Raw genomic sequence first — 72,089 nt, 5'->3', positions numbered from 1 at the left:
GAGAAGGATCTACCCTGCAGCGGGAAGGCACAATGTGAGTCTTACAACGCCTGAATTGTGGGAAAATTATCAAAACAATCTTAAATCCATTACAATTTTTCCAATTCAATCATAAATTTTTTTTATTTGGCCAATTCAGTCTTAAACTTTTTGCAAATATGCCAAGTCAGTTCATCCGGTCAAATTTGGCCAATTGGCGCTATCTTGAATGCCGACCGTCCGGATGACACTGAAATAATATTTTATATTTTGGAAGTTTTTTTTATTAATTTTCCTTTTTTTCCTTTCTTCTTCTTCTTCTGGCGGCGAGCTCCCCTCGCCCGGATCTTGTGAGGGCGAGCTCGCCCTCGCTGCATCGACGAGGCCCACCCTTCCCATTTGGGCGAGGGTGAGACCTTGCCAAGCGTCGCGAGGGTGAGGGCAAGCTTGCCCATGATGGCAAGGCCTCGCCATTTGCTGGCGACGTCTCCCCTTGAATTATTGTTAAGCATAAATTGTTGAGCTATTTTTGGCCCCTATCATGTCTTATGCAATATCATCCAACGACCCATGCAGACAATTCCTTGTTTATCAATTGTGGAGGAAACAAAACGATTTTTGACGGGAATCAATATGAAGAGGACACCAGTCTAAACGGGCCATCGTCTTTCTCCTCTTCTTCTTTTTGGCCAGAACAATGGGCTTCCAGCACCACAGGGATTTATATGGGAAATGAGGATGCTGATTACGCAGTGGAATACCCCTATTTTGTGAGAGGCTCAGAATTCTACCAAACGGCTCGCCTTTCCCCTTCGTCGATCAGATACTATGGCCTTTGCATGATGAAAGGAAGTTACAAAGTGCGGCTCTATTTTGCTGAAATTCAATTTTCCGGCAACGAAACATATAACAGCCTCGGGAAACGTATATTCGATGTATCGATACAAGTAAGTGGAGTGAAATTTGACACCTGATTATTATTTTAATTTCATCTATTTTATCGAGTTATCGTCTTTTGTTGAGGTATTTGACTTGGGAAATTGTTATTCTAACTTGGTGTGTGACAGGGTTGCACACAACAATCCGACAAGAGCACGATCTTTTCTTACCGAAATTCTTGTTAATTCTGCAGGGCAATCAAGTGTTGAAGGATTTTAATATTGCAGAGGCAGCGGGAGGTGTTGGGAAGGGAATGTATAGGGACTTCAATGATATTTATGTTAGTGGCAGTACTTTGGACATTCATTTATATTGGTCAGGGAAGGGAACCACAGCCATTCCTCGTAGAGGTATCTATGGACCACTTATTTGCGCCATTGCAGTGACACCGAGTAAGTCAATGTTGACACGTATAGATCTCTTTATTCTTTCCTCATGTGGTCACTCATGTGGTCATTGAAGCATTCACGTATAAATCTATCATTTTTTTCCTACTCTTAGACCAAGATTTTGGAAGCACTGGACTATCAGTTGGAGCAATCACTGGAATTGTAGTAGCTTCGGTGGTTCTCCTTGTATCGATAATACTGGTTCTTTGGCTAAGAGGATTCTTAGATTGTAGAGACATTGAAGATCCAGGTGAGGTCATACTGACTTGTTTGCTCATGCAAGAATCTATCACTTATTGATTCATCACACAAGTGTGATGCTTAATTCAAGACTCTGTATTTATCTGCTTTCTTTGTACTTTTTGTGGAATCCTTATGAGTAAATTGGGGAGAAGTACACCCAAAGTGCCAAAACTTGATACAGAGGATACTTAAGTGCCAAAAGTTAGGAAAGTGACACTAAGTGCCAAAATTGGAACAAAATGGATTATTTAAGTGCCACTCTAGCCAAAATTTGGCCAAAATGCCAACGTGACGATTTTTCGGCAAAGTAAGTGCAAAACGGCGTCATTCTACAAGCGACATGGCTAAACAATAAATAAAAAAAAAAAAAAACAATGTCGTTTTGGTGTGATGTGGTAAAAAAATTAATATAAAAATTAATTAAATTAAATTAAAAACTACATTTATTTAAAACATTTAAAAATAAAAGAAGAATATTAAAAAACTAAATATTAAAAAAAAAAAAGAGAGAGAGGTAGGCGGCTAAGGCCGAGCCCTCGTCGTTGCCACCGGCCCTTTCGGTGGCGGTGAGGAGGCGGCGGCCAACGGCGACGGTGAGCTCGGCCCTCGGCGCCTACCTCTCTCTCTCTCTCTCTCTCTTTTTTTTTTCTTCTTTTTTAATTTTTAGTTTTTAAATATTTTTATTTTATTTTTAAATTTTTAAATAAATTTAGTTTTAAATTAAATTTAATTAATTTTTTTACCATGTTAGCATCAAAACGATGTCATTTCTATATTGTTTAATCACGTTAGCATGCAAACGACGCTGTTTTGCACTTGCTTTGCCGGAAAATTGCCACGTCTGCATTTTGGCCGGATTTTGGCTAGAGTGGCACTTAAGTGATCTATTTTGCTCCGATTTTGGCACTTGAGTGTCACTTTCCTAACTTTTGGCACTTAAATGTCTCTTCATGCTAAGTTTTGGCACTCCAGGTGTTTATACCTCGAGTAAATTGTGACCACAAAAGTCGGCCTTTTTTTTCATTTAACTAGGATTGCATGTCTATGAGGCATGACCATATAGGTAAATCCCTCCTCAGATTGAGTGTTTGTTGTAGAACTGTATTTTTCTTTCAATTATTATTATCACATTCCTATTATATACCATGATTTTTTTTTTTTTTTAAGAATTACATGGGCTAGATATCCAAACTAGCCATTTCACTTTAAGGCAAATCAAAGCTGCTACGGGCAACTTCAACTCTGTGAATAAGATAGGTGAAGGAGGGTTTGGCCCAGTTTACAAGGTGATTCACAATATTTTCATAACTTCATTCTCCATTTAATGTGAAGTGTCTATAAATAAAGTATGTCTTTGTTTTAGACTTCCCAACCCAGATCTTGTTAAGCTATTCATTTTTTGTGATGAATAAGATGTAATCAGTTATGAGTCTCAAATTCATATGATTTATCTCAGGGAACACTATTGAATGGAACTATAATTGCTGTGAAGCAGCTTTCTTCTAGATCAAAGCAAGGCAATCGTGAATTTCTCAACGAGATAGGCATGATATCTGCTCTCCAGCACCCAAATCTTGTAAAGCTTTACGGCTGCTGCATTGAAGGAAATCAATTGTTACTAGTTTACGAATATTTGGAGAACAATAGTCTTGCCCGAGCACTTTTTGGTAAAGGATGCTTTCCCTAAGCTAACTAATATGCTATTAATGGGCATTCAACTAAACCCTCTCTCTTCCCAGGACGAGATGATCAACAAATTGAGTTGGATTGGGGCACGAGAAAGAAAATATGTTTGGGAATAGCTAGGGGATTGGCTTACCTTCATGTGGAATCTAGGTTGAAAATTGTTCATAGGGACATAAAAGCGGCAAATGTGCTGCTTGACAAGGAACTAAATGCCAAGATCTCAGATTTTGGTTTGGCCAAACTCAATGAAGAAGACAATACGCATATCAGCACAAGGATAGCTGGAACAATGTAAGTCTTTTGTTATTCTGGTTAATTCTCTTCTTTTAATTAAATTTATCTAATGGGCTTTTGATTGCTACATATCCGTAATGTTTTCCCTTAATGTCCTCTTTCTATGGCTATACTCACCAATACTATTTTGTCTTGCCTCAGAGGTTATATGGCTCCTGAATATGCTCTGAGGGGCCACTTGACAGACAAAGCCGATGTCTACAGCTTTGGAGTTGTCACTTTGGAAACTATTAGCGGAAAGAGCAACACAAATTATAGGTCGAAGGAAGAGTCTGTTTATCTCCTTGACTGGGTAACGTATGGCGACTTTAAGTCTTATAGAAATTATGCAGCCAAGCTTTCGTTGGACTTGAAGCTCTCTTTCTCTACTTTCTGCTGGTTTGCTTTTGGGACTTGCAAGTAGAATGATGGCATGCGACTTCATAACTAAATGATGGAACAAGCAATTGGGAACAAATTCGATCAGAGTAAATAAATATATGAAGGAATAATTTCTTTGAAGGACTTCTCCCTAAAAAGAAAAAGAAAAGATGGGTTAGAAGCTTAGAACGTGGATACGTATGCATGAGCGGGCTCACGGTGGAGAACATAAATGCATGAACATGATGGGATTCCATCTTGACTGTTCCTAAATCTGTTTTCTGTTTCTAAAAGCATGATAACCGACTAATCTTCTATTTCTTTTTGTACATGATGAAAGGCCCACGGGTTGCAAGAGCAAGGGCACGTTCTTGAACTCATGGATCCACGTCTTGGCTCATATTACTCCGAGGAAGAGGCAATGAGAATACTAAACCTGGCACTTCTATGCACCAATCCTACACCAACTCTTAGGCCACCAATGTCATCTGTGGTGAGCATGCTCGAAGGAAAAAGTGCGTTGCCAGCACCCATAATCAGGTGCACCGCAACAAATCCAGATCCTAGGCTCAGAGCCTTCGAGAGGCTAGCTAACGATAGTCAAACAAATGTCTCGACATTCTCTGAGGACAATGACCAGGTGCCGGGAAGCATGTCCATACAAGGTCCCGGGATTGACTCTTCAGCTTATTTCACGAGTAAGGAGGAAAGCCGTTCTTCAGAGATCACGCTTCTCTCAGCTTTTTAGGACTCAGATTCGTTCAGTAATTATTATCTATTGATCATTTTATTATATCCACTAGTGTAAAGGAATTAGATGGCGGAAATATAGGGAATAAGAATATGGCTGAAGGATGTTGTACAACCACGTTATTGTCCGTCCAAGCCCTCGCATGAGAATAAATCCTGTGCTGACCTTTAGGCACAAGGTCTGGCTTCATCTGGGTAACTCTCAATTGTATGAATTTTTCCTACTTTGAATTTTTCGGTATAGCATGTGCATCATCAATTCACTATTTTTCGTCCACGAAAAATCCAACATGAGAGCGCTTTGTTCCCTTTATCGTTTTAACTCGATTTGATATGACAAAAGCACTTAAGATCTTGAACAAAGTTTCAAAAATGTCTAGTTGCTAAGCCCACAATTAGGAAACTGTAGATTTATTGATTTCAGGCATTGTCTATGGCGTGCTCCCAACAAAAGTACATTAATAGAAGTTGACCTCTTAAGAAAAAGTCATTAGCATGACTTCGTGTAAGCTTCAACTCATTTCTATCGGTGACTTATTGAAAACTCAAAATCCCTAAATTTTCACATTTTTTATGAAGCTCAGGAAATGAACAAAACATTGATGAAGCCATTTTCTTCTCATTACTATGATTCCATGGGGTTGCAGTACGGTTTAGGATGGAAAAAGTTCATGGATGTATGTAGGTGAACCCCATCAAGGTCACGGAGAAGCAGAAAAAATAATATAGTAAAGAGCCATGAGAACGTGTGCCTAGTATAAATCAGACGGCTACTGTTCACTAAATCCACATGCCTTTAGGTTGGACAGTGAGAAGGAAAAGCAGAATCATAATTGTAAGGCAACAGCTTATCGTGAACCTTTCTGGGTGAAAAGATAACACCAAGTTCATGATCTAGCCAAATTATTGTGGAACCTATCTTAGTGGTTCATGGACCAAATGAAGACAGAAACAATCTGATCTTTTCACTTTCCAAAAGAATTTCTCCAACTGCCACTGCCTAGCGAGCACCCTTAACGCTTCCAATCATTGAAGAGTGATAAGTAATTCTGCAATGGATAAATCTGAAGCTTCCCAGAATGGTTGTTTTGATGCTTCTTGCAGAAATGAGCCAAAGATTCAAACTTCAACCTCACTTGATTAAGAACTCCCTACACAAATTTGCAATGGATGGGGCTGACAGGATAATGAAGGATGGAAATCTCAGAAATTCGGCTCATCTAACGTGGTCCACTGAGATCTTTCTGGGGAAAATGTGAAGTTCAACCCCCTTAATTCTGGTGTGAATGGTCATGAGCAAGCAACAGAAAATGCAGTTTAGAGTGCAAAAGATGAAGCAGGCTTCACTACAAATGCAAATGCTGAGGCACAAGTTAAACCATATTGAAGGAGAGATTTAAATCAAATAAATGGAAGAACGAGCAAATATAAGTGGCACCCTCAAGTGTAAAATACAGAGGATGCTCGATCAGTAGGTAATGCTGAATTGCTCCATAACACTATAATTTTCTTGGCAGTTCTGATCATTAAGTTTGCCGCAATGCAAATGAGACTTATGACTAGATTCTAGGCGTTTCCAATCTGGTTTTCATACTACTCCCTTCGTGTTTTTGCGGTCTCCACTTCAAACGCTGGATCACGTCCAGGCATCCCTCAAGAAAAAATTACTGAAGATATGCAAAGTAACAATAGCAGGAGTCACGTTTCTGATATCAAAGTGGCTGAGCGACAGTAAAAGAAACACGCGTTTGGCGTTGAGGTCTTGTTGGGCCCTATGCTGCTCAATCTACGTCTTCCTCATGCTTCTCGGATTAATAATCCCAGGGCTTGTTATGGGTGGTTTTGCAATGAAACACTAGGTGACCAAACCAATTCGGACAGCAGAGACCCTGAATTTGGTTTACACTAAACCTAACCTTGTAGCCTTTGTGCCGTTTACACGGTCTTTCTGCATCGATGGCTCTTCAGGTGAACGTGCTGTTCATCATTCGGAGGCGAACATTGCAAAGAGCAATAATGGCATTCCTCATATACAGGAACTGAAGGTCACAATTTCTCTCTCTATGCCAGAGTCTGAACACAACCGAAGGCTTGGCATCTTTCTAGTATTATATCTTGTTGAGAGTAATCATGTCTATAAATGATCTTTCTTTTGCATTCTGTTATATTCCGAGGCATGATGATATGCAGGATGACTCATAGATAACTTGGGTTTTGGAGATATATCTTAAGAGTGCTAGAATTTCTATCGAACCACTTTGATGGTGAGGGTGGAATCTCTTTCTTCAAATGGTGGAGTCACAGCAAGTTCGAGCTACCTGACCATCCTGCCCTTCAAAAGCCAACGCATTCGCTTCACGGAGACCTTTCTCAATTGCGCTCCTCACACTGTCGGTCTCCAATCAGAGTCACAAGTGCTCAACATACATATGACCGAACACATCAATGCACCGGAGTTGACTTCCTGCCTGAAGGTGATCGTGGAAGCAAGAGCTGACAACCAGCTGGTGGTGGCATCCTAGAGATGTACTCCGCGTCAATTGAGCTCAATCTCAGCTCCCTTGCTTAAAGAGGATTGTTTGGAATTGGCGTAAGACGGTCTTCATTTGCGTCAGTTTGGCGTCATATTCCGTGGAGTTGGTCTTAGTTCTTCTCCTGTAGAAGAGTAATTATTCCCAAAGGGCGGGCGAAGACTATGGCAAAAAGGCACCACATGAACATCACATCCCCGCACAAGAGCAGATGAAGAAATGACCCGAAGCTGAAGCAAGCTCTCAGCCTTCAGCCTCGGGTACATCTTTCTTCTTATTTGGAGTAATCCGGGTAGGTTTTTAGCTTCCATGACTGACCGCTACGGCTGATTTAAAATAATTCAGGAAGATGCACATTTTGAGTTGCTCGAAAGCAACTTTTTCGACTGAGAGATCAGATGAGAGATCTTTTTCTCAACTGACAGGCAGTATTAGCGTTGAATTAATGCATGACTAAGACTTTATTTAGCTCAGCTACTATTCTTAAACAAACATGATCCTCTGCAAATAAGATTGATGAAGAGACAGGCCCTGCATGTGCAAAATCTTGGCACGCCATTAACTAAAACAATTGGTAGCGTATGTTCTTAGCATTAGCAAAATGATAATCTACGACTCCTTGATGATAAAGAAAGAGGTATTACGTTGCCATGGCTTGAAATATAGAACCCACTATGTCAAACTTTATGCCAGAGAAACAGAGTGACGCGTGGAGCTAAAAGGACAATCTCTAGAAATTCAGTAAAAGATTAGGATCAATTGGTCATCTACTTCTGAATTAATCAAATCACATTCTCCCAATAGTGCAAGAGATGCAAAATGCGGACAAATAAGAACTCATCCATTGCCTCAAAAGTGGAGAAATATTCACATGGTATCCTGTGCCAACATGCTTAACACTGTATACACTTCCAACTGCAAATTAAGGGTGTGAAGCAGTCAAAACTTAACACCGCTCTTTTTCTTAACGGAGAAAGGTCTATCGACGGCGGAGAGCGGCGCATCCATTCTGACAACTATACGTGAGATTCCAACATTCCCATTCTGCTTAGATCTCCCAATCTGCATAAGACCCGGGAAGAGATTGACTCAAAAGGACTCGAAAGAGGTCCAAGACGTCACCTTGCGACCTCGCCAACCTAGGATTAGGAAAAAAATAAAAAAATAAGATAAAAAGAATTAGAAAATTTTAACAAATTATTTACATCGGTACTAATTGTAGCACATAGGATGATTAATGCACCGTCACATCAATGATTTCTGATCAAATTAGCTGAAATGACTAAATTAGCAATCATCTAAAGATTTAAGATTAAATTGATAAATTGTCAAAAAATTTGTGATTAAATTGGTACAATTGAAATATTCAAGACTGAATTTGCACAAATATAATGGGTTTATGAATAAATTAAAAAATTAAAAATTAAATTGATATAAATGTAATATATTTTTAAAAAAAATTGGGTTAATCTCCTCAACACCTGTGCTCCTCTGGGGACTCAAGAGAAGCATCCCTAGAAGCTTGGCTAGAGAACTTGACTAGGCATCCTTATTTACGAGCTGGGGACGTGACTTATAGAGATAGGAATTTGTTTCTCACGCGACATCACACGAAACTTTATGCCCCTGTTAACACCATCCAAGTGCTCTGGGAGACGCAGTAAAATCGTCGCTGGTAGCTTTTGTAAGAAAACTTGTGAGAAGTTTGATCAATGGCATCCCAGCTTTTGTCTTGGACGTCCCAGTGGCTTGTATAGAAAATTTGTGAGAAACTTGGTTAGTGTCGTTCCAATTTGTGAGATCCAAAGACTTCAAGGGAACGTTACGAGGTGCTCCTTTGGACTTTCATCCCTATGCCAAAAAGGAACAATGCGAAAAAGACATCCTCGTCCTACAAGATCAAGGGACATTTAAAAAGTGTCTCTAGGGGTCCCTAGGGTGGAACGTGGCTATGACGATGTCCCTAACAATTGACAAGCAAGGACTTTTTACTCAGTCATCCCATAAAATATGTTTGGACTTGCACCGTTTAAGTAGTACTAACACTAACATGACACAGTATGACAAAGCACATCAACATATTATTTCTCAAAAAAAAAAAAAATCCAACATGGGATACGTTCTATATTAAATGTATATTTGTATATAATTATTTCAATTAAATTAATTTACATTAAAAACATTGATCCACTATTTGTCAATATCATTCATTATTTCAATTTGACAAATTCAATGCATTTCATTCCAATAATCCATAAAATTTGGAGAAAAATAAGCAATTCACATTCCACTATTAAATTTAATTTTAACAATAAGTCCAAAAAAATCCACATTTCATCATCAAATATAACAAGAAGTATTTCCCCCCCCTTATTTTTATATTTTATACATATTTACATTTAGATCCCTCATTTCTTGAAAATTTTTTAAATTGATTTAGTATGTGTTGAAATCGCGTGTAGGAATTTCGGTTTCGCATGTCGGGAGAGTTGACCATGTGTCGATTTTTCGACATTTATTAACTGTGTGTCGGAGCGTGTTGGAGTATCCAACACAACACGAAAGCTCCGGGAGTGGAGGTACTTTCTAGTTACTATCGGCATATATAGTTTTGATTTTTTTTTTTTTTTTTGGAAAAGAAAAAACTTCAATGTGAACTTTCATTTGCTTCTTTTCAAAATTTAAAGTATTTCATATTATTCGAAAAAAAAAAAGTATTTCATATTAACTAAAATGAAATTTAAAATCTAAAATTAGCTAAAAGGCCCAGCCCCTCGAACAAGATTTAAGATATCGAATCTGTTTTCAAAATTTAAAGTAGGGAAATTCCAAAAGGGACTCAAAGTGCCATTATTTTTCAAATAAGGACCCGAAGTGGACCTTGTTTCAAATAAGGACCTAAAGTAAAATTACTTTCTCAAATAAGGATTTGAAGTGGATGTTGTTTCAAATGAGGATTTGAAGTGATTATGTTCATTTCAAATAAGGACTCGACTTTCTCGACGATCAATGATATTTTCGTCATTTCTCATTTTCTTTTTTTCTTTTTTTTTGTGGTTCTTCTTCTTCCTCTTTGCTAGTGGTTAGCCAACCACCAGAGATGTCCACAGAGGGCTGGGCAAGGGCCGCCTACACTAGCCATAGGTGAAGGATAGTCTTGCTTGGGTGAGGCGACCCTCACCGGACCGACCGCTAGTAAGGGCCGGTGAGGGTCGTTGCCTACTTGCAAGGGCGGCCTTGCCTGCGGTCGGCGAGGGTTAAACAACCTTGCCAGTCACTAGCTAGAGTGGTTGAGCCTTCATCTAGGGCAGGTGAGGCCGACCCTTACCAGATCTAGCAAGGGTGGCCTCGCCTACGGTCGATAAGGTCGCCCAGTCCTTGCTGGCCACGAGTGAGCCCACCCTCGCCAAATCTAATGGGGGTCGGCCCGCCTAGGGCCAATGAGGGCTAACTTCGTGGATGGCCCTAGGCAAGGGGTTGTCTCGCTTGTGGCCAACGTGGGTGGCCCTCGTTGGTGAGGGCAACCCTTTCCCAGCTCTTTATGGGCATCGCCAATGGCTGGCCGGCCGGCCACTAGCGAAGAGGAAGAAGAAGAACAAAAAGAGAAAAAAATAAGGAAGAAAATAAGAGAAAATGGAAAATAATGAAAATACCTAGACCAATTGGAAAATTTAATCAACCAGCGAGGTTAGGTCCTTATTTAAAATAACTAAAGTCACTTCAAGTCCTTATTTGAAACAACCAAGGCCAATTCAGGTCCTTATTTAAAATAAAGTCAAATTCGGGTCTTTATTTGAGAAAATAAGAGTACTTTGGATCCTTTTTTGAAAATTTCCCTTTAAAGTATTTCATATTAACTAAAATCAAATTTAAAATCTAAAATTGGCTAAAAGGCCGAGCCCCTCGGACAAGATTTAAGATATCAGAATCTGCGCAGCATCTTTTTTTCTCTCTTATTCCCGATGGCCAATTAATTAGCTTTTATTCTCTCAGGCATTTTTTCTATCGATGTCTCTGTCTATTTTTCTGTTTATTTATTTGCTACTTCTTCCCTCATAAACTTTCAGCTCCGATCCTGAAGCATGAAAGAAGCCCATGATCTCTCAATTAGACGGGCAAGAAAAGAAGATAAAACAGTCCAATCTTAATCCCCTCGTTTTTCGAGCTTCTAATTGAAGATGAGAGATAGAGCTCAAGCCCTGATTAGTCAACTGGATGAACAAATCTGAACTGGTTAAAAGCAGAGCCTCTGTCTAGCCGCCCGCCAAAGAAAAGGCTCGTCTGCTCGCTTTTGTGAAGATGGCTTGATGTTTTGCGAACCATGCAAAATATGAGAGATAATACCATTCATAAAGTTGAAAATCAACCTTAGAGTCAAGAGTCAACACATTCATATTCTTGTAAATTAATCGAAAAAAATGATATCAAAATCCGAGCAATACACTAATCTAACGAACAACTTACTAGATTATGCTTGTTCACTGATAAAAACGACTATTACACACTAATAAAGAAACACGCGAACTTCATCTTTGTTATGTATATTGTCTGTTATGTGTAATTTACACGTGAAAGTTTATAAATTTGTTCCAATCAAACCATACTTTGAAATCGATTTTCATTAAACCCTATAGCTCTACCCTGAACTATCATTTCCATATAAATTCATAGTTGTATGACTTCAATTGAACATTGCTGTTCAAAATTGACTTAACTTCGGATTTACGACCTAACTTTGATAATTACTCCTATTAAATGAATAATGGGCTTGAATACTTGCCGAGCATTGCAATTCGGAGTTAGTACGACTAATCAGGACGTTCGAAGTGGCTACACACGAAAATTTTCTCAATCCTCTCTTTTCCCCTTTTTCCCTTCAAGGACGAGCTCCCTTTCATTTCCTTGTTGTGTCCGCTGGCTTTACGTATATCATCAGTTGAAGAAGAAACGAAATGAGTTTAGGTCGGGCTTTAGCAAACATGGGCTGGAAATGTGGTTTTGACTTTTGAGAACATGGGCTTGGGCTGGCTTGTTATTACAAAATCGAATGACCAGCATGAGCTTTAGAATGAATTCAAAGTGAGTTCAAAGTGAAAAGGGAGGACCAACAATCATAATACGACCAGCGTCATCAAAATCGTAATGATTTATTGCAATAACAGAAGTACAATACATTAGCTTCTCGGATCTGAGTTGGGCTCATGAAGCGATGATGGTGTAAATAATTAATTACGAACTCCATTATAGCTTTATTGCTGAAGAACCCTTTTAGCAATCATCAAACATTCATGAACTAAATCACCATAGGAAATTAGGTAGTAAGGCGAGACTTGCAATGAATTAGTATAATATCAACAACACTAGAGTTTCATCAACCTCGGTACATCAAAAGCACATTACCAGCTTCAAAGCCACATCCGATTTTATAATTTGAGTAACTCCCGATTTCTGTGCTGCTTCTCTGCTCCTAATGCCGCCTTTAGCAGCCTCAACCATTGCAAACGAAGAACTACATTGTTCAGACCCGTCACAGTAGTCTAGAAAGGTACAACGATGGTCCTCCAACCATTTCGACAAAAATAATTTGTTGATGTGGAGATAAGGATGTTAGTTTTGCCATTAAGTAATATTTCTAATTTGCGAAAGTGATCAAAATAGTTCGAGTTCTGATCAAAGTTCCATGTACATTTCCAGGAGCATAGTAATAAGATCTAGAATTGAAGCAGTCGACAAGAAAACGTGCATATTGTTTGTCCAAATAAGCATTTTGTATCCATGTTGCATTCGTGAAATAACTAAACGAATTTTCCCGAAGAAGGACGAGGGTTGTCTTGAATCGAATGAAAATGAATTGACAAGGACGTTTTTGAATCTCAAACGAATGTAAGAACCACAATGATGTGATTCCCTCGTTTTTGGCATGTTTAACCGAAAGACAACATTTTATTAAAGACATTGCCATCTAAATTAACCCGCGAACACGAATTCCCAATTTTAACGCGGGTATCTCAACTTCAATGATTGGCCCGGTGAACGGTTTTGGTGAAGCCTATTGATGTTGGGCAGCTAATTTATATATTGATGGACATCAATCGATGTGGGGGTGACACAGCCAACGTGCTCAAAGTATTTTAGATATAAAACAAATTATCAGTTTCTTGGTTTTTTTTTTTTTTGGGGGTCATTTTGTGACAAGAAAACACAATTACTTTCGATAATTGAGTAGTTATCGGTGAACACAATTACAGGAAATCAAGGGTGGCTGGTTCGAATCCTATCAACTATTGCCTAGCCAAAGGACTGGACTTAACCGATATATAAATCTTATGGTGAGATTCTCTCTCTCACTTTTCACTTGGATAAGAAACTCAAACAAGTTCATTCTTCTTGGAAGAAGATAGACCGAATACTTGCTGACGTCTTAGAAGGACCAGTACTTGTCAAGAATAAATATGAGAAAAAATGGAGGGAAAAACAGATCCATTGCCGCGAGTGATTTTCGGCAAGTTCTCTTCCGCGATAAAATGTGTACAAGCGTATATGAACGTTAAGACGAATGAAAAATTTATCCGGCACATATGGATGATCAATTGGGTTACTTATAACTATGAGCACAAGCATTTGAAGATCAAATTGTTTTGGAACTAATGTGTTGGATGCCGCAAGCGTAAGTTCCCGTTAAGGGAGAAGTACCAAGAAAGTTCTAAACCTATTGCATTTGTGTAAATTCAATCCTAATTCTTTTAATTGTACTAATTGATTCATCAAACTTCTCTTTTTTCTATTGTTAAGGTTGATAGAAGGCCATTGGCCGAGGCTCGACAATCCTCACTGGCTACAGGCAAGAACCCTTGTTGGTCGTGAGCAAGGGTTGCGAAGTCCTCACCAATAGAAAGTCAGGGATCACACCCCTCCCCTAGTGGCTGGCGAGGGCTCATTGTCCTCACACGCAACCCTCACTAGCTACATGCGAGGGCTACGAGCCCTCCCCAACTATGGGGAGGGAGTCACTGCCCTTGCCAAGCTCCAAGTGAGTGCTGCGAGCCCTCACCTAGTGGTTAACGAGGGCTCATGGCCCTCACTTAGAACTGGGCGAGGGTTGTGACCTTTGTCTGCTATCGACAAGGGCTCGTAAGCCATCGCCTAGTGGCTGGTGGGAGTCACTAAATTGCTAGCCATCAGCCCTTAATAATAAAAAACAAGAAAAGAAGAAACAATAAAAAAATAAACAATAAAAATATAGAACTTTTTTTTTTTTAAATTGTCCAAGTTGGCATTGGTTGCACCATATAAAATGGCCAACGTTTATGTTAGTAATTTCTAGCCAATCACGTAATTTTTATTTGGCATGTGATTTCTCATTGGTATTCTTTTTATTATTATTATTACTATTATAGATGCAATTGAAATAGATTCCATGGAGTAAAAGCAGGACTGGACACATGAAATGCCAAAATTTGGCATGAGAGGATATTTGAGTGTCAAAAGTTTGGAAATGTATACTTATGTGCCAAAATTAGAGCAAAATGGATCGGTTCAATGTTAACAGCGAGAAAATCCGGCCAAAATACTGATGTAGCATTTTTCTGACAAGGCAAATACAAAATGACATCGTTTTGCATGCTGACGTGGAAAGAAAAGCCAAAAACAATGTCATTTTGCCTTAGGTTTGAATATTAATATTAATATTAATAAATTAAATCTAAAACTAAATTTAAAAAAAAAAATTAAAGGAGAAGCAAATTGTAGCCCTCGTCGCCACCTCCCAACCATCGCCGGGAAGGGCTGGCGATGATAGGAGGAGGGTCGGCCAAGGTCGTTAGGCCCTAGCTAAGGGCTGGTGACCTTGGTCGGCTAATGGCAAGGGCCTGTAAGCCCTCACCGGATCTGGGGCAAGGGTCGTCGGCCCTTGCCTAGCAAGGCAAAGGGTCGCTACTTGCTAGTGTGAAGGCTTGTAGGCCCTCACGGCCCTTGGTCAAGGCTCAATGACCTAGGCCAATCTTCCCCATGGTCGTCGGCCCTTCTTGGTGATGGTGGGGAGGAAGCGGCGAGGGTTGAGCCCTCGGCTTTTGCAATCTTCATCTTTTGTAAATAAATAATTTAATTCAATTAATAATTATATTAAAATTCAAAAAAGAGCCAAAACAATAACAATTTTGTTCTTCTTTGCTAACTCAGCTTTCAGGCAAGCCACGTATGTAAGAATTTCTCCTATGCAGCATGATTATATGAGAAAATTTATCCTGTCATGCGGCATGATTATATGAAACAAACGAAAACACATTTGACAACTCGAAATGGGACAAACTCGAAATGGGACATCACCTCAGCAGGGCAGAGCACATAACATATATCACTCCATTACAATGCGTTAGTATATCACGTTTCGACTTTCTATCAACAATTTAAGCCAATCCAAGCCCTTGGCTTCACTTTACCTATTTATGACCACATTATGATGAGACTTAAATATACACATCTACTTTTTATATATTTGAGCCAAGTACCATGTGGCCATATTAAAGTAAAACAAACCCGTGAATCCGGTCCGAAAGGCAGGTACCAATGCATTAGTTTTGCAGTCATCCAACGACGCTTAACTCTGATTTCCACGTTAGGTGTCTTCCTCCTATCTGCATCATTTGGAGTTAATTGCACCAGAACAATATTTATCATAAACAGGAACCCTAGATGGAATTTCTTCAATTAGACCATATTAAAGAGCCAATATATATGATGCACTCATACAGAAAAACAAATGGCATATATTGACAGTGACCAAATCGATATGGCTTTTACTCGGCAAAGGAATAGTGCAAGTGTCAAAACTTGGCACGGAATGACACTTTGGTGCCAAAAGTTACTAAAAATATACTTAAGTTACCAAATGAATTTCTGTTCTTTTTCTACTCTAGGGAACAGAAAAATCTAGGAACAAAAACGTTCCCGTGCAATTCTTAAGATGGTTTGGCTTCTTTCTAGGAATCTGGCTTCTGTTATGACTTTTTTGTCTTGTATAATACCATCCATGCATGCGTTGACTCAATTTGATTCCTCCTTATCACGGTCTTCAGTTTGAAAAGAGAGAAAAAAAAGGATAAAACTATGAGTAGATCCAAACATCTCAAAGTCAATTGTAGTAATTTCTGATTCACTTTCGATCTCGTGAAATGTGCAGAGACGCAAAGTCCTCAAGAGATGCAGCTCTACGATACCTCAATAATTTCAATGAAAAACTATCAAGGTGATTCGACATGTTTATTTATATGTTATTCTGATTATTGTTTGAGAGGTTGAGCGCTTAGAGGTACGAGTGAATAAAGCTTTGTAGAGTCTTAACTTTTCTGTACGTTCATGTCATTTCCTAAACCTATGTTGCACATCCCATTTGTTTAGCTTATTCATTTCAATAATTGTGAAATGTCCATTTCAATCTATATAAAGTATTTTAATTAATTAAATTGGTTCATGTATTATTTTGATGATAAAAAATTTATTTGCATTGTTATATGGAGCTCCTTTTTAGCAATTAGATGGTTGAGATTAAGTCAAAGATTGATCAAGTGCGCCCAGATTTTGAAGAAAATGGGTAAATTTAATAAGTTATACATGTAATTAATAATGTTAACTTTTGCTCCAATACGATATTTATATATGATGAATATGTGCTTTTGCAAACAATGATTGATAGATGCAGTCCAAAGCCACTCTAGAGAGGTAAGTGAGGAACCATACTTAATAAATCGACCTCAATAACATAGTTTTGCCTCAGATAGGATTTTACTTGATTTGACAAAGATGTTTAGTACAAAACAAATTGAAGAGGGTCAGTGAGAAGCTGAAACTTGCTAAGGAGTTTTCGAATTACAAAACTTCTCTTGATCAGCTTTATCACGGTAACTTCATTTTATTAGGTCAGTAATTTTATGAGTTTTTCCCAACATGACGGTCTCGGTTAGTGTTATATCTCTGACTTGGTCATGTTACTTTTTCATAAGTGTGTTTCGTAAATTCCAAGAGAAGATGCAAATCTTCTTGGCACATGTGGTAAATTAAGAAAGAAGAAGGATTTGCTGGAACAGTTGATGATCACAATAGGGAAGTGAGTGAATGAGAACATCAAAAGGAAGAAAATGGTAATCTAATGGTTTAAGATACCGATTGTGTTTTTGGAGTCGCTAGATGCATGTTCACCACATTATTATTATTATTATTATTATTATTATTATTATTATTATTATTATTATTATTATTATTATTATTATTATTATTATTATTATTATTTGAAATGCAGGTCCATGATGATATGAGGGTTTTGGCGAAGTTTGATGCGACGGTGTCAAAGGATGAAAGGCATCAGGATCCCATAACCACAATATTAACATCATATGTCGTGCCCTTCTAAACAATTTAAAATTGATTAGTTGTTTTTAGTGAACCATTCAACTTTTTTTGGAACACATTGTTGGATATCAAAATTTTTTGATTGGGTTGCAAATGCCCTTCTCACTGAGTTTGGCTTGTTTTTGGGAACACTTAGAATATCTTGCATATGCAATGACTAACTTGGTTTGTATAAATATTTGATTCAAAGGCAAACAGTCATGGCTTATGCAAGATTATCTAACTGTTTCCATAAACAAGCTGAAATCGGTGGCAAAGGTATTTGCAACCCAATAAAATTTTTCAATATCCAATAATGTGTTCCCAGAAAAAGAAGATGAATGGTTCCTAAAAATAACTAATTAGCTTTAAACTGCTTAGCGAGGAGCAAGTGACCTATGATGTTGATGTTGTGGTTGTGGGATCCTAAGTCTTTTCATCCTTTGGCATTGCCAGATCAAACTTTGCCAAAGCCCTCATATATTCATCGACCTACATTTAAAAAAAAAAAAACAATCCAGTAAACATGCATTGAGCGACTCCTAATACAATTAGTATCTTGAACCGTTAGATTACTATTTTCCCCTTTAATATTCTCGTTTACTTCCTTAACGTGATCATAACTGTTCCCAGCACATCCTTCTACTTCTTTCTTAATTTTAAACCTGTGCCAAGAAGATTTGCTTGTTCTATTGAAATTCTCGAAATGCATATATAAAAAAGTACATGGTCAACGTAACCTAATTAGTTGAACACTAGCCAAAATCGTCATATTGGGAAAAACTCATAAAATTATCGAAATAAACAATAAAGTTACCACCATAAAGCGGATTGAAGTTTTTGTAATTTAAAAACTACTCGTAGAGTTTGTTCAGCTTTAAAATCATTAAGGCAAAACCATATTAACAAAGTCGACTAATTCAATACGATACCTTACTTATTTCTACAGAGTGACTTTGGAATGCCTCTATCAAACGTTCCTTGCTGAAAAAACATATTCTTTGGATATAAACATTGTATTGGACCAAAAGGTAACATTACTAATTGCATGAATAACTTATTAAATTTACCCATTTTCTTCAAAGTCTAAGCACACTTGATTGACCTTGGATTTGATCTAAGCCATCTTGCAGCAAAACAAAGGTTTAATATATTGATGCATATAAATTTTTTATTATCAAAATTAAACATGAACCAGCCTAATTAATTGAAAGAATTTATATGGATTGAACATTGATATTCGATAGTTATTTAGATATATAAGTCATGAATAAACTAACAAGTGGGATATGCAACCTAAATTTAAAAAATGATGTGAACGCACAAAAGAATTGAGACTCTTTGCGAATTTCATCCATTCAAACCTCTTAAGAGCTCAACCTATCAGACAACAATCAACAAATGATGTTAAAAAAATGAAACAAGTCGAATCACCTTGATATTGAGGTATCACAGAGTTGCTTCTCTTGAGGGCTTTACGTCACTGCACATTTCACTAGACAAAAAGTGAATTGATAATTAATATAATCGACATGGAGATGTCCAAATCAACTTATAGCTTTGTCCTCTTTATTTCCCTCTCATTCGTCGTGGAAGTCATCGTGGGATATTCTGCACTTATCCTGAAATAAATACAAAAAGAACTAAAGGCATCGTATCAAAATTTAAAACAAACTAGTAAGTCAAGAAGTTGAAATTGATAACTTGGTTCATCAATTCATCTTCGTGTAAATCACAACAATACCCAAGATTATTTGAGAATCAATCACATTTGAAGCCAAAGCAGAAGCGACTAGACCCAAAGTGCATGCAAATCAATTACACGAGAAAATTCTACAAGAAAATTGAAGAAGCTTCTCATTCCAAAACAACTCTAACATGAAATGAATTAGGTCCAAAAGCGTGCATATTGATTACAGCAAGAAAATCGAAGAAGCTTCTCATTCCGAAAAAAAAAAAAAACCCTAACATGAAGTGAATAGACCCAGAAGCATGCACATAAATTACAGTGAGAAAATTGAAGAAGCTTCTCATTCCAAAACAACCCTAAGATGAAACAAATAGTCCTCAAAGCCTGCACATCAATCATACTGAGAAAATAAAGAAGCTTTTCTTTCCAAAACAACCCTAGCATGAAACGAATAGACCTAGAAGTGTGCACATTACTACGAGAAAATCGAAAAAGCTTCTCATTCTAAAACAACTCTAATGTGAAACGAATAGACCCAGATGCGTGCACATTGATTACAGCAAGATAATTGAAGCTTCTCGTTCCAAAACAACTCTAATATGAAATGAATAGACACAAAAGCGCGTCATTACAAAGATGAAGCGAGAAAAGAACTCACTGGATAATTGGCTTCGGTTAGAGCGAGAGAGGGACTGCGAAATCTAGAGTCAAGAGAGTGTGCGGGGGAGAGAGGGCGAAGAGGCGAGTGAAGGGCAAACAAGGTGTAGGCGAGAGAGCGAGAAGGTAATATATTTTGAAACTGCTTTTGAATTTTTTATAGGAAAGTAGAATTTTAAGAACGTCCTGAAATGAGACCAAAAAATAAACAGTTAAGAAATAAGATGACAATAATGTTCATAATGAGAGACGGCGGCTAGAAGGCGAGCTCTAGACGAATCGAGTTACACCGGCCGCCTTGGTGCCTCCGTGCCAAGATCCTCGGGGATAAGGGAGGTTTGAACCAAAACAGAAACTCACCGGGAACACCGGGCTTTTGGGAGCGAGGAGTCGTGCGTTCGTGGGCGTCAGCTAGAGGTCGCCGGAGGGGATTCGGGCGTGACCGGACTACCAGGGAACCCTCTCGAGCTCCTCCCTCGAGCTCTTCAAAAAAGTCCCGGCGAGCAGCCCTCGAGAACGCTCGCCCTTCTCCCTCTCTCTCTCTCGGTTGCTCCTTTTTCCTCTGTTCCTCTCGCCCACGCCTTCAGCCAAGCCCCCCACGAAGCCTGCAGAACAGTGGAAGGAGACGACACCGATCTGCGCTCAACGTTGTGATAATCTTTTCCCACTTCTGCGAAAAAAGATGGAATTTTTATTGTGGATTGTTCGACGGACTGAGTTGAGTGAGAACCAGAAATTGAGAGGATGGAACAAGGGGAAGGAGAAGGCCTTTGCTTTGCTTCCCTGGCCAAAACCCAAGATGGTGGTCTCTCGCCCTCTCCCACTTTTTAAGCCGTCCGGCGCTCATGGCGTGCCTCCTGCGACGCCAGCTGTTGCTGCCGGTCCGCCTCCAACCACCAGCTCCGGTGCGAAGCACGCCCTACTTCCCTGCTACTGTTCGGTAGCCTGTCCTCCGTCCTTGCTTCCCCGTTTGTCGTCGAGCCAACGGTCAAAGTGGAGAGAAGGAGAAAAGAAGAGGAGAGGGCCGGGCCGGGGAAAAAGGTAAAAAAAGAAGTGGGCTGGGCCGGCCCTGAGGGGAAAAAGAAAAGGGAAGGATGCGGTTTTTCTAATTATTTTTTTAAAATTTAAAATTTTAACTTTTTTAAGATTTTTAATATTAGCAATACAACTGTTCCTAATTTCTATATGGGATGCAATTTAATGAAAACGTGATGCATTTTAATGAAAATTCTTTACTTTACTTTTTACTTTTTTTAAGATTAATCCATAATTTTCTATGCAATTAAATCCTTAATAAAAATGGCAAAATTTAGGTGTCAACAAACATGTCAAGAAACATCTAGCATATGGTAAAGTTATATCATGGGTTTTTAGCTTTTTCATTAAAATCTAATCATTCAAAAGAAGTCTTAACTTAGCCAGTGCATATGAAATTTGACATGTGAGCACTCTAGACATGCACAATCCCATCCAAAAATTTCGGTTTGGTTTTTAGCATAGCCATCATCGAATTCCCCACATTCGGTAATCAGACTCATATCATCCTTTCTAAAGAGAGGAGGCATTCTATAGCTAATAAATACATCAAAAAAGAGTGGAGCACGAAGTGGGACAAAGAAAAGCCATCGATATCATATGCAAGCGGTTCCACACTAATTCTATACAAAATACATAATTTACTTGTATATGTAGATATGTGATCAAACAGACATATGGGGGTCTCATACATACTCGGAATGAAAATGTGTTTTTGGTGCATCGCTCATTTGGTTACTTCAGTAATGTACTTATTTTTCCATAGATGCTTTCATTAAATTTAAAGAGAAAAAGAAAAAATTGTTTGCACTAGTTAAAGAATCGAGAGATAAGGAAAAGGCTTTGGTGGCAGCAATTGGGGAAAACATTAATAAAGCCAATAAATACATAAGAATGAGGAAACAGATGATTTAATGTTTCGAGAAACTTGTGTTTTTAGAATGTTGGTGCAAGTTCAGATGTAGACATTCTTTTTTTTTTAAATGCAAGCCATGAATATATGAGGAAATTGATGAAGATTTTCAACTCATGAAAGATTAGGACTGAATTTTTCACTAGAGGATGGTTTGGAGACGATCGCCATGTTGATTCTCAATAGATGAATCAACACGATCAATGAATCGGAAGAAATAAAGCAAATGGGACATACCTGAATAAGATAGCATTGGGTTTGAACGATTCGAAAATCCAATGAGACCTAAACACAAGAGAACATTGCACTTTAGGGTTTGAGCAATTCGAATTTCAAAGTGGCAGGATTTCTTTATGCATCCCTCAACAGATCAATCAACACAATCAGTGAATCGGAAAAAATAAAGCAAATGGGATGTGCTTGAACAAGATAGCACCGGGTTTGAGCGATTCAAGAATCGAAGCAAGCCTGAACACAAGAGAGCAACGCACTTTAGGGTTTGAGCAATTCGAATTTCAAAGAAGCATGATTACTTTATGCATGTGTGAATCAATAGAAGACAATGAAGATGTACCGTGACACGAATCACCGGCTGTGAATCGTGATGGTGGCGATCGAAGAGGGAACACCCTCCGAACTATTGCGGTAAACCGAGACTCTGAGCGTATTTCGTGATTTTGCTCAAGCTTCTATTCCGTCACGTACTTCGTTTTTTCAAGTAGAGTACGAGAGAGGGAGAGAGGGGGCGCCAGGCCTCTTTGGAGCTTAAAAATTGAATTTTGAGTGATGAGCTTGAGCCCATAGGCTAGTTACGCATGAGCTAGGTTTTCTTCTATTCTGGCTGGTTGAAATCATCAATATGTGAGATGGGCTTCACATGCATTTATTCATTTTTTGGTCCTTTTACTATTATTCACTTCTTTTTTCACATGTTGTCATATCTAAAACCATTAAATTACCATTATCTTCCCTTTGATGTTGTCATTCAATTGCTCAATTTGATCATGAATTGTTGCCAGCTTAACCTTCTCATTCATTCTTAATTCGATAAACTGTGCGATGAAATTTTGCTTCTCAACTTGGAACTTAATAAACTCATCTATGCAAAAATAGATGACCAAAATAGCCAAATTAATTATACCACTAACTTATTTGGAAAAACTCATAAACTTAAGTGACTAACAAATAAAGTTACATCCATAAATCTCATCATGAGAGGTTTTGTAATTGCATAAATGTTGATATAGTTTGTTCAGGTTCTCGCTCTCGTTCTTCAATTTCTTTTCGCGCTGCATAACATCATCACATCAAATAAATATCTCATATTATTGAAGTCAACTAATTCAATACAATTCCTCACTTACATCTACAACGCGATGTCGAAATTTCTCCAATAATTGTTGTCTAAAGGCAAAAAAAAAAAAAACATATTCATTAGATAAATGTATTATGTTGAAACAAAAATTAATAATACCACTTACATGTATCAATTGTTAAACTTACCCATTCTGCTCAATCTCCGAGCTCACGTGATCAATTTTGGCCTTAACTTCAGCCATCCCGTTGCAAAATAAGAGTACAATAAAATAATGAAATATAATATTAATCAGTTTCATCTAGATTGAACATCGATATTTCAGAGTCATTTAGTTATATAAGTCATGAATAGCTAAACAAGTAAGTTGTGCAATATTGGATTACGAAATAACAGGGATGTACGAAAGAATTGTTACTATTCACGAATTCACTTATCTAAGAGCTCCACGTATTGGACAAAATCAGGAAAACATATAAAAAAGAAAAAAATCCACTCACCTCGAAAGTTTCTCATCTATTTTAAGCAGATATCGTCAGGATGCATCTCCTGTGTTATTTGCGTCACTACACATCACACGAGATCGAAATTTTGAAACATAAATTATAGTTCAATCAACTTTGAGATATCCAAATCACTCACATTTTCAGCCTCTTTACTACTTTTATATAATGATTGTCATCGACGAATTGGTGTGGGTTGATAAGATAGTCTTGGGACAGTGTTATGACAGGGGCTTCTCATTTCAAACCAATATATCAATTAGCTACTCAAATCATTAGAAGATAAAGCCTTGAATCAGAACGTAACAACTAAAGAGTAACCCAAAATTTACAACAACCAGTGAATGCGATCAACCCTAAACGAATAAGTAACGGAAAACAGCGATCAATGAATGAGAATAAATAAATCAACAGAAGAAATAGTTTGTTGAGGTTATCGCTCTCGTTCTTCAATTTCTTCCCACACTGCATAACATCATCAAATCAAATCCCATATTATCGAAATCGACTAAATGAATACAATTCCTCACTTGCATCTGCAACACGGTGTTGAAATTCCTCCAACAATTGTTGTCCAAAGAGAGAAAAAAAAACATATTTATTAGATATAAGCATTATGTTGAAGCAAAAGTTAATAATACCACTTACATGTATCACTTGTTAAACTTACCCATTATGCTCAATCTCCGAGCCCACATGATCAATCTTGACCTTAACTTTAGCCATCCCGCTGCAAATCAAGAGTATAATAAAACAATGAAATACAATATGAATCATCTTAAATAATTAAACGAATTAATCTGGATTGAACATTGATATTCCAGAGTTATTCAATTTATAAGCCATAAATAACTAAATAAGTGAGTTGTGCAATATAGGATTACGAAGCAACGTTGATGCACGGAAGAATTGTTACTCTTCACGAATTTCACTCATCTAAGAGCTTGATATATTGGATAAAATTAGGAAAACATACAGAAAAGAAATTAGTCTAATCATCTCGAATGTTCCTCATCTATTTTAAGGAAATATCGTCGAGATGCCTCTCTTATGTTATTTACGTCACTGCACACCACACGAGGTCGAAAGTTTGAAACAGAAATTATAGTTCAATCAATTTAAAGATATCAAAATCATTCACATCTTCAGCTTTTTACTACCCGCAGGTAATGATTGTCATCGACGAATTGGTGCGACTTGATCAGATCGTCTTGGGACATTGTTATGACAGAAGCTTCACATTCCAAATCAACATATTGATTAGCCACTCATTGTTCCATGAGTAATTCAAATCATCAGAAGATGATGCCTCGAGGTTGAAGACATAAAGCCTTGGATTGGAGCGTAACAGCTAAAGAGTAACCCAAAATTTACAACAATCAGTTAATGCGATAAACCCTAAATGAATAAGTAAAGGAAAACGACGATCATTGAAGAAAAATAAATAAATCAACAGAAGATATAGTTTGTTGAAGTTCCCGCTCTCATTCTTCTATTTCTTCTCGCATTGCATAATATCAGCAAATCAAATAAAATCCCATATTATTGAAGTCGATTAATTCAATACAATTCATCGCTTACATCTAAAGCGCATTGTCAAAATTTCTTAAATAATTACTACCTAAAGGAAAAAAAAAACATATTCATTAGATATAACCATTATGTTGAAGTAAAAATTAACAATACCACTTACATGTATCACTTACTAAACTTACCAATTCCTCTCAATCTCCGAGCCCACGTAATCAATCTTGGCCTTACTTTCAGCCATCCCGCTGCAAAAGAATAGTACAATAAAACAATGAAATAGAATATGAATCATCTTAAATAATTAAACGAATTCATCTGAATTGAACATTGATATTCTAGAATTATTTAGTTATATAAGCCACGAATAGCTAAATAAGTGAGTTGTGCAATATAGGATTACGAAATAGTGTGGATGCTCGAAAGAATTGTTACTCTTCACAAATTTCACTCGTCTAAGAGCTCGACGTACTCGACAAAATTAGGAAAACATATAAAAAAAGAAATAAATCCAATCATTTCGAAAGTTTATCATCTATTTTAAGCAAATATCGTCGGGATGCCTCTCCTATGTTATTTGCGTCACTACATACCACACGAGATCGAAAGTTTGACACATAAATTATAGTTCAAACGACTTTGAGATATCCAAATCACTCACATCTTCAGCATCTTTACTACCCTCATGTAATGATTGTTGTTGATGAATTGGTGTGGGTTGATAAGGTCATCTTGGGACATTATTTTGACATGAGCTTTACATTCCAAACCAACATATCGATTAGCTACTCATTCGAGTAACTCAAATCATCAGAAGATAAAATCTCGAGGTTGAAGACATAAACCTTTGAATCGGAGCGTAACAACTAAAGAGTAACAAAAAGTTTACAACAATTAACGAATGCGATCAACTCTAAACGAATAAGTAATGGAAAATGGTGATCATTGAAGTATAATAAATAAATCAACAGAAAATATAGTTTGTTGAGGTTTTCGTTTTGGTTCTTCAATTTTTTCTCGCACTACATAGCATCATCAAATTAGATAAAATCTCATATTGTCAAAGTTGATTAATTCAATACAATTTCTCGCTTACATCTACAGCGCGGTGTCAAAATTCCTCCAACAATTCTTGTATAAAGGAAAAAAAAAACATATTCATTAGATATAAGTATTATGTTGAAGTAAAAGTTAACAATACAACTTACATTTATCACTTGTTAAACTTACCCATTCTGCTCAATTTCTGAGCCCACGTGATCAATCTTGGTCTTAACTTCAGCCATCCCGTTGCAAAACAAGAGTGTAATAAAATAATGAAATATAATATTAATCGGTTTAGATAATTAAACGAATTTATCTAGATTGAACAACGATATTCCAGACTTATTCAATTATATAAATCATGAATAGCTAAACAAATGAGTTGTGCAAAATAGAAATATGAAATAGTGTGAATGCACGGAAGAATTGTTACTCTTCACGAATTTCACTCATCTATGAGCTCGATGTAGTGGACAAAATTAGGAAAACATATAAAAAAAAATAAGTCCAATCATCTCAAAAGTTTCTCATCTATTTTAAGCAGATATCGTCGGAATACCTCTCCTGTGTTATTTGCGCCACTACACACCACACGAGATCGAAAGTTTGACATAGAAATTATAGTTCAAACGACTTTGAGATATCCAAATCGCTCACATTTTCAGCCTCTTTACTACCCTCATGTAATGATTGTTGTCGACGAATTAGAGCGGTTGGTAAAGTCGTCTTGGGAAAGTGTTATGACAGGAGTTTCTCATTCCAAATCCACATATCAATTAGCTACTCATTCTTCCATAAGTAATTCAAATAATCAAAAGATAAAGCATCGAGGTTGAAGACATAAAACCTTGAATCGGAGCGTAACAATTAAATAGTAACCCAAAATTTACAACAATCAGTGAATGCGATCAACCCTAAACAAATAAATAACGAAAAATCTGATCATTAATGTAGAATAATCGCTCTCATTCTTCAATTTCTTCTCGCACTGCATAACATCATCAAATCAAATAAAATTACATATTATTGAAGTTGATTAATTCAATACAATTCCCCACTTACATCTGTAGCATGGTGTCGAAATTCCTTCAACAACTGTTGTCTAAAAAAAAATTATTCATTTGATATAAACATTATGTTGAAGTAAAAGTTAACAATACTATTTACATGTATCACTTGTTAAACTTACTCATTCTGCTCAATCTCCGAGCCCACGTGATCAATCTTGGCCTTAACTTCAGCCATTCCACTACAAGACAAGAGTACAGTAAAACAATGAAATAGAATATGAATCAGCTTTAGCTTAAATAATTAAACGAATTCATCTGAATTTAACATCGATATTTCAGAGTTATTCAGTTATATAAGGCATGAATAGCTAAACAAGTGAGTTGTGCAATATATGATTACGAAATAAAGTGGATATACAGAAGAATTGTTACTATTCACGAATTTCACTCATCTAAGAGCTCTACCTATTGGAAAAAATCAGGAAAACATATAAAAAAGATATAACTCCAAACAACTCGAAAATTCATCATCTATTTTAAGTAGATATCATCCGAATGTCTCTCCTGTGTTATTTGCATCACTGCACACCACACGAGATCGAAAGTTTGAAACATAAATTATAGTTCAATCTATTTAGAGATATCCAAATCACTTACATTTTTAGCCTCTTTACTACCCTTATGTAATGATTGTCGTCGACGAATTGGTGTGATTGGTAAAATCGTATTGGGACATTGTTATGATAGCAACTTCTCATTCTAAACCAACATATCGATTAGTTATTCATTCTTTCATCAATAACTCAAATCATCATAAGATAAAACCTTGAAATTGAAGACATAAAACCTTAAATCGGAGCATAACAACTAAAGAGTAACCTAAAATTTACAACAATCAGTGAATGCGATCAACCCTAAACGAAAAAGTAACGAAAAACAGCGATCATTGAAACAAAATAAATAAATCAACAGAAGATATAGTTTGTTGAGATTCTTGCTCTTGTTCTTCAACTTTTTCGCACTGCATATCATCATCATATCAAATAAAATCTTATATTATCGAAGTCGACTAATTCAATATAATTCATCACTTACATTTGCAGCGTGGTGTCGAAATTTCTCCAACAATTCTTGCATAAATATATATAGATATATTCAGTAGACATAAGCATTATGTTAAAGCAAAATTTAACAATATCACTTACATGTATCACTTGTTAAACTTACCAATTCCGCTCAATCTCCGAGCCAACGTGATCAATCTTGGCCTTAACTTCAGCTATCCCACTGCAAGACAAGAGTACAATAAAACAATGAAATAAAATATGAATCAGTTTCAACTTAAATAATTAAACGAATTCATCTGAATTTAACATCGATATTCCAGAGTTATTCAGTTATTTAAGGCATGAATAGCTAAGCAAATGAGTTGTGCAATATAAGATTACGAAATAGGGTAGGTACATGGAAGAATTATTACTCTTCACGAATTTCACTTATCTAAGAGCTCAACCTATTAGAAAAAGTCGGAAAAACATATAAAAAATATATAACTCCAAACAACTTGAAAGTTCCTCATCTATTTTAAGCAGATATCGCCCGAATGTCTCTCTTATGTTATTTGCGTCACTGCATACTACACAAAATCGAAAGTTTGAAATATAAATTATAGTTCAATCTTCTTAGAGATGTCCAAATCACTCACATTTTCAGCCTCTTTACTACCATGTAATGATTGTCGTCAAAGAATTGGTGCGATTGGTAAAGTCGTCTGAGGACATTGTTATGACAACAGCTTCTCATTCCAAATCAACATATCGATTAGCTACTCATTCTTCCATCAGTAACTCAAATCATCAGAAGATAAAGTCTCGAGATTAAAGACATAAAGCTTTGAATCAGAGTGTAACAACTAAAGAGTAACCCAAAATTTACAACAATTAGTGAATGCAATCAACCCTAAACGAAAAAGTAACGAAAAACAGCGATCATTGAAACGGAATAAATAAATCAACAGAAGATATAGTTTGTTGAGGTTCTTGCTCTCATTCTTCAACTTTTTCTCACACTGCATAACATCATCAAATCAAATAAAATCTCATATTATCGAAGTCGACTAATTCAATATAATTCATCGCTTACATCTGCAACGCGGTGTCGAAATTCTTCCAACAATTCTTGCATAAATGGAAAAAAAAAACATATTCAATAGATATAAGTATTATGTTGAAGCAAAAGTTAATAATACCACTTACATGTATCACTTGTTAAACTTACCTATTTTACTCAATCTCTGAGCCCACGTGATCAATCTTGGCCTTAACTTTAGCTATTCCGCTACAAAACAAGAGTACAATAAAATAATGAAATAGAATATGAATCAGCTTAAATAATTAAACGAATTCATCTGGATTGAACATTGATATTCTAGAGTTATTCAATTATATAAGCCATAAATAGCTAAACAAGTGAGTTGTGTAATATAGGATTACGAAATAGGATGGATGCATGGAATGATTGTTACTCTTCATGAATTTTTCTCATCTAAGAGCTCGACGTATTTGACAAAATCAAGAAAACATATAAAAAAGAAATAAGTCCAATCACCTCGAAAGTTCCTTATCTAATGCCTCTCTTGTGTTCTTTGCGTCACTGCACACCACATGAGATGAAAAGTTTGAAACAGAAATTATAGTTCAATCGACTTGGAGATATCCAAATCACTCACATCTTCAACCTCTTTACTTCCCTCATGTAATGATTGTCGTCGACGAATTGGGGTGGGTTGGTTTCATCTTAGGACATTGTTACGACATGAGTTTCTCATTCCAAACCAATATATCGATTAGCAACTTATTCTTCTATGAGTAACTCAAATCATTAGAAGATAAAGCCTCGAGGTTGAAGACATAAAATCTTGAATCGGAGCGTAACAACTAAAGAGTAACCCAAAATTTACAACAATCAATGCATGTGATCAGCCATAAATGAATAAGTAATGGAAAACGGCGATTAGTGAAACAGAATGAACAAATGAAGAAAATATAGTTTGTTGAGATTCTCACTCTTGTTCTTCAATTTCTTCTCGCAATGCATAAAATTATTAAATCAAATAAAATCTCATATTATCGAAGTCGATTAATTCAATACAATTCATCGCTTACATCTCCAACGCGTTGTCGAAATTCCCCCATCAATTATTGTTTAAAGGAAAAAAAAAACATATTCATTAGATATAAGCATTATGTTGAAGCAAAAGTTAATAATACCACTTACATGTATCACTTGTTAAACTTATCCATTCCGCTCAATCTCCAAGCCCACGTGATCAATCGTGGCCTTAACTTTAGCCATCCCGCTGCAAAATAATATTACAATAAAACAATAAAATAGAATATGAATCAGCTTAAATAATTAAACAAATTCATCTGAATTGAACATCAATATTCCAGAGTTATTCAGTTATATAAGCCATGAATAGCTAAACAAGTGAGTTATGCAATATAGGATTACGAAATAGCATGGATGTACGGAAGAATTGTTACTTTTCACGAATTTTACTCATCTAAGAGCTCGACGTATTGGACAAAATCAGGAAAACATATAAAAAAGAACTAAGTCAAATCATCTCAAAAGTTCCTCCTCTATTTTAAGTAGATATCGTCGGAATGCCTCTCTTGTATTTTTTGCGCCACTGCACACCACACGAGATCGAAAGTTTGAAATAGAAATTATAGTCCAATTAACTTGGAGATATCCAAATCACTCACATCTTTAGCCTATTTACTACCCTCATGTAATGGTTGTCGTCGACGAATTCGTGCAGGTTGATGAGGTCATCTTGGGACATTGTTTTGACAGGAGTTTCTCATTTTAAACCAACATATCGATTAGCTACTCATTTTTTCATAAGTAACTCAAATCATCAGAAGACAAAGCCTTGAGGTTGAAGACATAAAACCTTAAATTGGAGCATAACAACTAAAGAGCAACCTAAAATCAACAACAATCAGTGAATGCGAGCAACCCTAAACAAATAAGCAACGGAAAACGACGATCAGTAAAGCAGAAGAAATAAATCAACATAAGATATAAGGACTCAGCACAACCCTGAAGGAATAAATCAACATAAAATAGCCCTAAATGGGATCAAAGGAAGATGTAAAGAGGCGATCAGTGAATCAAAGCGACCCCTCCCTCCGGGAATAATAAATAGAAAACATAAAGGCTTAAGGTGACAACTGAATCGGGAATAACCCTCAATAGACAAATCAACACGATCAGTGAATAAGAAGAAATAAAGCAAATGGGGCGTACTCAAACAAGATAGCACCAAGTTTGAGCAACTCGAAAATCGGAGGAGACCTGAACACAAGAAAGCATCGAACTTTAGGGTTTGAGCAATTCGAATTTCGAATAAGCGAGATTACTTTATGCATCCCTCAATAGACGAATCAACACGATTAGTGAATTGGAAGAAATATAGCGAATGGGACGTACCTGAACAAGATAACACCGGGTTTGAGCAATTCGAAAATTGAAGGAGACCTGAACACAAGAGAGTACCGCACTTTAGGGTTTGAGGCACTTTAGGGTTTGAGCAATTCGAATTTCGAAGGAGTGGGATTACTTTATGCATCTCTCAACAAACGAATCAGCACGATCAGTTAATCGGAAGAACTAAAGCGAATGGGACATACCTGAACAAGATAGTATCGGGTTTGAGCGATTCGAAAATCGAAGGAAACCTGAACACAAGAGAGCACCGCATTTTAGGATTTGAGCAATTTGAATTTCAAATGAGCAAGATTACTTTATGCATCCCTCAACAGACGAATCAACACAATTAGTTAATCGGAAGAACTAAAGTGAATGGGACGTACTTGAACAAGATAGCACCGGGTTTCAGCGATTCGAAAATCGAAGAAGACCTAAACACAAGAGATCACTACACTTTAGGGTTTGAGCAATTTGAATTTCGAATGAGCAAGATTACTTTATGCATTTCTTAACAGACAAATCAACACGATCTATGAATCGGAAGAAATAAAGGGAATAGGACGTACCTGAACAAGATAGCGCCGAGTTTGAACCATTCAAAAATCGAATGAGACCTGAACACAAGAGAAAACTACACTTTAGGGTTTGACTAATTCGAATTTCGAAGGAACATAATTACTTTATGTATCTTTTAACGAGATGAATCAACACGATCAATGAATTGGAGGAAATAAAGCGAATAGGACGTACATGAACAAGTTAGCACCAGGTTTGAGCGATTCGAAAATCGAAACAGACTTGAACACAAGAGAACACCGCACTTTATGGTTTGAGCAATTCAAATTTCAAATGAGCAGGATTACTTTATGCATGTGCGAATCAACCGAAGACAATGAGGAGGTACCGCGACACGAATCGCCGACGGTGAATCATGATGGTGGTGATCGAAGAGGGAGCAGCCCTCCGAACTAGAGCGGTAAAGTGAGACTTTGAGTATATTTCGTGATTTTGCTCAAGCTTCTGTTCCGTCACATACTTCGTTTCTTCAAATAGAGTACAAGAGCAGGGGAGAGGGGGGGCTGGGCCTCTTTGGGGCTTAAAAAGCAAATTTCGAGTGATGGGCTTTAGCCCATAGGCTAGTTATGCATGAGCTAGGTTTTTTCTATTTTGGCTGGCTAAAATCGTGGATATGCGAGATGGGCTTCACACTCATTTATTCATTTTTTGGTCATTTTACTATTATTCACTTCTTTTTTCATTAATTTTTTTTATTTTTCATTAAATAATTTAAGTGCCAACAACTGTGCGAATCCACAGCCCACAGTTGTTCAAGTTCTTGACTAAAGAAAATGTCGATCAGTTGAACACGTTGCTCCTCCGTAGAATGACGAAAGGTAAAATCTCTGCGTTGAGTGTCCACTACTTAAATCACGTTGGTCTCTACCGTAATTGATTAATAGTCACAAATATTGTACACCAAGCTACACATACCTTTTTATTCCAAGAATGGGTCAACAAATAGAGTCTAATCAAGATACTTCCCCTCAAAGATGTACTGAGATCGATGAACGATTTTGCGCTCTCCAAACTAGAAAATGTCACCCAATTGTAGGAAAATCTGCATTGCTTCCCTGCTTGTCGACGGCGAACGACTGTACATACCTTTTTATTCCAAGAATGGGTCAACAAATAGAGTCTAATCAAGATACTTCCCCTCAAAGATGTACTGAGATCGATGAACGATTTTGCGCTCTCCAAACTAGAAAATGTCACCCAATTGTAGGAAAATCTGCATTGCTTCCCTGCTTGTCGACGGCGAACGACACAGAGGAACTGGGGGAGACGAAGAAGAAGAGAGGTGTTTTTGTGGGCCGGCGCAGTCCAAGCTTATCAGGTTCGGAACAATTTGAGCCCGATCAATGAGATTTGGCCCACCAATAGAGTTAATTACCGGGTTCACCAGCACCAGACAGAAGGCAAACCCCCCGGTTCTACTCTAATTATACATGTAATTACGTCGCGACCGACTCAGCAAATATATCAACTGATTGGCAGCGCTTTCGCAAATTGTTCCTTTATCATTTAAATAAAGATTTTAATCAACTCATGCCATCTTAATTGTCACGGCCCGTGTTTAGATAGTCATGGCCGGGTTCATGGAATTCAATAAGAATCCTTTCTCTATTTTATTCAAATGCATGAAAAAATTAGATTTTCACATGTGATGAGCCAACAAGGCGAAATTTTGCTCGAGAACTCCTCAATATAAATCTTAGATCGAGATGAAGAGCACGTGGGAAAGCAGCCCGATATGCCATCCTCTTTGTTAATCTCTTAATTATTAAATTGCTATGAGTAAATAATAGAATCGAATTAGAAAATCGGATGCTTTACCCGGACTAATACAACATCATACACAAATTCCACACTATCAAGTAAAAGTCGAATTTAGAAAATCACGAAATTTCTAAAATTAGATCTCACATTGCAAGAACAGAGGCATACTGCCCCATCCGGACGATGACATGTCCATATTACCGTTCTCGCAGTAGATGTAACAGAACTAAGGGTATAATGAGTATAAGAGTTCTCGCGTTGCTAGCATTTCTAGGTCCACACTAACAAAAGTTTCAAAGGAATTAGCGAATGATCGTACTAGGTTGTATTCAATTCAGATCAAATACATATAGGTGCTGAAGAGGTGCTTTGCCATTCAATTAAGATAAAATGCGCAAGACTGATTCTGAAGAGGAGGTCAAAAAAAAAAGGAACATCATAATTCTCAACCTATCTAATTGAAGCCAAGGGGAAAAAACATAGGTCTATAGGAAACTATCGCCGCAATGGAAGGCATGATATACACTTTCGAAGACGAGACAGCGACCCCCATCTGGCTTATGAAGCGAAACAAAGCAAAACGGAACAGAGCAAGCTCTCAGTGCACTTCAATTTGTCTTTCATCAGTGTTCTCATGCTCAACCTGCCAATCAAAAGAATGAGTTTCAGACACTGACATTGGCATGAGATTTTTCTATAAACGGTGCACACGATGATATAAAGCACAAGCGCAGAAATAATAATCAGCTTTTGTTATTATGGTCGCCATTATTGTTGTCGTTGTTGTTCGAAAGAATATGCATTGTGACATGTCAAGCAGACTTCTCAATGAAGAGTCCAAAAATCTAACTGAATGCTACGTGGGCATTTACTGCTTACAGTGGGGTTAGTAATCCTGGACTAAGACACAGCACCAATTCAATACCAACCTATGAAAGGAACAAGCCATTTCCATGATGAACTGAACAATTTCCCATCCAAGTTAGCTAACCACATATAGATGGCCAAAAAAAGCCATAAATAGAATTTGCCCTGAACCCAATGACGGAGACTATATTCATTTAACTATCCTGACCACATGGTATGTGCTCAACCGCCCCCCCTTTCTCTCCTTTTTTTTCTCATCCCCCTCAAAACTTCAAATGGACAACCCCACCTGCGCTGGTTCATGCGATGGGAAAACATCCTAAGATATGTGACTTGTGCCATCCCAGCACACTAGATGAGATCGAAGGAGACCCCAGTGTAAAACGTCAAAACATGCACCTCTTAATAGCCTAATCAAAGTTAACATGACCAGAAATTCTGCTTCTGCACCATAAACTATCAAATCTATGTTTGCACAGAACAGTAGTAAGCACCATCCCTCGCATCCTTCACTAGACGTCAGAATAGAATAAGTTGCCCATCTTTTGCAAACTCCGGATCCCCTGCCGGAGCAAGCCTGTAGACAGAGCAATCCACGTTAAGACTCCTTAACCAGTAAAATTTATTCACGGCGTGGTTACTAGAAGAAGGGAAAAGAAAGTTGGAACACTCATCAGCAACCGCAACATAATGAACGTCATTGATGGTATAACGTCCTCCTTGAAGAAAAACGGCGCAGATGATACATGCGTCCATCTCACCAAGAACAAAAACAGCAGCATCAGCCTCCTGAATGTATCAAAGGTACTTGTCACAATCCGAAGCTTCTTAAAACGTAGGGCTGCTGAAAACAATTCTAACAAAGATCTCATCCTTGCCTCTGGAAAATGACCTCTTGAAGTGGAGTCACCTCTTAGAACTACCGTGTAGTCCACATTCTCCAACAACTTTACTGCTGTTTGCAGATTTTGGCAAATATCTTTGATGAGTGCACTGGCCTGTAGCAAAATGACATTTTGTTCAGGAACGAGTATTAATATAAACTAAACCTACTAATTCCATAGGGCAATTGCAATTTCCCACAATCCTTCCTTTCTATCGTGATTAAGCAGATCTTTGATTTTCCTCACTGCTTCTCAACAAGAAACAAATCCATAAAGATCCATAAGTTCATTAATGCCAGCAAAAGAATTATAACTTGCCTTGTCGGAACTCAGTGACCTGGAGTTAGTCAACATGTAAAAGCATGTTTGTTTTTTCTTGAATTGCTCAACAAGTGACTCGACCATCCCGCACTGTCATGATAACAGTTAGGACATAGTACCATCATGGTCACGGATAGTAGCATAATGGCGGTTATCTAGAGGGCAGGAGCCCCTATTACAAATCCTTGTTACGTTGTATTCATTCCAACAAAATATTCCAGTGGTAATCCTGCGAGATCAAATTACAAGCAAATAAAGGTAATTCCTGCTCAAATTGTCAAGGAGAAGTAATATGATAAGGTGAGATCACTTAGGGTTAATCGAATCACTTGGCCTTATAACTACAATGATTGTGCCGAATGACTTGCCAAATAACCTCACTATGCTGCATCTCTTACTAATAATTTATTCTCCAAACCAATTATTAGTTGCTCATTTTGCTTTGGAATTTAGTGTATGAGGTTCTTCAGTATAAACTTCTCAGCACCTCACCTTGTTGTTGGAGGTCAAGAAACCTGCAACGGCAGATATGCCCTTCTATCAGTAGATCACAATAGAGCCCTTGAAATAGGTTGAAATCAAGTGAAATTAAGTGAAAAATGTTATTTCCCTATTTGGCCAAACACCTTTTCCCTTTGTCCACAAGTTTCTCTCTCCCTCTCTCTTTTCCCCGTCGAGCGAAATGCCTCCCACCGACTGCCCCCCTTGCTGTCTTCCACTTTGCTTCCTCCACTTTTCTCTTTTTTTTTGACTTTTCAACACTCATCTTCTCTCTCTTGTCTTATCTTCTTCTCACTCTCTCTCGGTACTCTCTCTCCCCCCCTCTTGTTCGAACGAGACCCAAGCAGAAGCAGAGACAGCAGCACCGAGAGAAAGAAAACCGGATCAGCTCGCCGTCGTCGCCCGCGCTCCGCCACCCGCGCGTCACCCGCGCGCTCCGCCGCTCACTGCTCGCCCTCCGCCTCCCTCTCACCCCCTTCAGCCGTCGTCGATGCTCCTTTCTCCCTCTCTGTTTCGTGCGAAGATCTGCAGAAACAGAAACAGCGACCAGCGTCGCCTGAAGGAGCCACAGCCACGCCGGACCGGCGTTTGCTCGATCGCACGCCGCCTCACGCTCCCCGCCCGTACGCCGTCTGCCCCCGTCCAGTCGGGCTGCCGTCCACGATCTCGCCCGGCCAGTTGCTGTTCGGTGGTCGTGAGGGACGGTAGAGAGCCGCCGGAGCTCCTACCGCCACCGCCTAGGTCTGGTTCGGCCTCCTCCGTCCATCTCGGCCCTTGCTCGCCTCAAGCCGAGCCTCTTCCTCACCTTCTTCGGCCCCAACCAGCAGCGGACAGAAAGTGCAGAAATGGGTACCACAGTTCGGTTTCGGCCCGTTTTGGCCGTCTTCCCGAGCCCGGATGCTCGGCCTGCCTTAAGGAAAGTCGATTCTCGCGTCGATCCCTTCGTTTTGTGTGAGTTTTGCTCACTAATACTTTCATAATTTGTTAATTATACTTAAATGTTTATTAGTGCTAGTTAAGTGTAATTAGGTGATTAGATTAGAATGGATTAGCGATTATTAGTTAATTGCATTACATATTAGTTAGGTGATTAGTGTACTTAGATAGAAATTGCCTATAGTATTTATTGGAGGCTTCTTGGAATTTTTCCCGACCCTTATCGGGTGTTAATTAGGTAATTTGGCCTAAATGGATACTTAGATAGAAATTGCCTATAGTAATTATTGGAGGCTTCTTGGGATTTTTCCCGACCCTTATCGGGTGTTAATTAGGTAATTTGGCCTAAATGGAATTTTTAGGAATTAAATATTAATTTTCAAAATTAATTATTTAATTATTTATTTTCTAGAAATTCAACTAGGATGGCCAGTAATCGGGATTTTATGCTGATGATCGTGGCGCATCCGTTTATTTAATCGAGCTTTATATTGTGCTTAAATTGAAATTATTGTATTTATTTATTTATTTATTTTTCGAAATTAATTATTTAATTATTTATTTTCTTAAAATTCAACCGGGATGGCCGGTGATCGGAATCTCGTACTGATTGTCGTGGTACAGTCCGTTTATTTATTTGAGCTCCACATTGTGCTTAATTAAATTGATTGTGCAATTTGAAGAATTATTCCTTAATTGATTGAGATTGAGTGGAATTGTATTTGACATACATTTTATGACCTAAGCAGCTAAATCTAAGTAGTTTTCTGACTTCACGCGCATAGCATGACAATAGACATGAAATAAAACTTTAGCTGGGTAATCAAATTTCAGTTGAAAGAGTGACTTATAGCCTGTATGGCTTGTGGGTTAGGAGGACAAATATTGTGATTAACCTCTCTCTCTCTGTGAAGACCAAGAACGAAAATGAGAGAAAAAAAAAACTTGAGGAAGAAAAAAATCATTGGCGCGAGTGAATTTTGCCCAAGCAAATTCTCTCTTGCAAGAAATGCGTACAAGCAAGTGAATACTAATGTTAAGAAGAATGAAATCACATCTAGTGCACATGGATCATCAATTGGATTACTTATAGAGGCATCCGAAGATTACTCATTTCGAAACTAAAGTGTTTGATTCCACAAGTACTGGACAGTGTCGCCTGTGCAAGCTCCTGCCAATAAGCCCAAAGACACATTTGGTTATCTTTCTCGTGAACTTATCGAACGAATGTGGAAGGCTTTAGCAACACTATGATCTCGCACATGTAACAATTGATTTTGTTTTCCACTTTGAGCCCTTGACCAAGCCTCGTCTCTAAATAAAAACTGCTACTCTAATTAAACGTTGAGTTTATACGGGCAAATTTGTATTCCACTTTCACAACAACCATAACAAAGTCATCAAACAAAAGATTGTGTTTGAGTAGGAATCAAATCCTTAGACAAGCCAAAGTAGTCATGGCATATGGCAGATTGTCTAAATGTTCCAAAAACAAGCAAAAATCAGAGGCGGTGGCATTTACAACCCGATCAAAATGAAGCTGAATGGTTCTCTGAAATCAATAACTAATCAGCTTTACACCCTCAGCAACGAGGGTGGGATTTAAGATCTTTGGCATTATTGTGGTTGTGTGATCTTGACTCCTTCTACAAACATTAATGGCCGATGCCTTTCTTCATCTGACATTACCGCCTGCAACGTCACCAAAGTCTCGTAATCGTCAATGACCTACATTTTGGGATTAAAAAATGTCCACATGTTATGCATCAAGCAACTCTAAAAGCGCTAACCATATCTAGAACCATTAAATTACCATTATCTTTCTTTTGACATTATCATTCAATCACTCAATATGATCATGAATTGTTGCCAGCTTATCATTCTCTTTTGTTCTTAATTCGAAAAACTATGCCATGAAATTTTGCTTCTTGGCTTGAAACTTACGAAACTCATCTATGCAAAAATAGATGATAAACATAACCAAATCAATTGTACCACTAGCTTATTGAAAAATACTCAAAGACTTAAGAGACTAACAAATAAAGTTACCTCCGTAAGTCTCATCACGAGAGGTTTTGTAATTGCATAAATCCTGATATAGTTTGTTGAGGTTTTCGCTCTCATTCTTCAATTTGTTCTCGTACTGCATAATATTGTCAAATCAAATAGAATCTCATATTATCAAAGTCGACTAACGCAATACAATTTCTTGTTTACATCTACAGCACGGTGTGGAAATTCCTCCAGCAATTGTTGTCTAAAGGGAAAATATATATATATATTCATTATATATAAGCATTATATTGAAGCAAAAGTTAATAATGCCACTTACATGTATCACTTGTTAAACTTATCAATTCCGCTCAATCTCTGAACCCACTTGATCAATCTTGGCTTTAACTTCAGCCATCCCATGCAAAACGAGAGTTCAATAAAATAATAAAATAGAACATGAATCAACTTAATTAATTAAACAAATTCATATGGATTAAACATCGATATTCCAAAGTTATATGGCTTATATCGATGTTTAATCCAGATGAATTCATTTAATTAATTAAGCTGATTCATGTTCTATTTTATTATTTTATTGAACTCTTATTTTGATGGCTGGAGTTAAGGCCAAGATTGATTAAGTGGATTCAGAGATTAAGCGGAATGGATAAGTTTAACAAGTGATACTTGTAAGTGACATTGTTAACTTTTGCTTCAATATAATGCTTATATATGATGAATATGTTTTTTTTTTTCCTTTAAACAACAATTGCTGGAGGAATTTTCACATCGTGCTGCAGATGTAAGCAATGAATTGTATTGCATTAGTCAACTTTAATAATATATGATTCTATTTGATTTGACGATGTTATGTAGTAAGAGAACAAATTGAAGAATGAGAGTGAGAATCTCAACAAACCATATCAAGATTTATGTAATTGTAAAATCTCTCATGATGAGATTTATGGAGGTAACTTTATTTGTTAATCCCTTAAGTTTTTGAGCATTTCTCAATAAGCTAGTGGTACAATTGATTTAGTTATGTTGGTCATTTATTTTTGCATATATGAGTTTCATATTTCATAAGTTCCAAGCCAAGAAGCAAAATTTCATGGCACAGCTTGTCGAATTGAGAACGAAGGAGAAGGATAATCTAGCAACAATTCATGATTAAATTAAGCGATTGAATGATAATGTCAAAAGGAAAATAATAGTAATTTAATGGTTCTAGATATAGCTAGCGCTTTTGGAGTTGCTTGATGCATAACATGTGAACATTTTTTTATCCCCAAAATGCAAGTCCTTGACGATTGCAGGACTTTGGTGACGTTGCATGCGGCAATTCAGATGAAGAAAGGCATCGAGCATTAATGTCTGTGGAAGAAGGGGATCAAGATCGCACAACCACAACAACGATTGCATCTTAAGTCCCGCCCCCGCTGTTGAGGGTGTAGAGCTGATTAGTTTTTGATTTAAGAGAACCATTCGGCTTCATTTTGATTGGGTTGTAAATGCTATCGCTTTTGATTTTTACTTATTTTTGGAACATTTAGATAATCTGGCATATGCCATGACTACTTTGGCTTGTCTAAGAATTTGATTCCTACTCAAACACAATCTTTTGTCCGACAGATTTGGGAAGAAGTTTATGGAGTAAACATTATCAGCACAGCCAATGAAGAAAAATATTTTCTCAAACAACTAGCAGAAGAAATTGCTGCAAATTCAGACACTGTCAGTCGAATTGGTTTTATTTGTCTTGGTGCAATGGGATTAGGCATAGCAACTCACGTAGTGAAGTCAAATTACTGTGTTTCTGGATTTGATGTAATTTCTCACCTCTAGCTTTCTCCACGGGTGGTGTTGAAAAAGTCCATTGCTAGCCTAGAGCAGAAACTAGGCTCATGAATATGTTACTATCATCTTATATTAGCCATTGATGCCTCTGTTTCTATATATGCACAGATTTTATCTGTTCAAAATTCTTCTCACTGACATCCTCATAGTGAGAATGCGAACTTTATGGGGCCATCATTGAGTATCCTCTATCGTAGTATACAACAGATATGTGGTGATCTATTTTAGGAGCTATTTGTTAAATCAAGTGTCTAAGGGTCTTAGGAATGTAAAACAGTTTTTTGTCCCACTAAATGCATAAGCAATGAAATTTCACGTTTGTGTTGGAAATAATTGGTTTTGTTTTATCTGGGAGCAACATTTTGCCGTATTGGTTTGTTCCGTTTCCACTGTCGTGAAGATGGTTAACCAATTGCTTGCAAGAGTTCATAGTGCATCATCAGCTGAGGCAATGGCTCTTGGAGCTCGCTTAAGTCTTAACACAAGAACATTTTTTGATGCGATAATAAACAACACGGGAAGCTTGTGGTATGTCATTTAAGAGAAGCTTTTATATGCTGTCAGCAGCAAGCAAATGGATACTGGAAGATAAAGTTCTTGCTTTGGCTGCTAACATCTTGCTTTTCTGTGGAATTAATCTACCGTAACAATCTATTTTATGAAGGAGCACTTGATTGCAACCATACAAGTTATATTCAGTTGCCACTATTGCCTATCCAAATAGATGAATAAAAATCAGAAAACCTCCTCATTGGCCTCTGGCAATCACTTCCCGCTTTGTTCATTCATCCATTCCTAAACCCATGCATTCAGTAAAAAGGGTTCAACTGTTCCGTTAGGATATAAATAATTTCTGCACGGTTCTCTAATAGCGCAAGCTATGGACCTTTCAATATAGCATTAGAGCTCAAGATCTTTGAGTTTGACTCTGCACACTCCCCCTTTCACCCATTTTTTCCCTTCTTTGCACATCTTGGGTGTCTAATAGCTTATGCTTTTATGTTGGATTTTCTAACATGTTCTTGTCTTTCGACAGGGAAACTTAACCTAGGTCTTGGAGTCACAGAAGTGTTTCTAAGAATATGGAACTGCATTTACTCACTCGAATGGGCACCCATTCCCTTGTCAAGTTAAAAGATGCTTGATCATGTGTTCTTGTCCTCTGCATGATGTTTGAAAATCAGTTTCCCCACATGCTGGAAAATGATTATAAACCATTCTTGGCACTCGATATATTTGTGAAGGATCTGCTATGGCATAAGTCTCTTGCTCTTTGCAATCTTTTGAAGAACTTGTGAAACACTACATGGGCAATCTTTTAATTTCTCCAGGGTATTGTTTCCCGTGAATGTTCATCACGTAAAGTCAACTGTCGCACACCAACTCCACTGTATAGCTGTTATTTCCTCTATCGAGTTTGAAATAGTTCAAATGCTTATGTAACTGATAAACAAAAGAACGGTCATGGCCGCAGAAGATTTCATTTCGTCTTCATTTAACCTTATGGCGGCTGACTCAGGTGACCAAGAAGAACAGGGCTGCAGGAATTCTGGAGAACTTTAAAGAGGGTGAAAAGTATGCTGAGCATTCTCTAAGGAAGTTAGTTCGAAACAGGGCTCCAGAAATCATGCCATCCATCACAGCTTCTTCACAAGCCCAGATCGGAATTAAATCCACATAAGGAAAACCTGAATTCTTCTACTGGATGGAGTAAAACTCAGTTGACTTCATCATGACTCTGGTGATGTGATTGTAACATTCTCATACGATGGTTATGACTGCTCAAAAAAATAAGCTCAGCGGAACTTTTTATTTTTATTTTTTTATGTGATACTATCAATGGGTCAACTATCGTCTACGGAACAAGGCTTTTATATTCTTCTCGACATGGATTGGTGCATATTTTTAGCTTTTCAGCTTCTGTATGTCCGCAGTGATTCGGCATATGCTTTACTCAGTTGCTTTACTGTTTTGTTATTCATATTCCTAGTCTTCCATTAATCTTATCAGCCAGAAACCTTAGTTTTTACCCGGATTTCCCAACTGATTATTCTATGAGAAATTTCAGAATGCTCGTTGGAATGATTTGATTTGGGGTTTAACAGTTTAATCCTGTGGAACTTCCATGTGGATGTAACTACACAGTAGGCTGACCTCCCAAGTGTTCTTAGGAGCTTTCACAAACCTGCACATTCTCCTTTTTCCGCCATTTCACTTGCTTAGCGATAAAAAGGAAAAACAAATTAAGCAAGAGAGCCTGGGGATATCTGATCGTTCTTAGCACCTGCTTAGCTGAATTCACATTCGGGTAAAAACTCTCCCATCGTCAAGTAGTTTGCTAGGAGCCAGGTTTTTCACCTCATCTTGTACAAGTACAATGAACAAGGAGGGTTTCATTTACCCTGCAGCTAGAAACAGCCGAGCCGATCCGATTTGGTTACTGCTGTCGCGATAAGTCATGGTGAGAAGTTTAAGTATGCCAATCTTTTTAGTTTCTCTCTAAGCATGGCATTATCATTAGCATATTGTCAGCATGACAGGCTTCTCACTTGTACCACATGAGATACCAGAAGGAATCTTGAAGAATTCTTAGTCCCATGTTTAGCTCCGGCAATAACTATTTGGATCTAGAGGGACCTTCAAAACAACATTCAGATAATTTCAATGGTCAAATTGTTCCATCTAAAAGTTATCCATATCGACTGCCCAGCAACAACACGGGAATTCTCCCCCAAAACCCCTTTTGATGTTTTTAAGGTTACAACAATCTAATAAGAAACAATTTGAAGGAAACTGAGCTGCCTACGATTACAAAGCTGCTATGCTGAGAGAATTCTCCTTATCATCCAAACTGAATGATCTGACTCCACCTGAAGCCTCCTTTGCAACAAAAACGACTTCTTCTCAGTCCTCACATAAGAGTTCCTAGTGGAAAGCATGTATCCACCAGATTTTTACCCCATCTGGAACTTAGGATAGAAAGTAGAGGCAAAAGGGTAGAAGCAGGGACATGAGCCGGCCAGACAGAGGTGCAACAAGAAGCTTCTTATGAGATTTACATGCATACAAGTAGAATGATCAACTATGAAATCTCCAGTTATCTAGATGATTTCTCATAAATGAAACAGCATGACACAAACTGTCAAAAATTGACCAATCTCCCACATACCTAAGAAACCAAGGGCCACTTTCTCTATTCCAGAAGTATGCAGTCAATTGGCAAGGAAAGTTACAGCAAGTAGCTTGCACAGCCTTAAGGATTCGTCATCTTTTGGGAGGAGATCCATATTATTTTATATCCTCAACACAATGCCACACCTGCTTTGAAAATTTCACAACTCCATCTTTTATCGGCAATGTTATGGAGGAAAATGCTCAGCACTCATTGAAGGAAAACCAGATTGTGCTATTCTCATTCCTCGTAGTAGACTCTTTGCAGTCTCTTTCTCCTGTATTTGTAAAAACAAAATAAATGGAAAAGATCAATCAATAATGCTAGCAAGCAATATGGTCTTCCAATATACAGCCAGGGCAAAGTAAATAACTTACTGGGCCAGTATAATCAAGAAGACGTGTGCAATACACCTCCGCCTCCTCAAATCTCTTCTGGTCTTTGCAATGTGTGGCAAGAAAAAGCAAAGCTTCAACCATATTAGGTCCGTCCCTCTCTTCAGCTTCCATCCGCTCCAGATCCTTTTTGTAGTAAAAAGCAGCTTCTTCTAAACGCCCAAGTTCACGATGCAACTTTGCTAGCTGATGAAGAGCAATTGCTTCCCTGTCATTAGAATTCGCTGCCTTCCTGTAACACTTGATTGCCTCTTCTAGCATGTGAAGTTGGTCTTTTTCATAACACTTAGCCATAGCAATCCATATGCGAGAATCACTTGGCTGCAAGAATACAGATTTTCTGAAATAATGGAGAGCATAGAAAGGCATCCCCATCATCTCATAGGCCTGTCCTAAACCATACCAGGCTCGGTATTCACATGGATTTATATCTACAGCTCGCCGATAGGCATCAACAGCTGCTGGAGTGTTATTCATCTCAATGTATTCATGACCCATAAGAGTCCAAGCAGATAAACAGTTCTTATTCAATTTAAGGGCCCTCCTAAAATACATAACTGACTTCTCATGTTGGCCTTTCAAGCTATAATAATTTCCAATTATACAACAAGATTCTGGTCTGTACTTATCAGTCATGAATACCCTGTGGGCAAGATAACTCAAGGCAGAAAAGCATTCCTTGGCATAGAGTACATTGGAATACATATCCATGTCCTCCACTCGGTAAGGATCATTTCTCAGGAGTTCTTCAAATATCACTTCTACTTGTTCAAATTCCCTTAGACTGTACTGCACTTTTGCAATTTGTGCCTGTATGTAATTACTGAAACTGAAGGTGCCTTGCAGATACTCGTATTTTGCTAAGGACTCGTTGTGCATTCTGAGTTCTTGATATGCACCAGCAAGAAAGAAATCCTTCATCCAATGGTTATTGAGAGGTAGACTGTGTAATATGTCGATTGTAGTGCACAAGGATTGTAACTCTGACCATGCACTCCAGTTCCAAGGATAGCTATTCACAGATTCCACAAGAAGGTTACGTGCAAGGTGCTCATTGCCTTTCTCTTTAAGAACAAGACCATACAAGTACAACCCAAAGGGATCAATGGACCCATTCTTACGTAGCATTGACAACTCCCTCTCCAGAGAAACCAATTCCTTGTTAACAGCATCACTCTTGCCTAAGGGCCCTTCAAGTTCTATATTCTCTTCGTCTTTCCGTTTTTCTCCAGCCTACATAAAACAAATGATAGGTACAACTTATAAGAATGCTTAAGTGGGACTATGGACAGTCAGGAGTTTCTTCAAATTATGCAGCCTCCAATGCAATGTACGTTTGCACATGATCAAAATGGCTAATGAAAATCTGTGCAGAAACTTGGAGAGGCAGCTCCATAGAGCAAGCAGGTAATGCCGTCATTCTCTAGGTACCAAAGTATAAGCAAGTCATCCAGAGAAAAGTGAAAGTCATCCAGTGATTTGCCGAACAGTGGTAAATTCATACCATACAAACCTTAAGCTACATATGTCGAATTTTTTTATCACAAGAAACTTTTAAATCTCCATAATATCAATTTTCACCTATATACTTCAGCATCCAAGCACATCTTAGGCAATGAAGATTGTAACGACATGAACTGCTCATTGTGACATAGCCACAGTCAACATGCTTATTATAAGTGCATAAGTCTAAACTAATCAAATCTTTTGTTGGGTGTGTAAGTTGATTATTGCTTTGACAAACAGACTCAACCCAAGAATACCTAAGATCTAGAACATATCTATCAGGTTGTTGTGGATAATTGTCAGCACAAGGAAAAGAGAAATGAAAGGATATAACATGCTGTGAAATAGCTCTCGACAGAAGCCTCGAGTGACAAACCAGATAAAGAGCATAACATTGTAGGAAGACAGCTTTCTTCCCAGACTGATCCCGAAGCACATGAGCAGCCCTCCTATACTCGCGGCAGTCAAAGTAAGACTTGGCCAGAAGATAAAAGTCACCATCAACTATGTCGTCTTCCTCCATGACCGGAGTACTCACATATGACACCCCAGCAATTGGCGTCGATGTGATCTCGTTGTTGCGGAATCTCCTGTGGATACTGGAGCTCCCACGCTGGAATCTGGTGTTTGAAGGTGTGAACTTTACCGGGTCTAGCTCGATTCCCACTAATTGTTCCGCCGCCCTGCACATAATCATACTCTTCATGAAACTAAGGCGAAACATATTGAACAGAGAACGTATCCAATTTCTCCTCCATAAGATCAAGTAACTAGGAGCAGATAATGATAAAGAACATTCATGCTGTGCATCTTTGATCATTTACAGGGTTTTACACACCCTAAGCTTCTAACACTAGATATTGGAGCCTGCGGCTCAAATTTTCGCAATTGGAGAGTAAAACTCACACTTTCGGCAGTTTATTCGACTAATTCAGAAACCCCATTACCCAAAACAAGTCTAAGAATCAAGAAAGTGGACAGCACCCACCGATTTCGGAAGTAAAGGCAGCAACGTATGACCCCATAAAGCATCTTTTTCTTCTTCTTTTCAACACTACCGTCTCCCACGTTCTACCCAACACCGAAGTGCTTGAAATCGGGGCTAGGGTTTTCAGGACGCAATACCATTTGGAAGCAGAGTAGAGGCAGCGATCGCTGAGCTGGCGGACTGCAACCCGGAGCTCGTTGCGGCAGATTTCCTTCGAACCCATCGAAACTCTCGAATTGCGGAATCTACGACCTGCGCGACCGCATTCAGTGCCGAAGCTTCTACAGAGCGGCGGCAATAGGAGTGGCAGCGGCGGTCGTCGGCGGCGACGAGGAAAAGCGGCTGTCTTTCTCCGTCGTCGTCGGCGGCTTGCTCCCCTTCCTCTTCCCCTTCTCAAGACGTTGTTCGCGAAGAAGACGAGAGAGACACTGTAGTCTAAAATGCACCGACACTCTCCGAAAGTCCGACACGCAGTCAACTCTTCCTGCCACACGAGTCCGAAATTCCAACACACGATTCCGACGCGTACGGAGTTATACAAGAAATTCCGACAGCCAGCCACACGCCGCCGTAGAGGGGGCGGAGGTTTGGTGTTCTCGACGGAGGCGGAGAAGCAGGAGGTGGAGGACTCACGTGGCCGTCGAGCCGCTATCTGGACGAGACCCCGCCCCGGTGGCTAGGCTCGGGGGAGGTGGAGGCGGAGGTGGAAGATGGGACCTGCCCCATTGCGTGGCGGCGGCGCTGGAATTCCGGCGAAAGGAGCAAATGGGTATGTCAGGATGGGACGAAAGTTGGGAACTTGGGAGAGATCTCGGGCCGGAAAAGCAATGAATCGAAGAAGGATTAATGGTGGTGGTGGAGATGGAGATGGTGGAGATTCTTCGCGTCAAAAGCGGCGGGGGAGGTTTGCAGAGAAGACGAATTGTCACGCACTCCCGTCCTTGCTCCTCTTTTCTTTCTTTTTTTTTCTTTTTCTTTTTTTGTCATTCTTAAATTATTTTGATTTTTGGGGGAGGGGCACGTTTTTGGGAGCGCATGATTGGCCATGGGGCCCGAGCCAAATTCGATCTTGGCCGTTGGATCATCAAATTTTGCAGTGTTGCTTTTTCTTTTTGAATTATTGGAAATGAGCGGTGGTGATGATGAGGCGTCTGGGGAAACGGCGGAATTTATCGACCTTGCAATTGCGTTTGAATGAATCGCTAAAAGGCGCGGCCGCTTTTGCGGGATGGAGGGCCTATAAATTTATTTGAGATTTTTTTAAATTAATTAATTATTATTTATAAAATTAAATTAAATTAATTTGACTTAAATTATTATGTATTTAACGTATCTCAATAGATCAAAATTTTCTATTTTTAAAAAATGACGTGTCGATATATCGTATCACATCGTATAAAGATGTCGTGTGTAAGTGTCGATACTACTTAAAACGTAGTAAAGTTCAAATGTTAAAATGGGCAATTTCCAATCCCTACCCTTAATTTGATTTGAATTTGATAATTCTATTTTTTTTCTTTTTCTTTTTTTTTTTCATTTTTTGGCTTCTGTGCAAAATGTAGTTGCAAAAGCCAAAAGGGCTATAAGTTATTTTTCAACACAGGAAACAAAGGATTTTAATTATCCCGCTACATCAAGAGGTAAACAAACTTTCATATAAAGAGGAAACAAAGGATCAAAATCCAACCAATTTTCTTCGAGAAAACGATGACAATATATAATCATTAAAAATTTACACAACTCAATATTCGTTGTATTAAACTCGCTTGGAGATAAGCTCAATATGTTTTCATTTTTGGACTAATGTCGCTTTTTGGGGAAAATGGAAGGAAAGCTTGCTTTTTTTTTTTTTTTTTAATATAGAGTCCATAATTTATCTATTCAAACATGCAAAAGATGGGTGAATAGAGAGTTTGAGCAAGCATTTAAATTTGATGTCAAATTTTCAAATTATTTTGTATGATTGTAATATATTTGTCATGTGATAATTCTGAAGTGGATCTGATTAGAAAAATGTGAGTAACATGATTTTTTGATATCAAGTATGGATAAGCATAATTTGAGTGAGAGATTCTCACTCTAGAATCGAGAAATGCCCACTAAAAACTGATTTCCAAAAATTGAAATTAGAAACGGTTTATTGGGTTCATGGAACCAGTCCATCAAATTTCATGCACTTAGTACAACGTCTTTTGACAAAAAGAACTTTTCTATTTTTAATTGTAAGAGGAATATAACGAGCGCCCAATTGCTCTTGCTTCTCCAGCCTTGTCGCCATTAGGGTCTCCTGCTGCAGGCTTTCAAACTTGTCGTGGCTCGTGCATGCTTCAAAACTTCGGTAGTTGTATGTTTACAGCAATTCAATGAAGAAACTCATTGGCCATGAATTTGCAGTAGTGGAGGAATTAATTGCTTCAAGAGTATTCTCACGTCTTGAATATATATACTCCCGCAAAGACTTCCACAACTAATGTGCATTTGCGATCGCACCTTATTCCTTTCCTCAAGGGGCAATCTTCGAAATATCCTGGTGCCCTCGTCTCGAAAAGTCGCCGTTGAACACGAACAGTGTAAGGGAATTCTTACACTGTTCGAGAAAGCTAAGGCTGCGTTTATTTTCATTCTTTTTTTCTGTTTTTTAACAACTTTTCTGTTTTTTGTTCCTGAAAACAAAAAAGTAACAAAAACGCGCGTTTTGGTGCGTTTTTGTTCCAAAATTATTTTTTGTTCTTAGAAACACATCTGGAAATGAAACAATAAACAAAAAAAAGTTATTTCTTGTTTCTGGAACAAAATTCGAAACACTTATCTCTTTTTCTTTCTTTTTCTTTGGCTGGTCGCCGGCCTCGGCCGTGGCCGGCAACCGCCGTCGAGGCCGAGCGTCGCCAGCCCCGGCGGCTCGGCCTTGCCTTGGCTAGGCGAGCTTGAGCTCGCCCGGATCCGGCAAAGGCCGAGCTCGCCCAACGGTCGGCGAGGCTTGGCGTCACCGAGCCACCGCCGTGCAACGAGGCCGACCTCGCGCCGGGCTAGGCGAGCTCGAGCTCGCCCGAGATCCGCGAGGCCAACCTCGCCTAGCGGTCGGCGAGGCTCGGCATCACCGGGCCACTTTGCCGGGCGGCGAGGCCAACCTCACACCGGACTGGGTGAGCTCGAACTCGCCTAGATCCGGCGAGGCCAACCTCGCCCGGCCGGCCGACGAGGCTTGGCCTCGCCGGGGGCCGGCGAGCCTCGCCGTGGCCGGGCGAGGCCGCTGGCCCTTGTCGACCGATTGCCAGCCATGGCCGAGGTCGGCGACTGGCCAAAGAAGAAAAAAAGGAAAAAGGAAAAAAGGAAAAATAAATAAGAAAATAAGAAAGAAAATAAAAAAATTAAAATGAAATATTAAAAAATTAAAAGAAATAAAAGAAATTATAAAAAAATCTATCAGCTTTGCTCCAGTTTGTGTTTTTCTTCTCTGTCACTGAACGTGTTGTTGCTTCTGAGACTTGAGAAAAGGCAAAAACACAATAAGTACTGGGATCATTTTCTTTTATATATGCATTTAGAATCTAATTTTAAATAAAATCTGCCAATTCTAGATACCTTATTGCTTTACATTCTCCTCCTCCATGAATGTCATTGGGAAGGCTCTTTTATAATTGATGGACATTTACAAGGTTGGCTTGTAGTGTCTATTTGCTAAATTATGCAGGAATTTCTTGTATCGAAAACACTGCCCTTCGAATGGACAGCATTGTTGTAACTCCCTGAAATGACTCCATGCAGAATTTCGATAAATCGCACCTCGCTTATTAACTTTGTTTTCACGTAATGCAGTGCTTAAAGAACATACTTTGGCGAGATAAGCCTCGGATATGCGCATGAAGAAAATGTAAGGATGCAGTAGCTGGGCATCGAACTAGCTTTACCCAGTCCATCAAGCAACAGCATATATCAAATTCTAAGGAGGCAGCCGGCAGAGCTCTGGCTTAATAATGGCAGTGTTGAGAAAGTAGCAATGACTATGCATCAATATGGTCTTCATATAAAGGCACTCGTGAAAATTTGCACAAGCTTTTGTAAATGACGTACAGTACTGAAATGCTAATGAGTAGAAATAAAATGATAAACAAGATCCGCGATCTTGTTCGACTTTTTTCCCACTTATTCTATAGTCTCTATACAATGGCCTCCAACCCTTATTTTTAGTAGTTGGCACAAGGAAAACATCCTGAGCTATACCCCAGTAGAGTTCATAGCTTTGAGGGAGATTTAGGCCTTATTTGGTTTAGCATTCCCAATGGGCTTTCAACCTCAAAAGCTCTTTAAGAAAAAATTTAGGTATTTGGTTCAAAGCATTTAGAAGTATCCTTGGTAATGAATCAAAATAAAGAATTTATATTTTATACATGAACAGTTTTCAAATATTTTTGAAGATAAATGGATTTGATAACAGAAAACAAAGTTATTAGCCAAATGCTGGCCTTTGAAATGCTGAAAGTCCAAAACAGATGGGAGCCTGCTTTGGGCTTTCAGCATTTCGGAAATGCAAGTCCACCTCTACTATTCATCCATTGACTTCTTAAAAAAAAAAAAAAAAAAAAAACCGATCATTTTCCCCACACTCCAATCGCCGTTGATCGACGAAGGAATTTCATCGGATTTTATTTTTATTTTTTAAAATAACAAAAACCCTTTGCAAATGTTAGGTTCACCTTCTTTTTTTTTTTTTTTTTGTCATTTTTATCTTTTGACAACCAATAGCCCAAATTTCTATCAATACACTAGAATGATCATTGATTAACGAATATGATTAATACTACAATAATTAAAAAAAAAAAATTATTCAAAGTTGAAAATAAACCTAAAAGAACCCTAGGCCAAAAGTTGAGATTTGCATCTAATCTATAATTAAATTCTTTTAATATAATTTTTAAATAAATTTACTAATATATATCTTTTACATTACTCTCAACATGAAAATGTAAAAGGTTATATAGTCATTGTTTCTTTTTTGCAGTTTTAAAAATACTAAAACTAAAAAACTTAATTTGGTCACACTAAAGGGTTTTTCAAATATATGTTTACCAAACAGTCTTACATTTCCTTAAAGCACTTTCCGGTTATAGTTTACCAAACAATCTAGCATTTTCTCAAAGGTATTTGCATTCTCCAAAGGGCATTTCCCCAAAGCTGAACCAAACAGGCTCTTATACCATCCCCAAGGTTCACTGGATATGTACTGTGTAACCTGCTTCACGCTCAAATAATTATCCAGTACCCTGCGAAAAAAGGCACAATCATATGGTCAGTATGAAGCTAAGATCATCAAACTTTCTCAGTGCAATGCAAACCTACTGAAATAATGCACTAAGCGGTTACAACTTTGCAGACTCATAAGTTATAACTACCGTACAAGACAAAAATCATTCGGAGATCAGACTCCCTTTCTCTACTAGATCATTTTTCTGTTCTCCTTTAAGTTCTGTCATTCATTTGGTCATAGAGAAGCCGACGATACCATCCTCCTAACTCCCGACCAAAACCACTCCGTTTGTTTCCTCCCCAAGGGGCCTGACAGAAGCATGGCTGTGAACAGTTGATCCACACAACGCCTGCCTGGAAAGCCTGCAATTCACCACCAAGATATGACAAAAATCAAGTAATCCAACAACGTGAATACGTCCCATCTAGATCTTTTGGTCATCTGAGGACCAAAAGTTCACATAAATGTACATTGAACGTTACCTTGGTCAGGTGCTCACACCTTTCCAAGTCATTTGACAATACAGCAGCACTTAGTCCATAACCGCAAAGCATCGATTAATCGTGAGATTCTCATAATGTCCCAATTTCAAGAAGTCTACCCAGGCCAGAATGGAGTAACAATTTCGATCACAATAAATGAGCAGATTCTCCACCGTATTCTGAACACTATCGAAAGAATAAATCAACTCACTGGGTGTCATTTGCTAATTCAATGGCCTCCTGCCAAATGCTTTAACGCAGAGAACAGGTCCAAAGACTTCCTCTCTCCAAATTTGCATTGATGTGGTGACATCTGTTATGATGGTTGGCTCAAGGAAGAATCCCATCTTCAAATGCTATCAATTGTTTGAGATGATACACAGAAGTCAGGAAAAGCATTTTCAGAAGCAGAAGGGTTCTTCACGAGAGTACTAAAAGTGACGAGCTAGAGCCCTGTACCTCGGGACAATCTCCACCACACAAAATAGTAGCCCCCTCGCTCTTAGCCGTGGAGATGAACTTCAGTATTTTCTCATACTGAAGCAAAGAAAATGAAATTATCATTTCGACGTCCAGGTGACAGATTTGATGCTAAACATTGAAAAGTGAAAAGAACCAATGGTAATTAAAAATCCCAGACTAAAGCTATTTCCCATGATTTCTTCCAAACACATGGCACTTATGGGAGAAATTATCGCCTTCATTCCACACGTCACCTCAAAAATGATCATTTGCCCCCGATTATAGTGAATGAACGGCGTAGACTATGCCCAAGATACAACTGCTGCAATGGCTACAGGACAAGGGCTATACTTCTCCCAAAAGTAAAATAATTGTGGAAGTTATGTATTCTAAATCTTCACTACTATCTACAATGATTGGTAAACTAATCCAGGAATTTGTTATGACCGAAAACCCTACAGAATGCATCTTCACAAATGGGTAAGGGTCGTAAGATAATAACGGACTCATATACATGCACCAACTAGTATACTACAGAACTATACAGTACCGAACCTGCAGGTAATGAATGATATACCTGCCCCTCACTCACGGGCCAAGCCTGCAACCCTCTTCTAAGGGATCAGATATTTTTATATTTTTGCTCCATTGAACAAGCTTCTCGATGAATTGAGCAGCAATGCTTTCCTGAAAAAATTGTGATATACCCATTCAATATAATGCAAAACATATAATATGATGGTTTGAAAGAGAGCAATCACTTCATAAGATATTTGCGCACCTAGCGAACAATTATGGTCATCTGACCTCTGACATTTTATTTCATTTAAGCATGACTTTTGTGTGCCCAAAGTTCTCAGTTACTTCTTCGCAAATTATAAGCACACAGTTTTCTCAACTAAAAGATTTTCTCGACTCCTTCCATAAAGCTGGTACGGAGGGTTGACTCGACATTAGTTCCACCTCCATGTTCTTATGAATGGCTCACGAGATCTGACTACTCAATTCACAACTTCTCTCAATAAATTGATTTAAAGCTCCCGAATCTTCAATAACAAAAAAGAAGATTCTTGCTGCATTTTGCTTTTCTTTTTCACATTACATATGTATCTCCAGGTCGATGCATGATATCTCATGCTAATTCAGGAATGCAACCAAATGCATGATTAGGTAGAATGAAGTAAAATCAATCTAGAAGTTTTACCAAGTGCAAGTGCCAGAGGTAGGAAATAAAAGAAACGCATACAAAATGACCTTGCAATGCAGAGATAACTTTCACGCACGATAAGTCTAGATGTAGCACTGCAAATTTGACCATTCGTCCAAAAGCATCCGAAAATTGTCCATTCAGCAGCTGTTTAAAATACAAGTAGTAAGGCCTATTTTCAGCAACATTGCATACATAATCAAGCTTATTCACATAGAAATCACCCAAGAATGAATGCACCATCGCAACGAATTTCTGAAGGAAAATAGCAATTGTATCAGTCTTATTGAGGGGTACATGCTCCAGAATGCACCAACCTTTTTCAAGATCAACATCCTCAAACACAACAATGGGGCTTTTTCCACCAAGTTCCAGCGAAACAGGCTGCGAGGTCATAATGTACACATGCCAGAAAGGTTACTCTCACACGAAGACTTTCCTCTGTTGAATTAAACAAAGACATGAAAAATAGCTGCACCTTGACAAGTTGAGCAGCGGCGGTCATAATCTTGCTCCCTGGAGCTGAGCTTCCTGTAAATGCAATCTGTTGATAAGACCCAGCTGAGGTGGGGTAGACACATAGTGATATATGTAAAAATAAAATAAAATAAAACCAATTTGCAGAATGTGTCAGAAAAAACTTCACAAAATGTTAATGAAGAGATGATGGGAGAATACAGACCTTGTCGACTTGGGGATGAGATGCCAAAGGAGCTCCAGCTTCATGGCCAAGTCCAGTCAGAATATTGAGGACACCAGGAGGAAGACCCACCTCCCTACACACCTCAGCAAGCTCCAAGCATGTCCTGAAGTTTCAAGAACACACTCAGGTGCATTAAAAAATAATAAGGAAAATGAGTGAATTGAGTTAATGATGCAAGTGAAGATTAACACATACGCAGATGCCAACTCAGAAAGCTTCAGTATCGCTGTACAACCAGCAGCCAGAGCAGGAGCTACTTTCCAAGTAGCCATCAAAAGAGGGTAGTTCCTGCATTTCATGAGATTCATCGTCATAACCAAGAACTTTTATCATTTTACTCCATCAAGGAAGGCCATTGAACGTTCAGAGCAAGAATTAAAAATCATCATCTCCCAAATGACACAAAAACTCATGTTGCTACCAAAACAGCAAAGTCTAACAAGAGCAGATGAGAATCTCACAAAAACCAAAGGCCATCATTTAGTTGCTAGAGGCTGATGATAACATGTTGATCCAGTCAATGATATCTAATGGTTAGAAAGAAAAACTATGATATTTCTAGGTGGCGCATCTGGTCAGCAGAATAAAGCACCATTACCATAGAGTAATTAATGCAACACCAACTGGTTCCTTGAGAACATTGCTCTTAAATGACTCCATAGGAAGAGAGACAGGAGCCGTTTGCTTAGCACCCAACCTTCAGCAAGATCTGCGTAGTACTCAAAGCAACCAGCTACATCGTCCTAGATGGAATTAACAACCATATTAGTGAATTATATGGGAACAAAGTAAAATGTTGTACAAGCTTTACAAATGGCACCATGTCCCATGCTGCTTCGTCCAGAGGTTTTCCACAGTCAATTGCCTCCAGTTTTCCTCTAATTATGTGGGAGTTACAAGTAATAATTCTTCCACCGTCATATGATAAAACAGTGGAATAATGGAGAATTATAGAGGAAGACTGAGGGTCTTCTTTCACCTTCTATGAAGAGGTAGGGCTTCTCACAAGCAAATAACATAGGACATATAGAACACTGAAAAATAGTCCCGTCATTCTAGAGGAACCCAACTCTTGCTCGAGTAGTATGAGTTTGCCAATGAGTTGTTTACGGGTTCGAAGAAATATTACATAAAGATTGTGATTTTAACTAGCAATGTAAAATAGTCCCGTCATTCTAGAGGAATTGACGTTGAGACTACAAGAGATATGTAGTTAAATAATCGTGCTACGTTTCTGCTGCCCATTCTTCAATGTTGGTATCAAAGCGAGTAATGGACTCTATTCATTGTGAATGTTAGAATCACTAATTTAGAGTTTGATAAGTAGCATATGATACTTTTGTTTATATATGTCATTGATTTAATGCTTAACATCAATCAAGAAAGTGTACAGGATAGTTAAGTGGGAGTGTGTTTTTAGTTAAGTGAGACTTATTAGTTTTCTCCTACAATTTATTTCTACGCATATTAAACTACATATAACCATTGAGTACTTGGGCGCAAGAGATGATCAAGACCATTTGCAAATTTTGATCTTGTGACTTGCATAAAATTTTTATTATGTAATTTAGATTAATGCTGCAAAATAGTGATATGTGCTAATTATTAATATCTCATGCGCATTTCTTGAATGTGGTTGAAAATGGATGCAAGAAATTTTTTTGATGATATGAACAAAAATGAGAAACCAGATGGCGAGAACTATAACATCTTGCTCTGAAAGATTCAATATCTCCTTGATGAGCAAGAGGTGATGGAAACCCTAGATTGTTGCGATCTTGAAGGAGGTGGCTTGCCTGAATGTTGCCGTGATCTTGAAGCCTACCAAAATTGGCGGAAGAAAGATCATTAATCTGGTTGGAGCAATTAAATGTCAAAGCAATTAAACTTAGAGCAAGTTCTGGGGCTAGGTTCCAATGGAATCGATAGCGAGCAGACATGCAGTGGGATGATCGGACTCCCGTTCGCATCCTCAATTCCTGATCTCCACTCTCGATTGGAATCTGCCATAAATCTTTTTTCGAACCCTGGCTCTCTCTTCTTCCCCCAATATCTTTCTCAACTTTTGCATGGCTTAAAAGGGAGATTATTTTTTGGGACAAAAATGGCCTCACCCAATTGTAAGAAAGGCACATGTGACTGTCACCGTGGTCATCGTAAGTTGCCTTTTACAACCGGCGATGAGGTGTGGATCGTTTAGAATAGGGGGGTACACTTTGAGGGATATTCTTTTTTTCTATAGAAAAAGTCCCTAGCTCTCTCTTCTTCCCCCAATATCTTTCTCAACGTTTGCATGGCTTAAAAATGAGATGATTTTTTGGGACAAAAATGCCCTCACCCAATTGTAAGAAATGCACATGTGACTGTTGCCATGGTCGTCGGAAGTTGCCTTTTACAACCGGCGATGAGGTGTGGGTCGTTTAGAGTATGGTGGTACACTTTGAGGGATATTCTTTTTTCTTTAGAAAAATTCCCACTCTCTTTGAGGGTCTTTTGAAAAAATATGTACAATCTAGGGGTCTTTGGAAATTTTCCTAGGATGTTTAGGTAAAGTTTATCAATAGCAATTTTTTTTTTTTTTTGCAAAATATAATAAGCTCAATTAACTTCGCAAGCGTTTTAGCTGAAAATTTGGCGAGCTCAACCTAAAATCAAATTTAAACAAGTGTATCATAATCAACCCATCAAGCCTGAGTTAGTCTCGAGAAATTGCATGAGCCAGCTTCATTCCCATCTGCAAGCGAAATTAACCTCACAAAACGTAGGACCCAACTAAAAACACAACCCTAGTGGTGAGCTCTTCAACCCGAAACCCTATCTTGTCTCCATGCTCCCGTAAGTTACTTTGAACTAAAGTTAGTTCTAGAGTCAGGCAATTCCACTTTGATAAGATATTTACAAGATTCCTCTCTTTGCTCTTAGGATGTTGAGCCACTTATTACGGAATGCAAAGACCTCTTGGCCCTTTTTCAACAATCTTGAATTGGCCGATTGCACTCGAGAATCAATTAGATCAACGGACTTGGTCATAAAGGCATCAAGATGTGACGTGTTTTGATGTCCTCGACGTGCGGACCCTGAAGTGCCATAAGCTTTGTGTAAAGGACACTTAAATCTAATAACATTTACGAGAAGGTACACTTAAGCCGCCACATTTTAAGAAAAGTGGGACACCTAAGTGCCATCTCCGGCGAAGTTGGCCGGAAATCATACGTGGCATTAAAATATTAATATTTCTCGCTGATGTGTCTCGGGAGAGCCGAGTCGGCTCGGTCGGCCAAAACGACGTCGTTTTGACATCATTTGAATTTTATAATAATATAAAAATTATTTAAATTAAATTTAAAATAAATTTATTTAAAAATAAATTTATTTAAAACATTTTTAAAAAATTTAGAAACTTTAAACATTAAAAAAGAATTACAAAATTACAAAAAATTTACAAATTTAAAAAAAAAATTAAAAAATTACTAAAAAATTTACAAAATTTACAAAAAAATTTAGAAAGTTACAAAAAAATTACAAAAAATTACAAAAAAATTACAAAAAATTACAAAAAATTTACAAAATTTACATAAAATTTAAAAAATTTAGACAAAATTTAAAAAATTTTAAAAAATAATTAAAATTTACAAAATTTTAAAAATTTGCAAAAATTTTTAGAAAGTTACAAAAAATTTACAAAATTTATAAAAAAATTTACAAAATTTACATAAAATTTACAAAATTTACATAAAATTTAAAAAATTTACAAAAAATTCAAAAAATTTACAAAAAATTCAAAAAATTTACAAACAATTTTAGAAAAAAAATTTAAAAAACTTACGAAATTTACAAAAATTTAAAAAATTTACAAAAAATTTCAGCCCTCAACCGGCACCCTTTTCTTTTTTTTTTTTTAAAATTATTTTTTGTAACTTTTTAATTTTGCAAATGTTTTTAATTTTTAAAATTTTTAAATAAATTTATTTTAAAATTAAAATTAATGAATTTTCTAAAATTTTTAAATTTTTTAAAATTTTCTAAAATTTTTGAATTTTTTTTTATTTTTTTAACTTTTAATTTCTTTTTAATTTATTTTTAATTTTTAAATATTTTATAAATTTTTATAGAATTTTATAAATTTTTATAGAATTTTATAAATTTTTATAGAATTTTATAAATTTTTATAAAATTTTTACAAAATTTTCTAAATTTTTGAAATTTTGAAATTTTTAAAAATTTAAAAATTTAAATTTTTTTAATATTTTATAAATATTTAAATAAATTTAGTTTTAAATTAATTTTTTATTAAATTTTTGGCCACATCAGCATTAAAACGACGCCGTTTCGCACTTGCTTCGCCGGAAAATTGACACGTCAGCATTTTGGCCGGATTTTGGCCGGATTGGCACTCAAGTGATCCATTTTACTCCGATTTTGGCACTTAAGTGTACCTTTCGTAAGTTATAGCACTTAAGTGTCCCTTTGTGCAAAGTTAAGGCACTTGAAGCGTTCTTTTGCCGATGTCCCTCGCTCTTGTATTTTGGCTCGGTCCTAATGAACTGGAGATCTCTTTTCTGATCAATAAAACAAAACAAAATTAGAAGCACAACCAGGCTTGGTCCACTCGTATTTAAGCCCACATGGTATGGATTCTTCACCAGCTTTTCTGGCCCCTCGCTCCAAAGTGTTCCTTTTCAAATCTTCATATATATATATATATAAATACTCGATGAGTTAAGTTGCAAGCTTAATGTCAATGCAATGTCCCTGCCAAACATGTGCCAACATAAGATTAAAAAGGATCGGAAAAGGCCATTGGATAAAGCAGCTCTTGACTTTAGTCATTACCGCGGTTCCATCTACTGTGTGCCAAACCATCAATTGATTTGCAACACGAGATGAACGCATGTGTGTCAGGTGAATACAGTTGATCAAGGCTGAATACAGTTCATCACAGGCTGTGACTCAATCAGAAACGCGCATGGATCGTGAGCAGTAACTGGGATAGGGGCGAGCTTAGAGAGGAGAGGACTTCACCTAGACTGCTCATTGTGTAGTGCATGGCTCACATGGTGAGAATTGATATTACTGCATTCACACCGGAGATTTCGCATTCAGATATGCCACATGCATCTCGTCGTCGATTCTTCTTTCCTTCCAGGTTCCGCATTCATGGTTCAGTTTTCACAGAGAGAGAGGGATGGTTTTTCTGTAGGTATATTCTTACACGAGGATGAAGCTACCTTGTCTGAGGAAAAAAGAAATCACTCTAACTTTCCTTTATCCACTTAGGGAAATACTTATGTTGGGATGATTATAGTGTTTTGTTAAAAAAAAAAAAAAAAAACATTTTTCGTGCTAGTAGAAATTTGAAATTTCTTCTAAGTGTTAAAAGATTGTTAATTAAATAAGTTATTGATCACCTAGTTTCCCGATAACTTATTCATAATAAAATCATTGGATCTTTTTGACAATTTACAAGTTATCAAGTTTTCTCACCAACTTTTACTTATCATCTTTACTACCGGCTTAAATTTATTAAGCTCCCACATGAGTTTGTCAATCTTTCTTTTGACGATTTACCAACTTTCCTTTGACTATAATTACCAACTCCTTTTGGGTTACTTCTCGTTTAAATTACTTACTAACTCTTTTATTTATTTATTTATTTAAAAAATTATCAACTCTTGTCATCATTTCCCCACTTTTTGAAAGGTGAGGGAGCTCTTAGGACGAATTAGTAAATTTTAGTAGAATTTTCAATCTTAGTTTATTTTTTTCAGATCCGACTTCACAAAACCAATGACGTTTAGGTGACCCATCTATAATGAAATTTCATGAGGAATCAAGTCATACATTGATATTCCAAATTGTTTGTCAAGTGTGTTTCCACGTTCGTAATTATCTAGAATATTGAACGGAAGTTGACGAAGGAAAGATTGGTCAATATTTTTATGACAGAAAAACTATTAGAGATGAACAATTTATGATTTTTCAAGACACAAAACTTAAAAAAGGATAAATATAGCACTAGTTTTCTATTGGAAAAATTATCAAAACAGTCGTAAATTTATCGCAATTTTTTCAATTCTGTCCTAAACCCCCCTTTTTTCCAATTTAGTCTTAAATCTTTTGTAATTGTGTTAATTTAAACTATTCTACTATTCTAGATTTCCTATTTTATTACCTTATTCTTTTGTATTCTTTCATTTTCTTTTATTGTCTTTTTTATTATATTTCCTTATACATCCGGCCAAATTTGACCAGCGGTGCTGACATGTTAATTTTTTTAATATTTTTTCAATTTATTTATTTACTCTCTCTCTCTCTCTCTCTCTCTCTCTCTCTCTCTCTCATCCTGCAACAACAAGGCCTTGCCCACCCAAGGTGAGACCAACCTTGCTGTCAATCTAGTGAGGCTCATCAATGTTGGAAAAATTTTAAAAGATTGACACGTCAATGTTAGTGTGATGGTGTTGGTCGGCTAGCTAAATTTGGTTGAATGGACTGAATTGGCACAATTATAAAAGGTTTAGAACTAAATTGATAAAAAAAAAAAAAAAAAGATTTAGGACTAAGTTGGAAAAATTACAATAGGTTTACAACTGTTTTGGTAATTTTCCCATTTTTGGGTATTAAACTCAAACTAGTTGATAACTCACTTAGAGAACAGTTTGATAAATCATTTGATTAAAGTAAATAATTTCATATAAGAGTTAAAAAAATTCAAGGTGTTAAGCAACGCGCTTTGAGTCAAGGGATGGAGGGTTTAAGCTCCTTTTGCTATGAAGGTTAAACTAGGGATGAACGGCAATGGTATTTTGGCTAAGTTGAAGAGAGATGGATGTGGATTGATGTTGTCATGTCGCTAGAAATATTTGCTTTGCTTTGTTTTTTTATTTTCTTTTTCTTTTTTTGGTCATACTAATCTTTAAAAAAAAAAAAAAATCTTTTCTCTTTTGAAGAGTTGCACTAAGGAGTTGGAAAAGTTGACCGTATGGAGTCTTTTCCTTTAATCGGCAAGCACGCAAAGCCTTTTCTCCTTTTTCCTTCTTTTTCATAATCCCCTCTTTAATTGTTTTTCCTTTTCCTGTCATTTCCTTTTGAATTTGTTTACCTTTGATTATTTAGAGTTTCACAATCAAGACTTCTTATTCATCGGTTTTTCCTTCAGGGAAAATGCTTTTGATTACTTTTCTTGTGCTGCCTAACCATCTATCTCATGGCAAAAAATTTCAAGTGCAAAGCATTTAAGCCTAAGTATGGGACCATATTAATTTATTTTCTCCTTAATAAAAGAATTACATGATCTCAACGTCCAATTTTCCGTGGGCACAACTTTAATTGCAACCTTTTTTGGATGGTAATGGGCAAACTTTTTTCCCGTTCCTGAATTTCGTGTGCCTTGTTTTATTTGTATTATTATAAAAACCTTATCTAATTATACATGAAAAGTGAAAATTCTTCGGTTAAACATTATAGATTTTTGTTATTTGATTGCTTAATAAATGGCTAAATTGACACATTTCAATGTAATTCCTTTTTAGTAGTTTTTTTCTTGTCATTTTCGTTTTGAATTTGTTTATCTGTGAGCTTCTGGAGTTTTCACCATCAAGATTCAAATTCATTGGTTTTTCCTACGGGGAAAATGCTTTTGTTTACTCTTAACTCCAACATCTAACTATCTACATTATGGCAAAAAAATGGAGCATTGTGAATTTTAACATAAGTGTAATGCCATTGTAATTCATTTTCTCCTTCGTTATAGAATTACTTGATCCTGACGTTCATTTTTCCCGTGGTCGTAACTTTAATTGCATTCTTTTTGTTTTATCAGTTTTTCGATATTTGACTCTATCATGTCAATGTTATTGCTTTTACCTCGAAATATAATAACTTTTGGTGTTATACAAATTTAGTTTGAATTGGAAGTTTATTAACTTTTTCTTTTGGTGCGCGAAGTCTACCCTCTAAGCAAGTGAAATAGAACTTGGCAAAATCCAAAATTTTGAGAAATAAAATCTTTGAAAAAGAGAATGTTCCATACGACCGACCTCTATCCAGACTTCTATCCAGACTTTTTCTCTTGGTAGCTTCCTCTGAATTTAATGTTACAGAATAAGCGGATGTCATTATCTCTCTCTCTCTCTCTCTCTCTCTCTCTCTCTCTCTCTCTCTCTCTCTCTCTCTCTCTCACATCAGTCCATTTTCTTCAACCTCCGTCATCGGAACCTCATCAATCGCGCCGCGCCGGACTCTGCACTCCACCTACAGGAGGGATGAAAGGAGAGAGGGAGGTCATCAATCATGTCATCAAGCATGTCATTGCGGCCGTTTCCGGGACAACTTTTGTTATTTCCCACTTATGAGGCCCAACTAGATGTACTCTAATTAATTATGGACAACCGCATCTTTTTCTTGGTCTTGACTTAACTGATTCCTTTTCGATCTTGTACCCTTAACGACAGCAACAAAGTATTGCACCTCATTTGTCCTCATTGCCTTTTCTTTTATACAAGTTGCCAAATCCTACTTCTTTTGCATAAGTTGCCTCATCATAAGAATTAAACTCCATAACTATGCAAGTTTCGATTTTCACGTTCTCTAGTATCGTGACACTTTCATGATTAGCATCTTCAGTTGCATTGTCCATTTCGTCTTCATCCCCACTATTATTTTCATTGGCAAAGTTGCTTATGATACTAGCTCCATCCATCCGAATGAGATGTCAAGAAAAAATTAAGAATTATATGTCTAAAATATATAGATTCAAACTAAAATTCGACAACTAAATACATCTTACTTTCTTACAATAAGAAAAGTAAAGATTGATGAACCTTTCTCCACAGTTATGAGTTATTCAATTACAACATTGTACAACAATTGAATTTCAAAATGTACAAGGTAAATACACATTCTCCCCCCCAAAAGAAGAAGAAGAAGAAGAAGAAGATTACATTCCTATTTTTGAGTTATTAAGTTGTTTTTATTTAAAAATTTGAGAACAATATCTACATAATCTTTTTCTTTGAGTAGAGAATAATATCCACTATTTTAAATGTTTCCACTAAATTCTTTATATATTTCTTATTATTTAAATAGTATTGTAGGATTTGTTTCTTATTGTGTGAATATTATTACTTTGATTTGTTTCTCAATTCGAGCTTTTAATAAAGAATTATTCAAATCTTGAGAAAAAAAGGGGTAAAAATGAAACTGGTAAAGGAAGCCGACACTTCAAGCTTTTTTATTTTTAAATTTAATATATCTATATAATAACATTAGCGATTTCAATATTTTTTACCTATAATTATTTATATTTTGGTAACCAATTTATTTTTTTCTTTCATTTTATTCATGAAAATTGATTGTGCGGGCCCTTTAAAGATTTTATCTCTCAATTTAAGTTTGTAATAAGAAAAAAAAAAATATATATATATGTATGTATGTATGTATATATAAGGTAAAAGATGGACTTGAGTCTTATGTGCACTAATCTATATTATCTGTTTTCGTCCAAGGACGAGTAGGATTCTCACTAATTCTTTCTTGGAAAAGATTAAAAGAAAAAAAAGTGTAAAGGATGGAAACCGGTTGAAAAGGTCAACCAATTCCCATTGAAAATGCGCGGTTCTTAGCTAACTGTCACTCCGTCAAGGACAGTCAACAAAGACTTTTCCTAAAACTATCGTTTACGTGTTGTGGGCGCTTTGAAAATTGGGGCATCTAATTTTTTCCATAATCGGTGCTGTGTATGCGTGTGAGGTCAAATTTTGGCGACCGAAATAATGTGAATTGAGACGGTCTTTGTTCCACGTTCCTATGCTTTTTTGAATTGCAGAACTCTATGTAGCGGTTGATAATCAAGGTAGAAGAGGTCATTTTAAAAATCTAAGAAATAAGTGCGTTGGAAGTTCTAAAATTTGTCACGAAATATAATCGAGCTCATCAACTTGGTCCAATAAAAGTCCTTCTAGTGATTACAATTTTTGAAAGTTTAAAGAAATAAGTTTTAGGATTTGATTACACTTTTTAAAAGTTTTAAAACTCAATTTGGGCTTTTGTGACAATTTTTAAGATTTCGAAAATACCTATCCCTAAATTCAAGCCAAGAAAAAGAGGGTGCCCAATCGTTCGTTTGGCAAATCATTCGAGCAGGCCGGCTGCATATAAACTAGCTCAGATACCTCATGGCGATGGCCATGTGACTAGAAAAGTCAAATCTACATGTATGAAAAATCTAGGGGGAATCTCATCTAAGGCCAAATATGATCATCTAAAGTCAGATTAAAGGTCGATGAATTTTGCATAATTATGAACATGGGTTGGCCCCAAGTTGATACAAAAGAGAACCTTATCGACCAAACCTAACCATGACTCTGCAAATATAAGATTCATGATACCGAGGAAAGATCGATTTGGGTTTCATACAAGTTTCGCATGGAGCCAATCCTGCATATTCTATAACCTCTCCTATTATAGATTTCAAGGTCAGTTCCAAGTTCCATATATATTATTGATTGAACGATTGTAGTGAACCACCACCTTTAATTACCATCATGCATAACTATAATGCATTGGTCATAACTTATATTTATATATATGAATAATATGAAAAATTAATAAAGTAAAAGTTTCAATCATAGAATGGAAGCTTGGACTAGTGATTTCATATTACACACTCATCATTAAATGCCTTAAAATACTGCAAAATCACGTGAAAATATAGACCAAGAAAAATATAAAATCCCATTCCAAGTTTTATGTTTCATGTTCATCCAAACGGGTTCCTCAACTTTTTAAATATGAATTAGACAGGTTCCCATCAGTCTAGTTTTTCAGTTATAGTTTTTACTATGAAATCATGCTTACCCCTAATGGTACCTATACTAAATTTGATGCGATAGAATAATTGCTAAAAATGAAAGAGCATAACAATTTTCAAGCTACTGTGGTAATGGCTTGTTAAGAGTCACAAATTCTTGAATGAATGAATTTCACAATAATTTATAATAGTTTATAATTTGATTTTTTTCATAATCATCATCATCAGAATAGGCTAAATAGTACCACCTAATCATTTAAAAAAAAGAAAGAGCGACATGGACATCAACATCCGTCACCCTTGTCATTTTAGTCGTTGCAGATCTCTCTTTCATCTTGACAGGCCTCAACCCAAAATATTCTCAAACTTTAAGGGCGTGTTTGGTAACGTTTGTCAAAATTATTCCAAGGAAATAGAAAAAACTACTTCGCTCCAGAAACAATTTTTGAAAGGAAGAAGGCATTTGGTAAACTTGTTTCGGGAATAAAAATGAACAAAAACACGTTTGGTAAATTTGTGTTCTTTTTTGTTTCTTTTAATTTTCTAATATTTTAAAATTTTTCTTTTTTTCTTTCTTTTTCTTTTTTTCTTTTTTTTCTTCTTTTGGCCGGTCGGCCTCGGCCATGGCCGGCGACCGTCCGACGATGGTCGGCAGCCTCACCCAGCCATGGCGAGGCTCGCCGGCCCCGGCGAGGCGAGGTTGGGTGAGGCTCGGCCTCGCCTTGGCTAGGTGAGCTCGAGGCTCGCCCGGATCCGGCGAGCCCGAGCTCGCCTAGCCTTGCCCGCGCCGGCAAGGCTCGGCCTTGCCTTGCCGGGGCCAATGACGCTTGGCCTCGTTGGGGGCTGGCGACGCTCCGGCTAGGTCGCGGCCCTCGACGGCCAATCGCCGGCCATGGCCGAGGCCAGCAACCGACCAAAGAAAAAGAAAAGAAAGAAGAAAAAAAGATAAGAAAAAGAGAAGAAATAGAAAATTTGTTATTAAAAATTGTTCCAGAAACAAGAAACATGTTTTTCTTGTTTCTTGTTTTTGTTCAAAATGTGTTCTTAGGAATAAAAAAATAGATTTGGAACAAAAACGCAAATAAACGCGTTTTGTTCTTTTTTTCCTAGAAAAAAATTATTCATAAACAGAAATAAAGAACATTAACAAACTGGGCCGAAAGGTCTCGGAGCCCCATCATTCTCACCTTGTCAAACACTGCATTCCACCCACTCTGAGAGAGGGAGAGAGAGATAGTGTGTGGAGAGAAAGACATGTCAAACACTGCATTCCACCCATCATTCTCGCCGTGAGAGAGAGAGAGAGATAGTGTGTGGAAGAAAGACATGTCAAACACTGCATTCCACCCATCATTCTCGCCGTGTCAAGCACTGCATTCGACCCACTCTGAGAGAGAGAGAGGGAGAGATGGTGCGTGGAGAGAAAGACGTGTCATTACCGTGACACATTCCAAAAAGCTCTACTGTAGCATCAAGAACGCAAGGGGTGACGTGAGAAACGGGACCCAAAAGTCAAGCATCAGTCTGTCGCTTCGATCCCGCCTTGTGTAGCCCATCGGTCTATTGCTCATATCCGTCCCTTTTCTTCTTCTTCTTCTTCTTCTTCTCTCTTTGAAGAGAACTAAGTGAGAGGGAAAATTTGATAACCCACCATATCTCAAGCAGAGCCCATGATGTTGAACGGGGCGAGCCCATCAATCGCGCTTCCTCTGCTCGCACTCTCCTCGTTTTTCTTCTCTCTCGCCATCTCTGATCCTCGAACCACCGAAGCAGGCCGCATCTGCGAGAACTCCACTGGGATCGTCGCCGAAAACGTAGTCTCCAACTTCATCGCCGTCATGAGGAGATGTCCAACAGCGTCGCCGACCAGCGCTGGGTCAACTACTCCCTCACCTCGCCGCCACCGGCAGTGTACGGCCTCGCCCAGTGCCACGGCGACTTGATTAAGACCGAGTGCTTCCTCTGCTTTACCGAAGGCCAGACTTGGAACCCCCCCACCATCCCCAACTTCGGCCGGCTCTACCTGGACGGCTGCTTCCTTCGTTACGACCATTACGACTTCTACAACGAGACCGTCGATCCAACGCATGACATGCTCAAGTGTAGCTCCAATTCGACGGTCCCGACGCAGAAAGTGGCCGAGTTCTCAGATAGGGTAGACCGGGTGCTGAGGAATGTCTTGGCAAGCGCAGTGCTGAACAAGGGCTTTGCAGTGGCTGGGGAGGACGGAGTCGGAGGGGTGGCCGGGGCATATGCTTTGGCACAGTGTTGGAGCACGCTTGATGCCGGCGGTTGCAGAGTCTGTTTGGAGAATGCAACTTCGATGGCAAGAAGCTGCACTCCTAGAGAAGAAGCGCGTGCCATGAATGCGGGATGCTTCCTCCGTTACTCGACCACAAAGTTCTACAACGTCCACGTTAGCGGAGGTAACAACTAGTCTCCTGATCACTGTTTACCAACGTAAAGGATGGCTTCCTCGCCATTAAAGAAAAACTGAGGCTCTTCTATGTCTACTGTCAGATTTCGAATTTTCCAATTGTGGTTTCCTCCATTTTGGTTGATTAAGGCTTTGCTCATTTCGCATAAAATATAATAATTCTAAAAATGTCTTCTAAAAAGCCACTTTCTCAAAAAATGATAATATTTTCCGGTATTCTATTAAAACTTCACCATTTGGTATAGATTTTCCTTTGAGCACTTCTTTAATGATTTTTTCTTTTCATTTTTTAAAATATCGATTTTTAATTATTTTATTTTATTTCTTTTTTCCTTTTTGGCCAATCATCGGCCAGAGTGATGACTAACAGCTAATCTCAGGTGAGGTCAAGCTGAAGTTTTGCTAGATTGGTGAGGCTCGAGTCTTGTCAAGGTTGACAAGACCTTGACATTGCTAAAATAGTGAGCTCATCCCTTGCATATGGTTGATCGTTGGCCACTTAGCCAAGGTAGAAGCAAAAAAGAAAAAATAAAATTAATTTAAAATTAATTATTGAAAAAAAAGTAAAAGTAATTGAGAATTTGATATATATATATATATATATATATATATATATATATATATATGTTAAGAACGAAATTTCATTAATTAAGGACCTTAGCCTAAGGACTACAGCTACAACATCGAGGCCCAAGCCTGACCTTTAAGGATGCTTGCGCAAGTGCCAAGGCATATGGCACAAGCACCAAGGGTTTGACCTCGGCCTCGATGGACCGAAGCCTAGGTGTTGAGAGCTCGAGTATAGGAACTAGTTCTTGAGCCACCTTGTCAACTTGATCAGGATTATTAGTATTTTTGCAATTAGCATCCAACCTCAATTGACCTAGGTACGGTCTCGACGAACTTGTGCCCATGCGTTAGAAACCTGGTCCTGGCCTCAATGGATCTAGGCCTAGCCTTGATGGAATTAGCCCAAGCGTTGGAAACTCAAGAACTAACATTGGGGTTCCTATATTTAAATGTAGAGTTTCTGGTCAAAGTGCCAATACCTAATATTATTTTGGAAAATATTTTCCAACCTTTTCAAAGGGGAAATCATTTTATTGAATGTAAGCATAGTTTTTTGTTAACTAAAAAATATTTTCCGTTGACTTATTTTTCTAAATGAACTGGAGAAGAAGAAAATGTTTTCTTGGAAAATATCTTCTACAAAACGAACAGAACCTGAGAGTGCATACGTTGGAGAAAAAGTGTTTGCCTAAAATTAGCTTCCAAATGTTCATGATTAATCAATCGAAAATACTTTCCAAATCAAGAAAAATATTCATGTATAAAATTAGGAAGTGAATTCCTAAATTTAAGAAGGTGAAAACACTTTCAAAATTGCTCCTCTTGAATTTTTTAATATTTTATTTAAAAAATCGATTTTTATAATATTCTTTTCATTCTTCCTCCTTCGCCGATCATGGGGCTTCAACAACTGGCCATAGGAGTGAGCTAGTGTGAGCCAACCTTGGGCAAGCTCAAGCCTCGCCAGCCTTGCCGCAACAACCTAGGATCCGACAAGCTTGACCTTGCCTTCGAGGTTGGTGAGGTTGGCCCTTGTTGAGCCACAGCAATAGCACCAATGGCCTGTCACAGCCATTGCCAAGGCCCGGTGATTGGCGGAGGAGGAAGAAAGAAAGAGAAAGAAAATGAAAGAAAAAAAGAAAAACATAATTATTAAAAAGTGATTTTTATGAGATTGAAATCATTTTCCAAATGAGATTTAAACACCAAAAACATTTTCAGTCATATATTACCAAACAAAGGAAAATTAACCATTTTTTTAAAATAACTTTTTGGAAAACATTTTCCTTTTTATGAAATTTTCTCCAAATAAACACACCTAAGTATGACTTGATTGATCTTGTGATTCAATGTCGCTAGAGTTTTGGAATTTCTAACAAACTCGCTCATCTCAACCCGATGTTGTCTTTATCACTTTGCGGGGTCATCTAGGGTCCGCATCACTATACCAATAGTCTCATCGGCTGCTGCGGTGACTTCGCTTGTTCTCATGGGTGCGTACATTGGATATAAAAAGTACTCCAAGGAGAAACGAGGTAAACAATTCGGTTCAAATGCGTAAAATGATCATGTTGGTAATTCTTGAACATAAGCTTGATGATGCGAATTTCATATTCATCCATTTTTAGTGCAAAATAACATCATGCAATTACGGGCAAGCATGAGCAAGTTTAGCTTATATTTCAAGTATGAGACGCTGGAGAAGGCCACCAACTTCTTTGATGACTCAAGGAAGCTGGGGCAAGGTGGGGGCGGTTCCGTGTACAAGGGGAATTTACCTGACGGGAAGGTCGTCGCAGTTAAGCGGTTGGTGTTCAACACACGACAATGGGTGGATGACTTCTTCAACGAGGTGAACCGATCACCGGGATTCAACACAAGAACCTCGTTAGTCTTTTGGGATGCAGCATCGAAGGCCCGGAGAGCCTCCTCGTCACGAATATCTTCCTAACGGAAGTCTTGATCAAGTTCTTTTTGGTAAGTAGCTGGTTTTTGTATAACTGCATAACACACTTACACAGTCATCGTTCGATGTCTAGAAGAGATCCACCCATTACGACAAGCGTATGTTCAATTTGTATTCTTAGTAACTAGCTTCTTGTATTGCAAGCAATGTTTCCATCTTATGATTTCAAAAATCTGCTCCATTAGCATCTTGCCTTCTTTTGTGATGTCTGTCACACTCCGCTCTGCTTGTCTTTCTAAATTAGTGAATAGAATCTGTTATTCCAGTCAACAATGCGACCCCCGCCCTAACTTGGGAGGAGAGGTTGTACATCATCACAGGAATAGCTGAGGGCCTCGCGTATCTTCATGGAGGCTGTGGAGTGAAAATCATCCACCGGGACATAAAAACCAGCAACATCCTCCTTGACGAAAATCTCACGGCAAAAATCTCAGATTTTGGGCTTGCCCGATGCATTGCTTTGGATAAGTCTCATCTTAGCACAGGAATCGCCGGCACACTGTAAGAATGCCTTTTAATTACTAGCCTTCTTGTAACCATAGTCAACACTTTCAATTTCCTTAATCTGACAAGTTTGGCCGGTCAAAGTGGTTTCGCGTATCATCCTTCTCTTCACTTCACATCTTCTCTAGGCTAAGAATGGTTCATATCTAAAAGACGATCAACAATGCAGTGGTTACATGGCACCTGAATATCTTGT

General features: G+C 37.7%; 4 protein-coding genes and 1 long non-coding RNA gene across 6 annotated transcripts in view; 3 read left to right on the top strand and 2 right to left on the bottom strand.

Moving 5' to 3' along the window:
* LOC104434477 (probable LRR receptor-like serine/threonine-protein kinase At1g53430) overlaps positions 1-4,906 on the top strand; it is a gene marked incomplete at its 5' end in the record, with an annotated part of 5,059 nt that extends 153 nt beyond the window's left edge. The window contains 9 exons of the mRNA XM_039306789.1: positions 1-34; positions 556-926; positions 1,112-1,310; positions 1,426-1,557; positions 2,718-2,836; positions 3,007-3,217; positions 3,290-3,527; positions 3,672-3,822; positions 4,231-4,906. The exon at positions 1-34 is cut by the window's left edge and continues 13 nt beyond it. Coding sequence (XP_039162723.1) covers positions 1-34; positions 556-926; positions 1,112-1,310; positions 1,426-1,557; positions 2,718-2,836; positions 3,007-3,217; positions 3,290-3,527; positions 3,672-3,822; positions 4,231-4,638 — 1,863 coding nt within the window. The remainder of the gene's footprint in view (positions 35-555; positions 927-1,111; positions 1,311-1,425; positions 1,558-2,717; positions 2,837-3,006; positions 3,218-3,289; positions 3,528-3,671; positions 3,823-4,230) is intronic.
* A 32,216-nt stretch (positions 4,907-37,122) lies between these two features.
* On the top strand, positions 37,123-43,528 carry LOC104423063. Its single transcript, XR_005548199.1, has 2 exons — positions 37,123-37,609; positions 42,483-43,528. It is a non-coding gene; the product is annotated as an uncharacterized LOC104423063 (long non-coding RNA).
* Positions 43,529-44,080: 552 nt separating this feature from the next.
* LOC104423048 (anaphase-promoting complex subunit 8) lies at positions 44,081-48,448 on the bottom strand. Of its 2 annotated transcripts, none has more exons than XM_010035508.3 (4): positions 47,645-48,448; positions 46,896-47,202; positions 44,996-46,246; positions 44,081-44,895 (listed from the first exon to the last, which is right to left on the bottom strand). In XM_010035508.3, the coding sequence occupies exons 1-4, from the start codon at positions 47,728-47,730 to the stop codon at positions 44,806-44,808; spliced, it is 1,734 nt and encodes a 577-aa protein (XP_010033810.1). In that variant the 5' UTR covers positions 47,731-48,448; the 3' UTR covers positions 44,081-44,805. The 2 variants fall into 2 exon arrangements, with proteins under 2 accessions (XP_010033810.1, XP_010033815.2); XM_010035513.3 differs by having other exon boundaries at positions 47,508-47,734.
* Positions 48,449-53,458: 5,010 nt separating this feature from the next.
* LOC104429486 (betaine aldehyde dehydrogenase, chloroplastic-like) lies at positions 53,459-55,914 on the bottom strand. The gene is made up of 6 exons (XM_039306788.1): positions 55,802-55,914; positions 55,586-55,718; positions 55,382-55,447; positions 55,099-55,287; positions 53,694-53,771; positions 53,459-53,590 (listed from the first exon to the last, which is right to left on the bottom strand). The coding sequence occupies exons 1-6, from the start codon at positions 55,912-55,914 to the stop codon at positions 53,459-53,461; spliced, it is 711 nt and encodes a 236-aa protein (XP_039162722.1).
* A 12,348-nt stretch (positions 55,915-68,262) lies between these two features.
* The window catches only part of LOC104434547 (cysteine-rich receptor-like protein kinase 42), a 4,539-nt gene continuing 712 nt past the window's right edge, over positions 68,263-72,089 (top strand). Inside the window, 7 exon segments of the mRNA XM_039306787.1 lie at positions 68,263-68,842; positions 70,845-70,958; positions 71,052-71,279; positions 71,282-71,356; positions 71,359-71,400; positions 71,656-71,890; positions 72,063-72,089. The exon segment at positions 72,063-72,089 is cut by the window's right edge and continues 118 nt beyond it. Coding sequence (XP_039162721.1) covers positions 68,263-68,842; positions 70,845-70,958; positions 71,052-71,279; positions 71,282-71,356; positions 71,359-71,400; positions 71,656-71,890; positions 72,063-72,089 — 1,301 coding nt within the window.

Source organism: Eucalyptus grandis, chromosome 2, assembly GCF_016545825.1.
Source record: "Eucalyptus grandis isolate ANBG69807.140 chromosome 2, ASM1654582v1, whole genome shotgun sequence".
Classification (NCBI taxonomy): Eukaryota; Viridiplantae; Streptophyta; class Magnoliopsida; order Myrtales; family Myrtaceae; genus Eucalyptus; species Eucalyptus grandis.
The sequence above is the reverse complement of the archived record's forward strand: the minus strand, read 5'-3'. Positions and strand labels throughout refer to the sequence as shown.

Excerpts from the sequence above, each read along its gene's own strand:
- LOC104423048 (XM_010035508.3), bottom strand. The coding sequence starts at position 47,730 with ATGGGTTCGAAGGAAATCTGCCGCAACGAGCTCCGGGTTGCAGTCCGC. Across the intron at positions 46,247-46,895 it reads AATGTTATGCTCTTTATCTG|GCTGGAGAAAAACGGAAAGA; the intron begins GTTTGTCACTCG and ends TGTTTTATGTAG. Across the intron at positions 44,896-44,995 it reads TTCTTGATTATACTGGCCCA|GAGAAAGAGACTGCAAAGAG; the intron begins GTAAGTTATTTA and ends TTACAAATACAG.
- LOC104429486 (XM_039306788.1), bottom strand. The coding sequence starts at position 55,914 with ATGAATCTCATGAAATGCAGGAACTACCCTCTTTTGATGGCTACTTGG. Across the intron at positions 55,288-55,381 it reads CCGCTGCTCAACTTGTCAAG|CCTGTTTCGCTGGAACTTGG; the intron begins GTGCAGCTATTT and ends ATGACCTCGCAG. Across the intron at positions 53,591-53,693 it reads GTGGTGGAGATTGTCCCGAG|CATTTGAAGATGGGATTCTT; the intron begins GTACAGGGCTCT and ends AACAATTGATAG.